At 44.0% G+C, this 72,089-nt stretch overlaps 1 protein-coding gene and 1 long non-coding RNA gene across 3 annotated transcripts; one reads left to right on the forward strand and one right to left on the reverse strand.

Annotated features, from left to right (window-relative positions):
- Positions 1-34,687: 34,687 nt before the first annotated feature.
- Positions 34,688-48,573, reverse strand: LOC109737584 (uncharacterized). Its single transcript, XR_005753154.3, has 3 exons — positions 48,352-48,573; positions 41,431-41,663; positions 34,688-37,073 (listed from the first exon to the last, which is right to left on the reverse strand). It is a non-coding gene; the product is annotated as an uncharacterized lncRNA (long non-coding RNA).
- LOC109737583 (cytokinin dehydrogenase 9) lies at positions 37,089-41,444 on the forward strand. Of its 2 annotated transcripts, none has more exons than XM_020296713.4 (6): positions 37,089-38,644; positions 39,239-39,837; positions 39,926-40,053; positions 40,140-40,400; positions 40,501-40,763; positions 40,864-41,444. In XM_020296713.4, exons 2-6 carry the CDS (start codon positions 39,246-39,248, stop codon positions 41,183-41,185), a joined length of 1,566 nt encoding a protein of 521 aa, XP_020152302.1. In that variant the 5' UTR covers positions 37,089-38,644; positions 39,239-39,245; the 3' UTR covers positions 41,186-41,444. The 2 variants fall into 2 exon arrangements, with proteins under 2 accessions (XP_020152302.1, XP_020152300.1); XM_020296711.4 differs by having other exon boundaries at positions 37,090-38,721.
- Positions 48,574-72,089: the final 23,516 nt, after the last annotated feature.

A 72,089-nucleotide genomic window follows, 5' to 3' on the forward strand; every position in this document is an offset into this window, starting at 1 on the left:
TGGTTCTATTTCAACATAATTATCTGGTTCTTTATTATTTGTTGGAGTGTCTTCATGAACCTCACATTATCTTTTTCATCATCAGAAGATGAGTGTTCATTACCAGATTGAGTTTCAGCATCAGAGATAGAGACTTCATTTCATTATCAGGAGGTTTTTCTACTTCAGGTTCACTAGAGGCATGCAAAGTCCTATCATTTTTCTTCCTCTTTTTCTTTAAGGACTAGGTGCATCAGTGTTAACTCTTTGAGAGTCTTTTTCAATTCTTTTAGGGTGTCCCTCAGGATAAAGTGGTTCCTGAGTCATTCTACCTCCTCTAGTCATTACTCTAACAGCATGATCATTGATATTATTGTTCATTTCATCAAGCAATCTCTTTGAGATTTAGCAACTTCTGCTAACTGAGTCTGAACCATAGAGGCATGTATTCCTACACCTCTAACATCATTTGAGATTCTAAATAACAAGTCACTTAAGCGAGCAATCATATCAGAGTTGTATTTCAATTGTTTCATAACATTTGCATTGAAGTGATCTTGTTTTCTAATATAATTATCAAACTCATAAAGGCATTGACTAGGATGTTTATTATAAGGGATATTACCTTCATCAAACTTCAATAAAGAATTTACCTCTACCTCCTTGGGTGGTGGTGTTTCAAGCCCATGTATTTCTTCAATGAGAGGTAAATTTTTGACATCCTTAGTTTAATACCTTTTTCCTTCATAGATTTCTTTGCCTCTTGCATATCTTCAGGACTGAGATATAAGATACCCCTCTTCTTTGGAGTAGGTTTAGCTGGTGGTTCAGGAAGAATCCAATCATCATAATTTTTCAATATGTTATTCAATAATTCCTCAGCTTGTCCAATACTTCGTTCCCTGAAAACACAACCAGCACAACTACCTAGGAAGTCCCTAGAAGTATCGGTTAGTCCATTATAGAAGATATCAAGTATTTCATTTTTCTTAAGAGGATGATCAGGCAAAGCATTTAGCAATTGGAGAAGCCTCCCTCAAGCTTGTGGGAGACTCTCTTCTTCAATTTGCGCAAAGTTAAATATTTCCTGTAAGGCAGCTTGTTTCTTATGAGCAGGAAAATATTTTTCAGAGAAGTAATAAATCAAAATACTGGGGACTACGCACACAACCAGGAGCAAGAGTATTGTACCAAGTCTTAGCATCACCCTTTAATGAGAACGGAAATAATTTGAGAATATAATAATAGCGAATCTTCTCATCATGAGCAAAAAGGGTGGCTATATCATTCAACTTGGTAAGAGGTGCCACAACAATTTTAGTTTCATAACCATGGAAAGGATCAGATTCAACCAAAATAATCAACTCTGGGTCGACAGAGAACTCATAATCCTTATCATCAACAAAGATAGGAGAAGTAGCAAACTGGGGGTCACATTTCATTCTAGCATTCAAAGATTTCTCTTTCAGTTTGCATAATAATTTCTCAAGATCATCTCTATCATTGCAAGCATAAAAATCTCTAGCCGTCTCCTCATCCATAACACAACCTTCAGGTATTTTAGGCAATTCATATCTCGGAGAGCTAGGTCTAATAGGTGTTTCAAGATTTTCAGTTTCAAGCTCTTCATCAGTTTCAACAGTCTCATTCTGTCTTACTCTAGCAATTTGTTCATCAAGAAATTCACCTAGTGGCACATTATCATCAAGCAAGGTACTAGAATCATCATGAGTAGCATTCATAGAAGTAGCATCATCAATAACTTGCGACATATCGGGATTAATAGCATGTGGTGGTGTTGCAAGTCTACTCATAACAGAAGGTGAATCGAGTGTAGAGCTAGATGGCAGTTCCTTACCTCCCCTTGTCTTAGAGGGAAAAATCTTAGTCTCGGTATCCTTCAGATTCTTCATAGTGATAATTTCATAATAATCCCAAGTGACTCAACAAATATAGCTATGCTCCCCGGCAATGGCGCCAGAAAAAGGTCTTGATAACCCACAAGTATAGGGGATCGCAACAGTTTTCGAGGGTCGAGTATTCAACCCAAATTTATAGATTCGACATAAGGGGAGCCAAAGAATATTTGCAAGTATTAGCAGCTGAGTTGTCAATTCAACCACACCTGGAGATTAATTATCTGCAGAAAAGTGATCAGTAGCAGTAGTAACTTAACAGAAATAATATAAGAGAAATTCGTTGGCATTGGATCGGTGAATTCGTTGGATGATATTCATCATATAACAGTCATAAGCTAGGGCGATACGGCACTAGCTCCAGTTCATAAATAGAATGTAGGCATGTATTCCGTAAATTGTCATACGTGCTTATGGAAAGAACTTGCATGGCATCTTTTGTCCTACCCTCCCGTGGCAGCGGGGTCCAATTGGAAACTAAGGGATATTAAGGCCTCCTTTTATTAGAGAACCGGAACAAAGCATCAACACATAGTGAATACATGAACTCCTCAAACTACGGTCATCACCGGAAAGTATCCCGACTTCTGCCACTCCGGGGTTTACGGATCATAACACATAGTAGGTGATTATAACTTGCAAGATCTGATCTAGAACATAGATATAATGGTGATAACATAAACAGTTCAGATCTGAAATCATGGCACCCGGACCCAAAGTGACAAGCATTAAGCATGGCAAAGTCATATCAACATCAACCTCAGAACATAATGGATACTAGGGATCAAGCCCTAACAAAACTAACTCGATTACATGATGAATCTCATCCAACTCCTCACCGACCAGCGAGCCTACGAAGGAATTACTCACTCTCGGTGGGGAGCATCATGGAATTGGCGATGGAGAAGGGCTGGTGATGACAACGAAGACCCCCCTCTCCAAAGCCCCAAACGGACTCCAGATCTGGCCTCCTAATGAAGAACAGGAGGTGGCGATGGCTCCGTCGCGTGAAACGCGATAATTCTTCCACCTTGATTTTTTCTCCAAATATGTGATTTTATAGTATCAGGGTTGGAGTCTGCGGGGCCACCAGGTGGGGACAACCCACCTGTGCGCGCCTGAGGGGGCGCCCTGGTGGGTTGTGCCCACCCAGGTGCCCCCCTCCGGTGGTTCTTGGCTCCAGAAATTCTCTTTTATTATATAAAAATTCCTCGTAAAGTTTCGAAACAATCCAAGAACTTTTATTTCTGCACAAAAACAACACCATGGTAGTTGTGCTGAAAACAACGTTAGTCCGGGTTAGTCTCATTCAAATCATGCAAATTAGAGTCCAAAACAACAAGAAAAATGTTAGGAAAAGTAGATATGGCAGAGACGTATCAACATCTTCAGCGGGAATGGAGAGAGGAAGGCGAGGTTCAGTGCCGGAGCGAGCTCTTCCCGCGGGCTCCCTCCTACACAGCCGCTGACTAGACGCGGCACACCACCGTGGGAGCGAGAGCAGCTGTACATCCCAGTCCACTAGGCGCGGTGGCACTGGGAGTACCGCCAGCCCCTGCCGTATCCAAATGTGAACTTGTCGCACGACTCGCGTCTGGACCCGCGGCGCATCCCCATCCTGGTGGTGCCACGGTCCGCACGGGCACACGTGGAGGAGGTTTCTCGGCGGCACGAGCTCCTTACACCAGAGCAGCACGCAATGCATGCCTACGCGCCAGACTCTCCCAACTGGGAGTGCTGGTTTGCGCTAGAGCACGAGGAGGAGCACTGCCTAGGCGCTCACATCGACCACGACGTTCCACCACCGCCCCTAGGAGTAAAGCCGGAGGAAGAGCAGGCGGAGGCAGAGTACCAAGCCGCCCTCGAGGAGGCCCTGCAGCACGCGCTGGAGGCGAGCCGGCTCGAGGAAGACACCCATTGGGATGGGCTGGAGCAAGCCCTTGCTTTGTCCGCGGCGGGGGACTCTATCCACGCGCCCTTGTTTGTGTTGCCACCACCGCCGGCGCCGCCCCTCGTCTAGCCCAAGGCCGAGCCAGAGCCGTAGCGCGAGCCAACGCCCACGCGGAAGCGCTCACCGCCGCCCGCCATTTGGCCCGAGGAGTCCTATTCATGGACCGGCGAGCTCCACGAGTGGGTGAGCACACCTCCATGCTACTTTGCCTCCACGTCGAAAGAGGAGGCGGCCCACCTTGAGCGCTGGAAGGCGCATTAGATTGCGAAGGAGGGGGCCGACGCCGAGCAGCAGATGCGCCAGGAGCAGCTGCTGCGCCGCGAGGAGGAGGCGTTGCGGTGCGAGGAGGAGGATGAGCGCGCCCGTCTCGCCGCAATGCCGTCGCCGCAGCAGACACCGGAGGAGGCTACCCTGGCGGCCTATGAAGCTGCATTCAGTTGGGCTGGGTCGCCTCCCGTCTTCATCGACCTCACAGACGGCGGCGACGACGATGGCAAGGGCAAGGGCAAGGGCAAGGCGATCTACTAGGGCAACGTGCGGGCATTTATTAGAGTTTTTTCAATGTTTAGTTATGTTTAAGTGGACTTTGGCCGGCGTTTTACCGGCTATTTTATTTATAATTATGCTTAATTAACTCAGTTTCAGCCACGTCGGCAAAAATAGGTATGTCTTCCGTTGGGCGCACCTCTCGACCTAAATAAAAAAGCGGACGCGCACGTCCACCTAACCGATCTAAATGGACAAAAAAATGGACAAAAAGCGCGTTCGTTTGGGTCGCTGCATTGGAGTTGCTCTAAGCATATTGACCTTGACACAAGATGCCCGATGTGTCTATTGGACGAAGACGGAGGGCATCTCTTCCTAAATTGCAAAAGGGTCAAAGCGGTGTGGAGAGAGCAATACCTGGGAGACATCCGTTTGCAACTCTGTCAGTGTCAGGACTCCTTTGAGATGACGCGGCAGGTTTGCTCTTTACCATCCGAAAAGAAGCTTCGCCTGGCAGTGCCGCTGTGGGATTGATGGACCACCAGGAACAAAATGAACGCCGGGGAGAAACAGAGATCACCGGAGGAAGTGAGTGCTTTCATCACTAAACATCTCCTGGATTTTGCTAATGCCCAATCCCAACCACCTACTCAACGTACGCAGCATGCAGTTCATCCATCTAGGAAGCCACCAAGCCTTGGAGCTGTTAAATTTAACATGAATGCAGCTTTTCACGAGAGTACAGGAGCAGGGGCTTGGAGCTGTTAAATTTAACATGGATGCAGCTTTTCACGAGAGTAAAGAAGCTTCACGTGATGAAGCGGGCAGGTTTCTTGCGGCCGCTGCTGTTTCATGCTCAAAGTCCCCTGCAGGCTGAGGCGATGGCTTGCTTAAAAGCGATCGAGGGCGCTGCTGACCTGGGAGCTCTCTCGTTTTGTTTTTTTAATTGATTGGATTGCTTACCACATGTGTCATGTGGTGCTGACCTGGAAGCTCAATGCGTCATCTTTGAATCGGACTGTCTCACGATAATTAATGCGATCAGGGGCCGGGACTACGATGCTGCCGAACTTGTGTTCTCTAGCAAGAAGCCTGTGTCGTGCATTGTTTGAGTCCTTTGAATTCTGTTTTTGTAGGCGCCAATGTAATGTTGTACATTCAAAAAAAAAATGTAATGTTGTAGCTCATGCCCTGGCACAATTTGGGGTAACAAATGACGCCTCTCTCTCTCTCTCTCTCTCTCTCTCTCTCTCTCTCTCTCTCTCTCTCTCTTTCTCTCTCTCTCTCTTTGGGCCGTTGATGCCCCTGGCTTTGTTTCGGCTTTGGTGAATACTGATTTGGTGCACCAAGTTTAATGGAATAGGTGCTATTCCTCTCCAAAAAAATGTGTGGAATAGGATTCACTCCACAACGTTTTTTTTCTTTACTGGTTTTCCCTTTTACTTTATTTTTTCCTTTTCCTTTTTCAGGTTTATTTTTATCCTTCAAATATTTTCGAAAATTTCAAATATTTTGGAATTTCAAAAAATGTTTGTTGGTCTCAAAAATATTGCTCATAAAATTAAAAACCTTTAGGAATTTAAAAAATAGTAGTTTCATTTTTTGTGGAATTAAAAAGGGTTCCTTTAAAAAAGTATTCAAATTTCAAAATGTTCACGGTTCCAAAATATTTTAGCAATTTCAAAATATCTTCCCATATTTCAATTTTCACAAATTCTAAAAATGTTCAAGAATTTCTAAATGTTTGAGTTTTTTCCAAAAAAAAATCAATTACAAAAAATGTTATCGTTTCTCAAATTTTGTTCTCAAAATTGAAAAAAATATGAGGTTTCACAAAAATTTACAATTTCAAAAAATGTAGACATTTTTCATGTTGCTTATGAAATGTTCAGATTTTTAAGCATTAATTTTTCCCTTTAGTTGTTCACAGATTTTAAAAAAATGGAATATTTATTCTGAAATACCGTTACTTCTTAAGATTTTGCGTTGGTGTTTGGTCAATCATATACATCAGCTCCACTAGCTAGGAACAATGATTCAGGAACCAAAGGTTAGGAGATCCCGCTACTAACCGGGGAGAACTCCTTCGAGAGCCCCCCCCCCCCCAAGGGTGACTTGGAGTGGGCTGGGAGCGTGCCATTTGGGGCGCTCCCAGCCGCCGTCACGTGTTGCACTCTGGGCGCACCATTCAGATTTTAATTTTAATTTTTTCTGTACACATTTTTGGCTTTTAGATGATTTCTTGGGTTTTTCGGCTTTTTTGTTTTCCCCAGGTTTATCTTAGGATTTAAACCCAAAAAGAATAAAAAAATTGGCAAAAAAATTTGTTTTTTTTCGTTTCACGAGAGGCACGGGATTTACTTCTCATGGAGGCACGGATTTGCTTCCGTGAGAGGCACGGTCGTGCCTCTCGAAAAGGAAAAAAATACATTTTCTTTTTTTCATTCCGCGAGAGGCACGGTCATGCCTCTCGGAAAGGGGGAAAACGTGTTACCTTTTTTCGTTCCACGGGAGGCACATATTTACTTCGCGTGGAGGCACAGATTTGCTTTTGCGAGAGGCACAGTCATGCCTCTCGGAAAGGGAGAAAAACATATTTTTCTTTTTTTTGTTCCGCGAGCATGAATTTACTTCTCGTGGAGGCACGGATTTGCTTCTGCGAGAGGCACGGCCGTGCCTCTCGACAAGGAAAAACTATGTTTTCTTTTTTTTCGTTCTGCGAGAGGCACGGACTTACTTCTCGTGGAGGCACGGGTTTGCTTTCGCGAGAGGCACTCCTACTTGTGAGTTGCGTTGGGATTTCCTCGAAGAGGAAAGGATGATGCATTACAGCAGAGATAAGTATTTCCCTCAGTTAAGAACCAAGGTTATCGATCCAGTAGGAGAATCAAGCAACACCTTGTTAGCAGTACCTGCACAGAAAATAACAAATACTTGCACCCAACGCGAACAAGGGGTTGTCAATCCCTCGGCGGTTAATTGCAAATATTAAATCTTGTAGTGATAGATAGATAAATAAAATAAAGTAAAGATAGGTATTTTTGGATTTTTTTAATATATGATAAAAACTAGACCTGGAGGCCATAGATTTCACTAGAGGCTTCTCTCTTAAAAATAGCATGGTGGGTAAACGAATTACTGTTGGGAAAATAAAAAGTGAATAATCATGACTATATCCAAGGCAATGATCATGTATATAGATATCACGTCCGAGACAAGTAGGCCGACTCCTGCCTGTATCTACTACTATTACTCCACACATCGACCACTATCCAGCATCCATCTAAAGTATTAAGTTCATAAAGAATGTAGTAACGCCTTAAACAAGATGACATGATGTAGACAAGTAAACTCACACATAAATAAACCCCATCTTTTTATCCTTAATGGCAACAATACAAATACGTGTCTTTTCCCTGTCTTTCACTGAGATATAGATCACCGCAAGATTGAACACATCATAAAGCACCTCTCCCATTGAAAAAAAATCAATCTAGTTGGCCAAACCAAATCAATAGATCAGAGAAAAATACAAAGCTATAATAATCATGCATAAAAGAGTTCAGAGAAGACTCAAATAATATTCATGGATAATCTGATCATAAACTCATAATTCATCGGATCCCAAACACACCACAAAAAGTCATTACCTCAAATAGAACACCAAGAGCATCGAGGAGAACATTGTATTGAAGATCAAAGAGAGAGAGAATAAGTCATCTAGCTACTAGTTATGGACCATAGGTCTGTGGTAAACTACTCATACATCATCACAACAGTAGCAAGGTTGATGCAGAGCCCCTCCGTGGTGGATTCCTCCACCGGCAAAGTACCGGAAAAGGCCTCCAGATGGGATCTCACGAGAACAGAAGCTTGCGGCAGCGGAAAAAATATTTTGGGTGGCTCTGTCTTGGTTTCCCTATTTTAGCTAATTTATAGATGCGGAATTAGGTCAAAAGTGTGAACATGGGCCCCACAAGCAACCAAGGCGCGCCGTGGTACCTCGTGGGCCACTCCTTCATCTTTTGGGCCTCTCTCGAAGCTTCCAGAGTCTCTTATGTTCAGGAAAAAATCTCCAAAAAGTTTCGTGGCATTTGGACTTCGTTTGGTATTGATATTCTAAAAAACAAAAAAACAGCAACTGGCACTTGGCACTAAGTTAATAGGTTAGTCCCAAAAAATAATATATAATGACATATAAGTGCATATAAAACATCCAAGATTCATACTATAATAGCATTGAACAATAAAAAATTATAGATAGGTTGTAGACGTATCAGGCACGGTCATGCCTCTCGGAAATGGAAAAAACGCGTTTTTTGTTCCGCGAGAGGTATTGATTTACTTCTTGTGGAGGCATGGATTTGCTTCCGCGAAAGGCACGATCATGCTTCTCGAGAAGGAAAAACGCATTTTTTTTTGTTTCGCAAGGGGCACCGATTTACTTCTCGTAGACGCACGCATTTGCTTCCGTGCTTCTCGAAAAGGAAGAAATGCATTTTTTTTGTTCTGCAAGAGGCATGAATTTACTTCTCGTGCAAGCACATATTTGCTTCCGTAAGAGGTGCCTCTCAGAAAGGATAAAAATGCGTTTTCTTTTTTTTGTTCCGTGAGAGGCACGGATTCACTTCTCGTGGAAGTACGGATTTGCTTCCGCAAGAGGCACGGTCATGCTCTCGGAAAGAAAAGAAAAATCATGTTTTATTTGTTTGGTCCGCAAGAGGCATGAATTTATTTCTCGTGGAGGCACGAATTTGCTTCCATGTTACCCGCAAAAAAAAGAATTTGCTTCCATGAAAGGCACGACCATGCCTCTCGAAAGGGAAAAAACGCGTGCCTCTTCGAAAAGGAAAAAACGTGCTCCCGGTTTGTTTTTTTTCTAGTTATTCATGAAAAAAATCGTCGAAACCTATTAGCATATGATTTAACTTTGAAGATCTCGACGGGAGGAATCCAACGGTGAAAACGGTTCGAGATTTGGACGCACGGTTTAAGAGATAAAACGTTTTGAATAAACGAATCTAAAAAAAGGGAAAACTCCCATGTTGTGACAAGTGGCGCACATTTTTCTCGTTCATTCGGTTTTTTCTTTACTTTTCTTCGTTTTTTCTTTGGTATTTATGTATTTATTTTTCTCTTTATTTTGTTCTTTTTTCCTTCTTTGTTTTTTTTTCATTTTCTTCCTGTTGTTCTGTTTTCTGCGGATTTTTCTCTTTTGATGTTCTTTTTCTTTTTTCAGTTCTTTCTTCGGTTTTCAATGTTTTTTGTTTTCTTTTCTTTTTTCTCCGGGTTTTGCTTATTTTTCCTTTTTTTATTCTTTCTACATGTGTATCTTAGTTTTTATTATTCGTTTTTTCTTTTTGGTTTATTTTATTTCTTTTTTGGTTTTCTTTCTTTTGCTTTTCATTCTACATTTTTTGTATATAATAAAAAAATCTAATACATGTTTAACAATTTTTTATTACAAGTTTAATTTTTTTAATACATGGTCAACATTTTAACTATACATATCTTCAACAATTTTCAAATGATTGGTCAACATTTTTCAAATACAAGATTAATATTTTTCTATGCATTTTTAACATTTTTTTTCAAATGCTTAACTAATATTTTATATATGCAATATTTAACTCTTTTTGAACACATGGTCAACATTTTTGCTATACAAATTTACCATTTTTTAAATGCTTGATTAATATTTTTCAAATACTTGTTCAAAATTTTCAAATGCTTTGTTAACAGTTTTTATATACATTATAAAAATTTCAGAATTTTTGTTAATACAAGGTCAACACTTTTGTTGAACGATTATAACATATTTCACATACGATTTCGAAAAATTTAAATACATGATAAAAAATTGACCTTTTATAATACATGGTTCTTTTATGTATACATTTAACAGTTTTTTAAATACTTGATCAACATTTTGTCAAATGCTTGATTAAGATTTCTTACGTATGATAAAAAGAATTCATCTTTTTTAATACATGGCCAATATTTTTTATACAAATTTAATTATTTTGAAATGCTTGTCAATATTTTTCAAATACTTAATTAACATGTTTAAATACATGATCAAAATTTTATAAATGTTTTCTTAATTTTTCGTATACGTGATAAACATTTTCTCTATACACATTCAACATTTTTCAAATGCTTGATCAACATTTTTCGAAAAAAATTCATAGAGTGTTTTTTCGTAATATATATTTATAATACTTTAATGGATAAATAAAAGAAAAGAAAAGCAAAAAACAAAACAGAAAATATAGAAAAACAGAAAAAGGTAGTTGTGGCCTCTTGCTCTCCTGGGCCGGCCCATCTCTGTCTCCCATTCTTTTGTTTTTTTGAACATCCATCTCTGTCTCCCATTCAGCGAGGGTTCAACCCTCTCCCTGAAGGCGAGACATAGTCGCGCCCCATTTCCTATTCGGCATAAGTTGCCCCGTTTCCTTCGTTACGGTGCTCATATACTAGGCCTGCCCATATAATCCTTTAGCTAGGTTCATTTTTAGTAAGTGCTTCCGGTTTGGTTTTTATATGTTTTTTGAGGTAGTATTTTCTACGGTTTTTTATTTTTGGTATGCCTTTGTTTTATTTTCTTTTTTTCCTTTTTCTAGTTTTTACTATTTTCATTCTTTTACTCCCTCCGTTCCTAAATATAAGTCTTTTTAGAGATTTTAATATGGACTACATACGGATGTATATAGATAATTTTAGAGTGTAGATTCACTAATTTTGCTCTGTATGTAGTCTACTGTGAAATTTCTAAAAAGACTTATATTTAGGAACGGAGGGAGTAAAACATTTTCTAATTTACAATTTTTTAACAATGTGTTAACTTTTTTCAAATTCCTTTTTTAAATTCAACCTTTTCAAAACCCATGTACTTTTCTCAAATACATGAAATTTTAAAACCCGTGAACTTTTTGCAAATTCATAAACCTTTTCCAAGTTGTGGATTTTTTTGTTGAATTTGTGAAAAAAATCAAATTCGAGATTTAAAAAAATCCATGAACATTTCTCGAACCCATGAACTTTTTCCCAATAACACTCGTAATTTAGAAGACCTTCATTAAGGGGAAGGGGGTTATAATAAATATATAAGAGTGCATGTGGGTGATCAAGTTTGAAATATTCTTTCTAAATTACCAATTTTTTGCATCTTTTGATGCTGCCCCTTTTTATTAGTGAAAGCTTCCGCGGAGCTCAGTAAGTCCCGAAGCAACTGTGTTATGTAGTATAGGTTTGCCAGGGAACTATTTCCTAGCTCTTTACTTGTCTGTGTTTGGCTTGATTTAATTATCGACTGGTATGGGTCGTCCCTTGATGCCACGCCCTATTTTTTGAATTCGTTTAACACCTGGTTATACTAGTGGAGGAGGAAGATTTGCCCTTTTAAGTATTTCCATTATTAAGATTAAAAAGATAAGGACAAGAGACAATAGTTCTTCGTATGTGCAACCATGCATCACAACCTAAAATAACAACACTAACAAGCTACATGACACAATAACAACACAAATTAATGGATGGGGATAGAGGCACTGCCTATACGAAAGTGAGTGAAGCCTTCATTGTCAAACTCCGTGCCTGTGTAGTGCACATTGTTCCTTCACTAGAGGTCGCCTCTAGCTTGACAGTCGCCTTTTTTTACTGTGACGACTGTGTGCTGCACTGCTGGTTGCTCGGGCTCCAAGATAGCATCAACGTAATCATTATTGATAAGTTGTGCGCTCCTCAGCTTTCTCGACGACGTGCATAAAGCCCTCATCATCAAATTCAATGGCGGTGTACTGCGCGTCATTGCCTTCATCGGAGGCCACCTCTAGCTTGATGATCAACTTTTTACCATCGACAATGGCATGCTCACTACGAGTTGCTTGGGCTCTAGGATAGCGTCAACGTAATCATTATTGATATAAGTTGTGCACTTGTCATCAACTTCCCCAAGAGCATCGTTGTCCCCATGCATGTCATCCCGCACGTGCTAGACTTGGTCTTCTCTGCTCTTGGCTACTCGGTAGAGGGGTTTCCTCATTACTATATGGGGCTACCTCTCACTTGCGAGAAGCTAAAGCACGTCGACTTCATTTCGCTCATCACCAAGGTCAAAAAATATCTGTCAGGGCGAAGGGCATGGACGCTCTCCCCCGACGGTCGTCTCATCCTCATCAACGATGTTTTGGACGCCCTCCCCACTGACACGTAGCTGAAATGATGCTTCCCCCTCGGTTGTTAAAACTCTTGGCGTTATGTGCCAAGACTTCTCTAGAACGTGGTCGAACGTGCCTCTGGTGCACAGTGTCTGGTTGGTTGGGAGAATGTCTGCCGCTTTAAAGAGGAGGGTGGTCTCGGTTGTCAGGAGCCCCGTTTGCCAGAACAGGTGCCTCCTCCTAAAAGCCCCTCCATCGGTTGCATGCCAACACAATATTTAGATGGGTGCATTGAGTGTGGTCTCAGCTCGTTAGGGTCTCCCTCTTTTCGGCCAGTATCGACGCGTCCATGGGGGGTCTGAAGGAAATATGCCCTAGAGGCAATAATAAAGTTGTTATTTTATATTTCCTTATATCATGATAAATGTTTATTATTCATCCTAGAATTGTATTAACCGGAAACTTGATACATGTGTGGATACATAGACAAAACACAGTGTCCCTAGTAAGCCTCTACTAGGCTAGCTCGTTGATCAAAGATGGTTAAGTTTCCTAGCCATAGACATGTGTTGTTATTTGATGAACGGGATCACATCATTAGGAGAACGATGTGATGGACAAGACCCATCCGTTAGGTTAGCATAATGATCGTTAAGTTTTATTTCTATTGCTTTCTTCATGACTTATACATATTCCTTTGACCATGAGATTACGCAACTCCCGAATACCGGAGGAATACCGTGTGTGCTATCAAACGTCACAACGTAACTGGGTGATTATAAAGATGCTCTACAGGTATCTCCGAAGGTGTTTGTTGGGTTGGCATAGATCGAGATTAGGATTTGTCACTCCGAGTATCGGAGAGGTATCTCTGGGCCCTCTCGGCAATGCACATCATAATAAGCCTTGCAAGCAATATGACTAATGAGTTAGTTACGGGATGATCCATTACGGAACGAGTAAAAAGACTTGCCGGTAACGAGATTGAACTAGGTATGAAGATACCGACGATCGAATCTCGCGCAAGCACTACTGCAGGATGCTGCTAACACGACACTACGATCAGAGACCCTTTCACGAAACTGTGTGCGATGCATTAATCGCAAACGGGGATGTAAAAAGACCGTCAAAAAAGGTGCAAAACGTTTGCGATGGAGGATGCATCAAACACGGTTCAGATTTTAGTTGCGTGTGCGATGCAGGGCATACCGTTCAGTTCAATTAACTATTTGCGATGAGGAGGAATAAAAGAAACGGGCAGCCAGATGAAGGTGTGTGCGATATACAACATACGGTTCACTCGGATAAACTATTTGTGATTAGGCAACACAAAAGAAACGGTCAGCCAGATCAAGGTGTGTGCGATATACGGCATGCAGTTCACTCGGATGAACTGTTTGTTTTGAGCCAAGAGAACAGAAACGGTTCAATATAACAAGATGTGTGTGATACGTGGCAAACATGTCTGTAATCAGAAATGTGTGCGAAGACCGATGATAACACAGACGATTGCTGCTAATAAGCCGTGTGTGTTGTGCGATGGGATTGCACACAGAACAACAACATATATATACACACTTATAAGGACATGGTTGCATAACCAAATTAAACATCCACTTACATAGGTGGCTACTAAAACCATGTCATTTACACACACCAAAGTAAACTATTACATGCATAATTATACATGTGGCTACTACACACATGACATTTCCACACACCAATAAAGTAAACTATATATTACATGTATGATTAACTAGCATAAATGATCATCTGATCATCATCTACTTCTTGTGATGCTTGCTCTGCTTGTGGCTCGATCCGGGCTCGTCGATTTGGGTAACGAGGCACTTCCTCATGTCAACGATCCGCCTGTGCATCTCGTAGCATGTGTACACGCTCTTGGCCACGAACCTGAGGTGAGGTTCATCCAGTTGCCGCATCCAGGCCCCGTGCCAGGATACGGGACTTGTTCTCTGGGCATCCTGCTTCATCTTTTCGTAGTAGGGGTCGATGATGGTCGAGGCGAGTTCAATCAGGTAGTCCTTCATGCTTCCCCAGACCCTGTAGTGCTCACGGATTTCGGCAAGGTTCTTGCAGACCAAGCCCATAACCGTGAGTGCTTTTACATCATCGGTGGTTTCCACCGTGGCGAATTTGTAGTCGGTGCTGTTGACAAACCTGTTGAAACGATCGCAAGGCTCTGTGGCCATGCAGTAGTGGTAGATGAGGACATGATGGCGCACGCACAACTGGGCGACGGCAACCTTCTGATCTATGCCGGGATGACCGGCGGTGTACTGGAGGTCGATGCCGACCACCTTGTACTTGTCTTGAGTAAGCAACTGCTCAACGCTGTTGATGTAGTCGTCCACCACAGCCGAGTCGATGGTGTACACCACCGAGAGATCTGTCTCCCTCGCGTGGGTCTCCACTCTATACTCGCCGAAATCCATTGGAGCGCCGCTAGACATCCCCTCTCTATGTGTCGTTGTGGGTGTGCTTGTTGTGTTGTGGGGCGCGATTGAAAGGTTGAAGAGACTAAGGTTATAATGGCTACGGGAATTAAAGGGGAAGCCGGACGGACAGGAATATCGCCGGGCCCTGATGGCAGTTCTAATTTGCAGCGCGTAACTCCATCGTGCCGCACGTAACTGCATCGCGTGGCAACGCGTGTGGTGCAACCGCATGCATATGGGGCCCCCGACGTGATCGTGCGCACGACCAGCAGCTGGCAAAGCACGCGCAGAGGGACGCGAGCTGAGCGCTCCGCAGTCGCCTCAACGGCGAGCAACCATATATATATATATATGCATATAGCAGTTGAACACGCAAGGAAAAGTTGTCCACAAGCCGAGCGCGCCGACGGACACGAGCAAAGCGTGCCGCGGCACCTAACAGCGAGCACAACGCGCTCCGGCGCCTAATGGCGAGCTGAGCTTGGCGACGGACGCGAGCAGAGGCCGGCACAGTGATACGTGGCAAATAAGACGAACTATACAAGCGATGTCGGAGACATCAAGCACGAATCAGATTAGAGTTGCATGTGTGATACGTGTCATGTAGTTGATCGATCTGAGCTGTTTGTGATGGAATAAGCCGTGTGTGTTGCGGGCAAATGCTTGCTGGTATATAACCTTAAATTTAACCAAAAAAATGTTAATGCATGTTACAAAAATTGTATAACTGGAAACTATGTTCAAATACGAATCCAACGATATAATTTTTGACGAAATACATTCATATTTTATTAGTTAAATCCTACTTATAAACCAGGACGGGGGTATAGTAGGTAATTAAATCACAAACGTTTTTTTGTATTAACCATATGTTTACGTGTCCTTTCGTCCTCCTCTTGCACATCTTGTCACCCAGCTGCCGCAGACGGCTTACAGCGCAAGCTTGCACAGCGCGCGGGGGCGTTCTTTTGGCCAAACGGTGGCACGAAGTTGCGCCAATGAATCGTCGGTGAGCCCGTTCCCGCGCAACCTCGCTGGTTCCCGCGCAAGCTTCCCGGCCGACTCGGTGAAATCCCCCAAAATTCCAATGCTTACCGGCCTGCTATATAAACCCTCACGGTTGGCGAGTCCCGCGTCGCATTTTTCCTTCCCTCCTTGTAGCTTATCTCGTCTGCTTCTCCCATAATCGCCAATGGCACCAGTCTGTCGTCGTCGCTCAGCCACTCTGCCATCATCAGAGGACAACTCCAATTGGGAGGCTACACCGCGGCGGCGGCTCAGTCCCCGGTGTAGTGTAGTGCGCGTGGCGTCCCTGTTGGGTGTGCACGGAACACCCACCACACGCTCCGTCGCCGGTGCCCGTCGGCGGCTGTTGCCGGCCGCCGTTGCCGCCACACAACCGTCGAAAGCCAGGGTCATCGCCCGCTCCGCCGCCGCGGCCCGAAGGCGGGAGGTGGCCGTCGTGGCCGCCACCCCACTGCCGGCCATCACCCGCTCTGCCACTGCGGCCCGAAGGCAGGAGGTGGTCGTCGTGGCCGCCACCCCACTGTCGGCCATCACCTGGTCCGCCACCACGGCCCAAAGGCGGGAGGTGGCCATCGTGTCCACCACACCATCGTCGGCCGCCGTGGCAGCCAGCCCACCGTCGACCGCCGGGATCATCACCCGCTCCTCCAGAAGGAGGGAGGCAGAGGTAGAGGCCCGCACGTGCGTCAACGACCTTGCGCGCTACATCGAGTTCCTGCGGGAGGAGGAGGAGCGCCTCGTCGAGCACGCAAAGAGCCTTACCGCAACCGTGACCACAGCACACGCCAACGCAGAGGCGAGGGACCAGGAGATCTACGATCAGTCCGGCCGCTTCGAGAGGGATCGTCTAGAGCGGCAGTGGGCGTTCGAGTTGGCGAGCTCACTGAACGTGCAGCAGCGGCAGGCACCGTGTTGCATTTGTCCAGCTCGTCGGTAGGCTCCTCCTCCTCCTCCTCCTCCGCCTCTTACTGAGCGCGCACGGTAGAGGAGAGGCTGCCGTAAGTAGCACAAAGCCCCTCCATAGTAGTAGTATTTAGGGGCTATTTTGCTTAGTTCATGACTGTGGATGTGGTGGAACTGTACAACGTACTTAAAATTAGCTAGTATATATAGTTGAACTAGCTATTTCAGTACATGGTTGGCAACAATTGGGGAAAAGTTTGGTCGGTTCAGCTGTCGAGTTGAACTGTTTGTATAAATTAAGAACGACTGCTTAATCTATGAATGAAATCTATGCTTAATTACTGAATTTTAGTTGCAAAAATTAGATAGTGCTTGTAACGCCCACGATGCGGCTATATCTCCCACGTGTCGAGGCACGACTTAGAGGCATAACCGCATTGTGGTTAGTCGCAAGAAGGGTCATCTTCACACAATCCCATGTAATGAACAAGAATAGGATAAAGAGTTGGCTTACAATCGCCACTTCACACAATACATAAATACATCATACATCAATCAGAGTACACACATAGGCCGACTACGGTCAAAGCCAAAAGAAAAGAAGATAACCCAACTGCTAGATCCCTGATCGTCCCAACTGGGCTCCACTACTGATCAACATGAAAAGAAACATAGTAACGACCAAGTTCCTCGTCGAACTCCCACTTGAGCTCGGTTGCGTCACCTGCACTGATATCGTCGGCACCTGCAACTGTTTGGAAGTATCTGTGAGTCACGAGGACTCAGCAATCTCACACTCGCGAGATCAAGACTATTTAAGCTTATAGGAAGGATGGGGTAATGAGGTGGAGCTGCAGCAAGCACTAAGCATATATGGTGGCTAACATACGCAAATAAGAGCGAGAAGAGAAGCAACGGAACGGTCGTCAACTAGTAAGGATCAAGAAGTGATCCTGAACTCCTACTTACGTCAAACATAACCCCAAAACCGTGTTCACTTCCCGGACTCCGCCGAAAAGAGACCATCACGGCTACACACGCGGTTGATGTATTTTAATTAAGTCAAGTGTCAAGTTCTCTACAACCGGACATTAACAAATTCCCATCTGCCACATAACCGCGGGCACGGCTCTCGAAAGTTTATACCCTGCAGGGGTGTCCCAACTTAGCCCATTATAAGCTCTCACGGTCAACGAAGGATATTCCTTCTCCCGGGAAGACCCGATCAGTCTCGAAATCCCGGTTTACAAGACATGTCGACAATGGTAAAACAAGACCAGCAAAGCCGCCCGATGTGCCGACAAATCCCGATAGGAGCTGCACATATCTCGTTCTCAGGGCAACACCGGATGAGACTAGCTACGAGTAAAACCAGCCCTCAAGTTTCCCCAAGGTGGCCCCGCAGGCAGCTCGGTTCGGACCAACACTCGAAGGAGCACTGGCCCGGGGGGTTAAAATAAAGATGACCCTTGAGTCTGCAGAACCCAAGGGAAAAAGGCTTAGGTGGCAAATGTTAAAACCAAGGTTGGGCCTTGCTGGAGGAGTTTTATTCAAAGCGAACTGTCAAGGGGGTCCCATAAATCACCCAACCGCGTAAGGAACGCAAAATCAAGGAACATAACACCGGTATGACGGAAACTAGGTGGCAAGAGTGGAACAAAACACCAGGCATAAGGCCGAGCCTTCCACCCTTTATCAAGTATATAGATGCATTAATTAAATAAGAGATATTGTGATATCCCAACATAAACATAATCCAACATGGAGCAATCTTCATCTTCACCTGCAACTAGCAACGCTATAAGAGGGGCTGAGCAAAAGCGGTAACATAGCCAAACAATGGTTTGCTAGGAAAGGTGGGTTAGAGGCTTGACATGGCAATATGGGAGGCATGAATATGGCAAGTGGTAGGTAACGCAAGCATAGCGATAGAGCGAACAACTAGCAAAGCAAAGATAGAAGTGATTTCGAGGGTATGGTCATCTTGCCTGAAATCCCGCTAGGAAGAAGAACGAGTCCATGAAGAAGACAAACGGACGTAGTCGAACGAATCCTCACAACTCCGGAACGAAACCGAAGCTAACGAGAGAAGCAAACCGGAAAGAAACAAACAACATAGTAAACAACCACCACATACACATGGCATGATGCAAAAACAAATATGATGCATGTCCGGTTTAATGAGGCATGGCATGGCAAAGTGCAACAAACAACACTACAAATTAAGTGGAGCTCAATATGCAACGAGTTGCATACTAACGAAACACCACATCAAATATTTAGTTCTCTCTCATTTATGTACCCAACAATATTAAATGTTATTAAACATGGCAAGGGGTGAATCATAATTAAACAACCTATCTAGGCAAGTTTAAATGAGGCCGAAATAACAAACAACAATTCCGGAAAATCCTCATATGCATATTTTGAATTTGCTACTGTTCTGCCATAAACGCAATTTTAATGTTGTTAAACAACAAAGTAAAGTGTACCAAGTTAATCTATGCATTTTTCTACCCCATTTATATATAAAGTTTATTAAATTCGGAGCTACGGTTATTTAGTTATGGAAAAAAATCATTTTAGCATGGCATTTGGGCAAAATTAAACAAACAGCATTTTAAACATTTTAAACATGGATGAGAGTGGCATATTATGAAACTAGATGAAATTCTAAGCACTTTACATATATAGATCATTTTAATCCGATGCACGGTTGTGAAGTTATTATATGCATGATGTATGAGGGGTTTTCTACAAATCTGTCGTTCACTGGATTAATAGGCAAATTCGTTCAGGAAAAAAAAAACACGTGCCGAAACTAGCTGGCCCAACATGCACAGGAGAGGGGCGGGTGCTGCTCACCCTGGGCCAAGCCCAGCTCGGTGAGGAGGGCGCTGGCTGGGCCGGACAGGGATGAGGCCCACGAGGCCGGGTCAACGGGCGCAGGGACTTGGAGCTGCGTGCGTTCCAGGAAGACGAGCGGTGGCTGCGATGGTGCTTCCGGCGACGGCAGACAGCGGAACGACCACCGGAGGCGGGGGCGAGGTCGAGGGGAATCGATTCCCGACGGTGGGAGGCGGATCCGGCGAGGCCAGGGCCGTGGGGGTCGGGGACGACCCGATCTGTGCGGTGTCAGCGACGGAAGTCCATGGGCGGCGGCTGTTGCTCCCTGGTGCAGCACAAGAGAGAGAGAGGGAGGGAGATGAGCACGAGCAGCAGGTGAAGGAAAGAAGAAGGAACGGGAGGGAGGAGGCAAGGTGCTGGCCTGCGAGTCAACGGCGGCGACGAGGCTGACGAATTGGCCGTCGGGGTCATGGAGCTCATGCGCGACCAGAGGAGCTCGGGGACTCGGCCGCGCGAGGCTGGAAGAAGCTCCGGCTGGTCGAGGATGACTGGGGCGACGGCCTGGAGCAGCTGCTGGTTCGGTGGCTAGCTTCAGGAGGAGTTCGAGGGGAGCCATGGGAGGGCTCTGGTTGGTGGAAATTTTGGATCGGGGAAGATCCCGAGGAAGAAAGTGGTAGCGCCGAGACGGGATGGATGGGACATCTCCCCTAGATTTTAGGGTTGCCCCGTTTATATACGCTGGAAGATTAGGTTAGGGGGGTATTGGGTCCGTCCGATCGTAATCGGGCGATCGAGAAAAAATTGGCTAGGGAGCCCAAATAATAAAACGGAGATGTTTTATAGATGTTGGGGGATGATCCGGACCCATCGGTCATGACTGCCGGGTCGGGTTCGGAGAAGTTTCGGGCGTGCACGTGAGGGGTTTGCGGGATGTGCAGAGAGGGGTTAAGCGGACGAGGTCAAGTGTGTGGTTGGACTGAGAATGGTCAAAGAAGACAAACGGTCCGACGACATGCTACGGAGACAAGGAGAGAGGCGGCAACTACGAACGGTTACGAGTTTTTATGAAAACATGCAGATGCAAAGCGAATGATGCGATGATGAATGCAACAAACAACTAAATAACACAACTAGCACGCAAAACAAGGAAGGCAAACAGAGCGTCGGTCTCGGGGCATCACAGTGCTAGTGATTTTTAGCTGCATATTTTGACAAATCGCAGTGTTACAAGGATTGACAAATGGCAATGTTACTAGATCAACAAATGTCAATCTTTCCAGTTTGACAAATGGCAACATACCCAATATGACAGATGCAAATCTTACCAAATTGTTTGTACGTGGTTGCACACGGGTCATCCAAAACAACCGTTTGCGTTGAAGGGATGCACAAATCCTGCGTTGCGAATTTTCCCTCGACTTAAGGGGGAAGACCATAGCTCTCACTTTGCATAAGGGTGTTCTATCTAAAACGTTTGCGATCAAGAGCTGTAGAAATCCTGCTCGGCACATTTTCTCTTGGCTTCCTGGGGAAGCTGTCGGTTCGCATACGGGTGTTCTAACTAAAACGTTTGCGATCAAGAGCTGCATAAATCCCACTAGGCACATTTTCCCTTGGTTTCCTGGGGAAGTTGTTGGTTTGCATACGGGTGTTCTAACTAAAACGTTTACGATGAATGTTTTATATTTAAAAACCATATTAAACTGCGGCTTGGGCGCCATTAATGGGGAGGATGTGAGCAAGGCGGGCGGCCATGGAAGTCAAAAGGCTCGCTTCCCGGTGAGCCTGCACGGCGTATAGCTCGCACGCTTCCCGGTGAGCCTCCGCATTGGAGTACAGCTCGCACGCCTCCCGTTTAGTCAAGCACTCAAGCACCTGTCCGCACGGCACCTCCTAGCCATTAAAAGAGTGAGGCGTGGCGTCACGTGAATGGTTAACAAAACGCACACGATTTAAATTATACAAAACGTTTGAGATGTTACAGTGGCAGCTATTTGTTTCAAAATGCCTTTGTTGGCTGCTATTCGAGTGCGCCTTCTCCCAAAATGGACACGGAAAATACTACAGCATGTCGGGTGCCATTCCATTATAGCATGCCAAGTTTCATGATTTTCAGACGAGTTTTAGATTTACTAGAATTTAAAAACAAAGTATCTCAACATTTTGCCGGCAATCAACAGTGCCCCAGAATTTGAAATTCATTCCCATTTCTTGCATGGGACCTAAGCATGCAACCAAGGACACAGATTTCATTACTCAACCAATTTATATGCACTGGAGCATGTGCATGTAGTTCAAATTTGAATTATGCACATAAACTGCCTAGAAAACCCAGTTAATGTATACAAATGTCCAAACGAACCACGAAAAATTCCAAAATTAAACACAACACTCCTGTTGTTCTATGTTGACACTAGAATTTTTTTAAAGCAATAAGAGGCAACGGATATCGTTTCGTCCCCAAAGGTGGCACGTTCCCTACTGAAACCATCACGCTTGTTGTGAGAAGCTCTGGTTTGTGAGAAGCTTATACCCAAACCTGCCCCAAATGGGACAGAACTTTTACCACGGCATGTTGATACCGCTCCATGATAGCATGCCAAGTTTCATAAATTTCAGACGAGTTTTGGATTTACTAGAATTTAAAAACCAAGTATCTCAATGTTTGCGGCCGAGTGACGGTGGCAGGGTGTTTGAAATACATTCCCATTTTTACATGGGACCTAAGCATGCACCAAAGGACACAATTTGATTATTCAACCAATTTATATGCACTGGAGCATGTGCATTTAGTTCAAATTTGAATCATGCACATAAAATGCCTAGAAAACCCAGTTAATGTATAAAAATGTCCAAACGAACCACGAAAAATTCCAAAATTAAACACAACACTCATGTTGTTCTATGTTGACACTAGAAAATTTTGAAAGCAATAAGAGGCAACAGATAAAGTTTCGTCCCCAAAGGTGGCACGTTCCCTACCGAAACCATCACGCTTGTTGTGAGAAGCTCTGGTTTGTCAAAACCTTATACCCAAACCTTCCCCAAATGGGACAATTTTTTTACCACGGCATGTTAATGCCGCTCCATGATTGCATGCCAAGTTTCATGAATTTCAGACGAGTTTTGGATTTACTAGAATTTAAAAACCAAGTATCTCAATGTTTGCGGCCGAGTGACGGTGGCAGGGTGTTTGAAATTCATTCCCATTTCTTGCATGGGACCTAAGCATGCACCGAAGGACACATATTTGATTTTTCAACCATTTATATGCACTAGAGCATGTGCATTTAGTTCAGATTTGAATTATGCACATAAAATGCCTAGAAAACCCAGTTAATGTATAAAAATGTCCAAACCAACCCCGAAAATTCCAAAATTAAACACAACACTCCTGTTGTTCTATGTTGACGCTAGAAAAATTTTGAAAGCAATAAGAGGTAACGGATATCGTTTCGTCCCCAAAGGTGCCACGTTCCCTACCGAAACCATCACGCTTGTTGTGAGAAGCTCTGGTTTGTGAGAAGCTTATACACAAACCTGTCCCAAATGGGACAAAAAATTTATCACGGCATGTTGATGCCGCTCCATGATAGCATGCCAAGTTTAATGAATTTCAGACGAGTTTTGGATTTACTAGAATTTAAAACCAGGTATCTCAACGTTACGGCCGATCGAGTGACGGTGGCATGGTGTTTGACATTCATTCCCATTTCTTGCATGGGACCTAAGCATGCAACCAAGGACACATATTTGATTATTCAACCAATTTATATGCACTGGAGCATGTGCATGTAGTTCAATTATGCACATAAAATGCCTAGAAAACCCAGTTAATGTATAAAAATGTCCAAACGAACCCCCAAAAATTCCAAAATTAAAAACAACACTCCTGTTGTTCTATGTTGACACTAGAAAAAATTTGAAAGCAACCAGAGGCAAGGGATATCGTTTCATCCCCCAAAGGTGGCACGTTCCCTATCGAAACCATCACGCTTGTTGTGAGAAACTTATACCCAAACCTGCCCAAAATGGGACAAAAATTTTACCAGAGCATGTTGATGCCGCTCCATGATAGCATGCCAAGTTTCATGAATTTCAGACGAGTTTTGGATTTACTAGAATTTAAAAACCAAGTATCTCAATGTTTGCGGCCGAGTGACGGTGGCAGGGTGTTTGAAATTCATTCCCATTTCTTGCATGGGACCTAAGCATGCACCGAAGGACACATATTTGATTTTTCAACCATTTGTATGCACTAGAGCATGTGCATTCAGTTCAAATTTGAATTATGCACATAAAATGCCTAGAAAACCCAGTTAATGTATAAAAATGTCCAAACCAACCCCAAAACTTCCAAAATTAAACACAACACTCGTGTCGTTCTATGTTGACGCTAGAAAATTTTTGAAAGCAATAAGAGGCAACTGATATCGTTTCGTCCCCAAAGATGGCACGTCCCTACCGAAACCATCACGCTTGTTGTGAAAAGCTCTGGTTTGTTAGAAGCTTATACCCAAACCTTCCCCAAATGGGACAAAAAATTTACCACGGCATGTTGATGCCTCTCCATGATAGCATGCCAAGTTTAATGAATTTCAGACGAGTTTTAGATTTACTAGAATTTAAAACCAAGTATCTCCATGTTTGCGGCCGAGTGACGGTGGCAGGGTGTTTGAAATTCATGCCCATTTCTTGAATGAGACCTAAGCATGCAACCAAGGACACAGGTTTGATTTTTTCAACCAATTTATATGCACTGGAGCATGTGCATGTAGTTTAAATTTGAATTATGCACATAAAATGCTTAGAAAACCCAGTTAATGTATAAAATGTCCAAACGAACCCCAAAAAATTCCAAAATTAAACACAACACTCCTGTTGTTCTATGTTGACACTAGAAATTTTTTGAAAGCAATAAGAGGCAAGGATATCGTTTCGTCCCCAAAGGTGGCACGTTCCCTACCGAAACCATCACGCTTGTTGTGAGAAGCTTAACCCAAACCTGCCCCCAAATGGGACAAAAAATTTACCACGACATGTTGATGCCGCTCCATGATAGCATTGCCAAGTTTCATGAATTTCAGATGAGTTTTGGATTTACTAGAATTTAAAAACCAAGTGTCTCAATATTTGCGGCCGAGTGACGGTGGTAGGGTGTTTGACATTCATTCCCATTTCTTGCATGGGACCTAAGCATGCAACCAAGGACACGTATTTGATTTTTCAACCTGTTTATATGCACTGGAGCATGTGCATGTAGTTCAAATTTGAATTATAAATGCCTACAAAACCAAGTTAATGTATAAAAACGTCCAAACGAACCCTGAATAATTCCAATTTTTTCGATGACACACCTATAGTTGCATGTTCACCGCAGATAAAAGTTCTAGCAATTCAAACACCATCCTTTGCAGCTGTGACCCCATTATGTAATTCAAATCAAGACGAAAAATCAAGTAGATCGCACACAGTTTATTATCAACACCCGTGTGAGATGCAGCACAAAATATCTTGGAGCACCGTCGGAGTGTCAAGCACACTAGCCCGCTCCTCAACTATCATTTAACTGTTCAATCGTCATCGGTGAAAGATGGGGACGTGGACCCGTGTCGTGAGGGCAACTTCGGCGGCCCACTCCCGCGAGTGTGCGGCCGCAGCCGCCAGGCACGTGTTAACAAGCTTCGTGAGGGCGACCGCAATCTGCGTCCGGGCGGCCAAGGCAGCCCGAACGGCCGCTGTTGCTTCTCAGGCAGCAGCAGCAGCATCTGCCTCGGGGATAGCAACTGGCGAGAGCGGCACAACAGCTGTCCGTTCCACAGCGGCGGCCTTAGCGCTGATGGAGGCCGCCCACGACTATGTCGAGGCCGTCCACGCCCAACTCGTGGTGGTCACCGCACAAATCGAACGAAGCTTCTCCGACAACGGTCGGCAACCCACGGCCGAAGAGTTGGCAATCGCCGAGAGCGTTCGAGCAGCCGTCCGTTCCTGTGCGGCATACCTTGACACGACAGAGCCCTCCAAAGCCTAGATCGCGGCCGCCCACGCCCCACCTCGTGGCGGCCTATTCCAAAGATATGGCGGACGCAGATGGCGAGATGCTTGCCGAGTATGGTGTGATTGATGCCATGGAGCCCCTTCCCCAGGAGACCGTCGGGCGCGAGCTGGACATGGAGGCGGCGGAGATCGACGAGCACCAGCCGTACTAGTACTCTTTGTTTTGTTTAATTAAGAGCGTCGGTCTTTAATTTGTTAGAGTAATGTGTAGGTCAGTTAGCTCTGTTTAATTGCTGAACTTGCTCGATTAAGAAGTGTGGGTGTGCTGTAGTCTCCTTTGTGTACCCAAATTATGCAATGACGTGGATGACCACTGTAAGCAGGCAAATTCGAACCAAAATTTTTGACGTTCAAACTCATCACACACGGGTTAAGCTGTCTGAATCGTTTGTGATATTCACATATCGTACACAGTTATGAATAAGGAACCGTGTCTGATGACACTTTGCGTGCCAGTTTTTTCGCTGAAGCGATTCCAAATTTTCGGTTTTCGCGGAAATATCTACCTCCCCGCCCCCTCCCCCTTACCAAAAGCCACATTTCCCCCGTTTCCGCCTTCCATTCCAAGTTGAAACCTTCATTCCTTGCTTGCAGTGCCGCCTCCTCGCCGGCGACCCTCCTTCACGCTGCTCGGCCTCGCCTATCCAGGCACGTAATCCACACCCGACCCCCATCCCCCTCCTCCTTCCACATCCCACATGCCCCGACTGCCGGCGCGACACCTTCCACCCAAATCACCGACCCCTCAACCAAATAAGTGCCGCCCTAAGCCATGGTGCGCGCAGTATAGTCAGGATCTCAAGGAGCATTTGGCAGCGGGGAAGCAAATCGTGGCCGCACGCGCGAATGAGGTCGCGATGGCTGTCATTCGTGTCGACCCCCAGATCTCCTAGGAGCACCTCGTCGTCGAGGCCACCGTCAACGCCTCGCGCGCTGACGACGCGATGCGGTTGGCTGTTTGGTTCAATTCTACAATGCAATGTTCAATTGTTGTGGGTGCATTCTGTTATTGTATACCATCTGAGAAATAAATCGAATTTGGCTGTACTAAATACATGAGAAACAAATACAATTGCTATATTTCCAAGTTGTTAAGCATGCTTGGTTTGGTTAACTGTCTGATCTTCTATTAGGAGTATGTTATATTGTGCAATGTGGTGCTCAGTTAACGTTTGGTTCATTTTTGTGGTGTTTAGTTAACTGTTTGGTTCAATTCTGCAATGCGATGTTCAATTGTTGTGGGTGCATTCTGTTATTGTATACCATGTGAGGAATAAATTGAATTTGGCAGTAATAAATACATAAGAAACAAATACAATTATTATATTTCCAAGTTGTTAAGCATGCTTGGTTTGGTTAGCTGTCAGATCTTCTATTAGGAGTATGTTATATTGTGCAATGTGGTGCTCAGTTAATGTTTGGTTCATTTGTTGTGGTGTTTAGTTAACTGCTTGGTTCAATTCTGCAATGCGATGTCCAATTGTCGTGGGTAGAATTTTGTATTGTTGTGCATGTGAGAAATTAATCGAATTTGGCTGCACTTAATACATGAGAAACATATACAAGTGCTATATTTCCTAGTTCTTAATCATGCTTGGTTTGGATAAATGGGTTTTCCATGTGGCTTGAATTAATCTGATGAATCTGCAATGTGCTTATTTTTCATCAACATATTTTACAGATAGCATGCGAACCCTTACTTAACCTGATGACTAACTACCTTATATGTGTTGCAGGGAAACAATGGGAAGCACTGAGGTTTACAATCGAGGTTAGCACGTGCATGGTCCGTTGTCTAATAGCACATTATTGTGCAATTGCAGAAACCATTCTAATATTTAGGTTTTTAACAATTTGGTCTTGCACATGTAGGTCCTGCTGTCAGAGGTTTTGACCCACTGTTCGACCCTTTTTGCATATGGGGAAATGAGTTGTCCATGAATATCAGTCAAGTCAAGAAACTCAAAAAGATTGTTAGGATAAAGAAATTAGTGACAAAAAACAACAAGATATTTGTCTGCACAAATAAGAAGACATCAGTTCACTACAGGATGGTATTAACTATTATACCTTGCCTTTTTTATTCCTTTGCCCCATTTCCAATATAGAGAAGATATTTATGCACATCCTTGTTTTCAGGCCTTTCCAAAGCAGTTCACTGATGATTACCTCTCAAACCACCTGTATGGTCAGGAGGCGAGGAAGGTATTCATACAACACCCACGGTTCAATATTGAAGTGTTCCTGAAGAGGACGAAGGATGGGCGGTCAATGATCCACAGGCACTGGCCTAAATTTACAAAGACCTTCAACATCAATAAAGGCTCAATATTCGCCTTCTGCTTCAGCAGTTTTCAGATGAGATACATCTGTCTATGTACCATCTATGATGCTAATTTCGAAAGGTTATAGATGTTGCATGTGAAACTTGGTGCTGGTGTAGTTGTGTAATGGGGTAGCTGAGTGCTGAAGCTATATGATGTTGTACTCTGATGTATTTCAATTATGAAAATAAAATATATTATGTGCTTAATATGAAATGTCAATTAGATTAATAAATGGATTATTAATAATAGGATAATTAGCCTGCTAATTGGGTTTTTCTATTGCAAACGGTTATTGAGAAAACACCGTGTGTGATGCATTCAGTAATGCACACAGTTTCTAGGAATGAACCGTGTTACGTGTTAGATTAATGAACAATCACACACGACATCCTCTTGAAAACTGTTTGCGTTAGGCCACCTAGCGCAAACGTTTAACACATAAAAACAGTGTGTGATGGACAGCCTTTGCCACACAGTTTCTTCTACGCACCGTGTGTGATGCATTCAATAACGCAAACGATAAAATTGTTAATACCGTGTGCAATGGAAACGCTATCACAAACGATTTAACGGGGAAAATTGTGTGTGATGTACTTGCGAACATAAATGTTTTCCTTGGAGCGACTGTGTGGGATGTATATATGAACGGAAACGTTTAGCGGGGACTGACTGTGTGGGATGTACTTACGACCGGAAATGATTTCGCATGTATAATTGTATTTTTTAGCACTACTGTACGTATAACCGTATTTGGTCACTTGCTGGTCGCACACGACCTCATTTTGCCGAGCGTGTGTGCCAGGAGGGCATATCCCCGACGATTTATGGGTCATGTGGGAAGGACCCCCCTATCGCCACACTCACTAGGCGACGGTTCCAAATTCCGTCGCAGAAAGGGGTTAAAAACCGTTTGTATAGCACCTCGTTGTACTAGTGAAGTAACATACCGATGACAAAGGGAATAACGTATGTTGTCATTATGGTACGACTGATAAAGATCTTCGTAGAATATGTGGGAACCAATATGAGCATCCAGGTTCCGCTATTGGTTATTAAACAGAGAGGTGTCTCGGTCATGTCTACATAGTTCTCAAACCCGTAGGGTCCGCACGCTTAACGTTTGATGACGATTTGTATTATATGAGTTATGTGATTTGGTGACCGAATGTTGTTCGGAGTCCCGGATGAGATCAGGGAAATGAAGAGGAGTCTCGAAATGGTCGAGAGAAGTAAAGATTGATATATTGGATGATAGTATTCGGAGACTGGAAGTGTTCCGGAATGTATCGGGTACATATCGGAGTACCGGAACCCCCCGGGGGAAGATATGGGCCATATGGGCCTTAGGGGGAAGCACACCAGCCCACATAGGGGTGCCCCCCCCCCAAGTAAGGAGGCCGAATAAGATTAGGAGGAGGGGGGCGCCCCCCTCTTTCCTTCTCCCCCCTCTCTTCCCTTCTTCCCCTTCCGGTAAAAGGAAAGGGGGGAGGCCGACTTGGACTAGGAGCCCAAATAGGATTCCTCCTACTTGGGCGCGCCTAGGGCTGCCTCTCTCCCCCTCCCTCCTTTATATACGTGGGGAGGGGGCGCCTAGAACACACCAACAATTGTTAGCCATGTGCGGCGCCCCCCTCCACAGTTTACGCCTCCGGTCATATCTTCGTAGTGTTTATGCGAAGCCCTGTGCGGATCACTTCACCATCACCGTCACCACACCGTCGTGCTGACGGAACTCTCCCTTGACACTTTGCTAGATCAAGAGTTCGAGGGACGTCATCGAGCTGAACGTGTGCAGAACTCGTAGGCGCCGTACGTTCGGTGCTTGATCGGTCGGAACGAGAAGAAGTTCGACTACATCAACCGCGTTGTCAAACGCTTCCGCTTTCGGTCTAGGAGGGTACATGGACACATTCTCCCCCTCTCGTTGCTATGCATCTCCTAGATAGATCTTGCGTGAGCGTAGGAATTTTTTTTAAAATTGCATGCTACGTTTCCCAACAGGGTCACAGGGGTGAGCTTTCAAGGCTATTCCCAGAGTACCAGAGCCTCACAAGAGTGGTCGTGCGAGAAGGAAAAACGACGTTGTTTTTGCATTACTCATGGCTGACTTTCCCTTCGACATTGCTTTCCAACGCTCTTCACCCAAGCCACTGTCCTAGAAGTCACAGTATGGCATGTCCGGGCACGGGCTCAACATGGTGCTTAAGAGCCGCCTCACCTCCATTGGCGAGTTACAGCACGCGATTGTCCTCTGTCTGCTTGCTGTTGTGCAGGCCTCCACTACCCTAATGATCGTCACCTCACCATGTTCCCTATAGTGGGGGCGGGGGTCTCTTCCTCCCGCCTATACAAGGTTTTTATCTCTGGTGGGGTGCATGTGTCTTTTTGTAGCCACGATCTGGGGATCCCAGCGCCATCACATGTCACATTTTTCGTCTTACTGCTCTCCCTCCCCTACATCGATACAAGGATGTGCTGCTTTGGAAGACCATCATGGTCGCCATCGAGGTTGGTTGCCCCTTCTATTCTTCTCTGCTAGAAATAGCGGACCACCTCATCTTCCGATGCCCCTTCGCCACCTCATTCTCGCACCACCGTTGGGTCGACACCCATGGCGCTTCCATCCAGATTCTCCACCTGATGAATGTCACAGGCGCGGTTCCTCGGGCATATCCTGACATTTTTGTCCTACTCTCTATTGTTGGTACCCGTGGAAACAAAGGAATGTCGTTGTGTTCCGCGAGCAACCCTCTCTCTCCATCTGCTCCGTAAATGTTGTCAAGATGACATCGTCCTATGGAGTGAGAGAATGAAGCCTTATAGGCATGGCGATGCCGATGTTTGGCTTGCAGCCTTGTAGTGTGGTTTGATGTAAAATCCTGCCTCTAGGGAGCTTACCCCTGGTTTTTTTATATGAAATCTAGGTGGGGAACCTCCCCCCTACCCTGTTGAAATTGAAAAAAAAACTTCTCGGCAAGATTAGAAGTTGGGCATCTAAGAAGAAGAAAAAAAAACTTCTTTAGGCCCAGGGAGAGGGCTCCCCCTGCCCCTCTCCTACATTTTTAAATTGTACTCCCTTGGTTCTGAATTATATGTCGTTCTATTTTTTTCTAAATTGGGTGTATGTAGACATGTTTTATTGTGTTTGTTCACTCATTTCAGTCCGTATGTACTCTATATTGAAATATCCAAAAGATGGTATAAATTGAAACAAAGGTGATACAAGATTAGCAATATAAGTAATCAAGTTTAAAAAGAATCTTTCTAAATAACTAAATTTGTGCACCTATTGATTTTGGCCCTTCCTAGTTGGTGGTGCAAGATCCATTACTACTCCTTGTTCATGAATAACTCAAAATTAACTATATCTGTGGTGCAATTGTCGTCAACTTCATTCAGTTTGCTGGAAACTAATCCCCAGGGGATTCGGTCCACCTAGGGATCGGGTGACCCTCCCTCAGCCCCACCTTTACCCAATCTTCACAAATTCGTGCCTATAATCCATACATGTGTTTCTTTCAACAACAATAACAACAATTTTTTTCTTGAGGGAAATAATAACAACAAAGTATCACATCCCATCACAACCACTTCTAAGCCATTCGTTTCTTCTCTCCCATGAACTAACTGTTGGTTAGTAAGTGCACTAGATCATTGTAGTACTTCTGCGGGAAGTATTGTGCCTCATATTTACTGAACCACATGAGTAAAGGAAAGTGTTGGCAACCACATACTACGCTTGTCACCTAAGAGCAAATACAGTAGAGTGATGTAGGTGGGTGGGCTATAAACATCAGATTTATGCCTAGTTAAAGGAAAGATGAGAAGAGAGAGGAGAGAGAAGAGAAGCGGGCTACAAGCTTATAACCGACTGTAGCACGATCCCCAAGAACCTTTGTGGAGAAAAAGGTAGGCCATACTAGTATGACTAACTATTATATGAACGGGCTATAAGGTTGGCTATAAGTGACATGCCAACTCCATATAGCCGGCTCTTGGCTATACAATTAACCATGCTCTAACATAACTTTGCTTGCACTAAAACTCTTGCAACATAAAAGAGCGTCCTCGGGTAGCCAACCATCAATACATGCTCCACGGTTCTATTTCCTAGAAGTTGCGTCTCACAAACACAGTTAGCTTTTTTTCATAAAAAGGAGGATCAACCCTCACCCTGGGACCCTACATCGATCGATGCACACAATCATCTATTATTGATTATTCAAAAGGATAGATGAGATCACTAACATAAATCCATACAACCACTCAATAAGTGATCAATTGCTAGCATAAGAGGCCTTGTTTTTTCCTAGACTCAGAGTGCCATTTGTCTGAATATGGATCATCCGAATAACCATAAGTCGACACGTTATACCCGAGTATGATAATAGATCCGAAAGGTGGTGAAATAGACAATGAAACTTGCGTTGAAAATAGCATCATCCAGCGGAAAACATTGCGAGATCTGTGTATCTTTGATCCTATTACTTGCCACAAGGATTGAACTAACCAGAAAAAGTTCATGTTTGCTCCTTAAAGGACACCTTACCCGTCTACATTATAGGGCGTGCCTGAATTGGCCTACACGTGACCAACTACCAAACCGACCAAACTCTACTGACCAAAAAGCTGTAACCACTAGATCCTTCACCAAATAGAGACTAGAGTGGTGCCTAGCTAAGCAAACTTTGTCTGCGTAAGCCATCTCAAGCATGTTTTGGTACATGTCCCAGCCAACCCAATTATCAGCCAACAGCCCAACATGCATCACCCCATTGGTTTGTGCCACCTAGATGCCCACTGCCAACCTGCCATCCTCGGATCCATTTAACACTCCCAGGATGTTAATCTGAGGCCACACTAGGACTCAATTTGAATCAAGCGGAAGCTAGGTAAATAAATACAAAAAGGCTAAAACTGATGCAATGAAGGAGAACTTTCTTGCCACCTCGCAAAAAAAGGAGAACTTTCTTGCCTGGAGCACCGCTGGCAGCCTCTTCTTCTTTCTAGCAGCGGTTGGTCTTTTTACAGAAAATGAAAAGGCGGTTTGCTGGTGACTTTTGTTGATTTAGATTATTTATAATCTGCCAAAGATAGCACGCCCATATGCCCAGGGTAGCACATGATAGCACGAAAAAACATCATCATTACATAATATATATATAGTCAAGAGATGGTTAAGTTTTTCTGGTGAAACCAACCCAACAGGATTCAAGTCCTAAGCTTGGCATTTGTGCTCACATTTTTCAGAATTTGTTTCAGGCGTTTCGGCGATGTGCATTCGGTTGCTAGAAAGAAGAAGAAGAGGCCGTCCTAGGTTCGCCGTAGTCGACAGGAATGGCCTAGACTACAAAAGTGCCTGATGCGACTTCTTAATCTTAAAATGATGTGCCGGCTCAGCCTCTTGTAAAGTTCGGCAAAAGTGACGGTTTTTTTTTTTTGAGAAAGTGGTGTGACCGTACATAGTCGTTCCAAAAGTATCTATCAAATGGGCCCTTACAGTTATGGGTTATGCCCGGCAGTCGACACGCCAGCACCAACGTGCCAAAGTCAGAATTTGTTTCAAACGCTGCACGTGAACTGTGGGCCCATCGGAGTCCACTTACCTGCAATTCTAAGGCCGGGCCGGGCGACAAATCACTCCCAGGCCTCCATCTTGCTCGCCTTTTCGCCATCTCTCGCTTTCTGCCATGTTGGAGCCAAAATGTCCCCGACACGAACAATACTTTTGTACAAACTACATACAGTTTTTTTATATGTTGGAACCAAAATGTCCCCTACACGAGTAATAATTTTTTACCAACTATACATACAGTTTGGACGGGCAGAAAAGAATTTTTTGTTGCGGGGGCAGAAATAGCATTTCACTATCGACGAAGAATCTTGGATGATTTTTTGGCTCCAGCTTTCAAACGCAGGGCACTCCGCCACTCCGGAGCACGCCTAGTTTTGAAGCCAGAAATGGAGAAGCTAGATACGCCTCCGTCCCAGAACATAAGGTGTATTGATTTTCGTGGAAATCAAACTTGTTTATGTTTGACCAAGATTATGGAATAAAATATCAACATCTACAATACAAAATAAATAAAACATGAAAATACTTTTTTGTGATGGATCTAATGATGCCAATTTGGTACTGTAGATATTGATATATTTTTTGTAAAAACATGGTCAAAGATGCACATATTTGACTTTTGGAAAAACAAATACACTTTATATTTTAGAACAGAGGGAGTAACATCTAGTTCCAACTTTTTTTTTCTTAATTTTATACTAGCATAAGTTTTATTTCGAAAAATAATATTAGCATAAAATTTGGATAACAAAACCTTTTCTAAAACTAAAACTATGATCATATGAAATATCAACTCTACTATTTTTTCAGAAAACTCAAGAGTAAAAATAGGAAAATAACTCAGACCAGCTTTTTTTGCGAGAAAACTTCCAATCTACTCCCTCTGTTCCTAAATATTTGTTTTTCTAGAGATTTTAACAAGTGACTACATACGAAGCAAAATGAGTGAATCTACACTCTAAAATATGTCTATATACATCCGTATGTGGTAGTCCATTTGAAATCTCTAAAAAGGCAAATATTTAGAAATGGAGGGAGTATTCATCTTCAATCATGGCAGTACAACGAACACTAGAAATAAAAATTACATCCAGATCCATAGACCACCTAGCAACGACTACAAGCACTGAAGCGAGCTGAAGGCGCGCCGCCGTCATCGCCCCTCATCGCCGGAGTCGGGCACAACTTGTTGTAGTAGACAGTCGGAAGTCGTCGTGCTAAGGCCCCATAGGACCAACACTCCAGAACAGCAACCGCCGCCGATGAAAAATAACGTAGATCAGAAGGATCCAAACCGAAGACACACGAACATAGACGAACAACGCTGAGATCCGAGCAAATCCACCAAAGATAGATCTGCTGAAGACACACCTCCACACGCCCACCAACGATGCTAGATGCACTACCGGAACGGGGGCTAGGCGGGAAGGCCTTTATTCCATCTTCAGGGAGCCGTCGCCGTCTCGCCTTCCTGATCAGGACACAAACCCTAGCAAGATTGATAAAAACGACTAAAAAAGGAGCCCTCCCGCCGGCCCTTGCCAGGACCCACCGCGCCTCCATGGTCCTAGGGCCACCGGAGACGAGGCGGACCTGCACCGGTGCCGGCGAGAGGCACGAACCCTAGCTTTCTTTCTTGGAAGAGGAGGCGGCGGCTAGAAGATGTGAGTTCTTGATTGTCCTTCGAGAGAGGCACAACTCAGACCAGCTTTTGGCTAAACTTAATTCATTTTACTCCCTCCGTCCCATAATATAAGGGCGTTTTTAACATTAGTGTAGTGTAAAAAACGCTCTTATATTATTATAAGACGGAGGGAGTACTAAATAATGTCCAAACAAAACAGTTCACAGCCCATATCACGAGAACCTGAGAACTCTCCTGGAGTTGAACTGGCTAGGGAAGCGAGGTTGCACATAGCCAGTTTCAGTCCTCACCCACTCTTTCAAGTAAAAGGTGGGTGGTTTCTCCCCTCTTCAGCCTTGTTCCTTTTCTTATATTTGAGAATTTACCTTTTTCATGGCAAACAGTTACCTAAGAACGCATTTAGGTAAAATTAGCTACCTGAAGTCATGACTCAAACGAGCAGTAAGAGTTCAGAAACAACAGATGATATAATGAATTATAGATCTTCGCTCTTGTTTCTACCACAGCCCTGCAACCGATCGGTAGAAGTTGAAACAAAGGGCCCTGTTTGGCTAGGCTCCGGGTTCACCGTTTGTGCTATAGATATGTTGGTTCTACACAATAAGCTTTGCTTCACGAGACTTTTCCGATTCAGGGCTTCTGAAAGTGGTGAAATTGTCCCTGGCCGACTCCTGTTTTCCTTGTGAGTTCTTGGAGCTGTAGGAGTTCGGCCAGTTTGCACTATCACCGTTCAGCAGCCTTCCTTACCTTACACACTATTCCATCTTTAAAATGATCCCAAGTAAAAGGAAGCTGCGTAGATGTTTCTGGTGACAGCAGCATGAACGGCTGACAGAGAACTGGGTCAGGGAGATCCAAGATTGCATTCCATACCAAAAGCAGAGCCAACAACCTGCCCAATTACCATCCACTGATTTCGGCAGTGGGTGGCCCCATCCACTGATCTGGCGATGTGTGGGGGACTCCTACTGTGATCAGGCGCCGAGCCTACTGGTAATCGACAACGTGGATGGAAACAGCAAAGGAACAACTGAAAGCATTCATCACAAAAGAGGCATGCAGATGCAGATCAATGTCACCTTTGTGAATTGCATGTCATGGATCAGGGAATCTAATCTCCATTCTGGACTCAGCCTACCATGTGGGGGTAGTGGTAGCTTTCTAATGGAGATGGGCACGTTTCTATTTAGCATCTATATTAGTTCAAACAAAAGAAGAAATCTCTCTACAAAGTTTAGGAGAAACAAATTGTTTGGGAAAATGCAAATGGTTTCTGTGTGACCTATGACTAATAGGCTAAGGGTTGTGAGGTGTTTCTTGGGTTAGTACATACAAATTCGGCTACCATCTTACAGGCATCTAGTTCACACCTCAAGACCCTATATATACCCAAAAAGGCTTTCGCTCCGCTTTATAAACAAAGCAAACTCAAGACCCTATATATCATAAAGCAACTCTAATACTTCTTTGCAGATGTACAGAGAGCTCCGGTGTTGATATATTTAATAAAATAAACCATTTAGAAGGACACTTTCGTTTATAGATATTCGTCTACCATTAGAATTTTACCTTTCGCTTTCTTGGAAAAGATTTACACTCCCTGGAGGGATAGTTGACACCTCAAGACCCCATATACCGTAAAGCAAACTAATACTTCTTTTCAGATGAACAGGGCTCAGGTGTTGATAAGTCATTCTTGGATAGTGATATTAGGTATTATCAATGGTGGCACCAGCCACATCCCTGCAGCCAAAGATAAGATTAGGATACCATTTCTGCCACGAATTATGTAGAGTATATATTCAGGAAGAATATATAGCGTTGTCCCTAGTACCTACCACGTGACAATTGATCATTGTTCTTTCAGCTTATTGCATAACTCCATATTTCAATACCATATGATCCCCCAAATCTCGAGTGGTAAGAACTTTTTCACATTCCAAAATTTTAGAACACGCAATGAGTGACAGTGAAAGTGGAATCTGGCCGGTTGAATAGGTCGAGTATATGATTGGTATGGCTTTCAGAATTCAACACCTTAGTCTATTGGATTGGATGTAACCTTCCATATATGTATTGATATACCAATAATACACTGATGGTACCACGATAAAAAATGCACATGGACACAGAAGAAAAAATGTGTTGCTTCTGGCATTCAAGGAGACCTTACTGGACCCAGCTCTCCTTATACTGCCATATGTTTCTCAGGGAAGAGGGCTTAGTACCAGAATACGTTACTTGGTGACTACCTTTTCTCTGTATTGAAGAAAGAGCTACCTTTTTTTTCTTTTTAGAAACACCGAACAATGTAGACGCACACACTTACACCATAAAACACAGAACACCTACTGAAGGCCGGGTAGATATGTTAATATAAATGATATATTTATGGTTGGTTCTATTTGAAGGTATGTTAATATGAATGATATATCTATGGTTCGGTCTATTTAGATTCTCTAATCACTGTTGATGTCTTCTAGAACATATGATCAGTGAGACGTGAATCAAATCATCCAGCTGACAATATCTTTCGTGTCCAGTAAAAGTGAATGCTTATTTGCCCGGTCCACTCGCCTCCACTTTGATTTACAAGGTGTAGTTAGTTATTGATTCCCCTTTTCATGGAGTTCCCGGTTATCCACAGGATTGTCACGTATGATACAAAAGATGTTCTCTAATCACCATACATGTAAAGTACAGAAAAGACAGAACATTCAGTTTGTTACATACATTATTTCACATTGCCTTCAGACAGATATCCTAAGATACGGGAAACAACAAGGGCTTAAGGAATTCTGACATTTTAGAGAAGCTACCGTAAGAACAGAGATTTTTATTCTGAAAAACCTTCAGATAATCCGATGGGAGACATGCAAGACTATTGCATCACTAGCTCAGGTGGCGAGCAATGCCATGTGGGCAAAGGGATTCTACAATATCAAGCTAAAGCTCCTGACCACTAAAAAATGAAAAAATGCCTAGGGCGATCCATGTCCATACGATTTTGCAACCACAAAATATCAAATTCTAGAACTCAAAATGCTGAAAAGGATATTTCTATCAGCATGTCTAGAAATGGCCAGACAGAAGGATTCTTACCGATATACATGTCTGCGAAAATAGATGTGCATGAAGTCAGAAAACAGTCCCACCAGCATCTGAAAAAACATCTGGGAATAAGCCTTATCAGATATGCTCAACAAGATGCTTGTCACTCACAAATCCAAAAGCACAGAGATAACATATTGGCTTATCCTGCCGAACATCAATTGAATTTGAGGGATCAAGTGGGCCTGCTCGATAGCAATCAGGTTTGCCACTTGAATCAATTTGTTAGTACCATCTGATGACTTGATCAGAAGTTTAATCCTGCTGAGATCCACATCAGGTACACAAGTTAAATATCTGTGTCTGTTAACTGCTCTGTTTCATCTTTTCCATGTCATTGTTTTCTTTCTCCCTGGCAAGGTGCAGTCAGTGATATGTTTAGTGATAGACAGAGCATACTGAGTGAATGCATCATTTTGCCCTTCCTCCATAAACTTCCTGAGTCCTGACAGATGTCGCAGGATGCTTAAAACATAAGCCGGAAAGAACGAATACCAGACTCTAGAATGGAACCATTCCACAACTGCAACATAATCTTTGATCCAAATTTTCCTAGCAGCCTGTCCTCACACAGTCACACAGGTTCTAGTACCAAACAGTGCCCTGGACTTGTTTGACCACACCACTACCTGCACCAGCCCACATACGTACCCTTCAAGTTCTCCTTTAAATCCCCTGCCCTCCCTCCATCTCCACTCCCATCCCTCTGCTCTTGCAGTGAACCACTACCCCGCTATACATCTTTCATCTTTCTCCTGAAAACATCACCACTGAACTTGTTTATTCTTGACCTACAGAAGAGCCATGAAGCAATTAGTCCTGCAGTACCTGAAGCTGTTCCTGTTGCTAGGGCTTAGCGGAGTCACAACCGAGCACGTGCCTAAATATGATGTGCTTGCATCCCTGGGGACGCTCCCCCTTGACGGCCATTTCAGCTTCCACGACTTGCCTGCAGCTGCAAGGGACTTCGGCAACCTCTCCAGCTTCCCGCCAGTCGCTGTGCTTCACCCAGGTTCAGTGGCTGACATTGCCAGAACCGTGAGGCATGTATTCTTGATGGGTGAGCACTCCACGCTCACAGTGGCAGCTCGTGGGCATGGGCACTCGCTATATGGGCAGTCCCAGGCTGCTGGAGGGATTGTCATCAGAATGGAATCCCTTCAGAGTGTCAAAATGCAGGTGCATCCTGGTGCATCACCGTATGTGGATGCCTCAGGTGGAGAACTCTGGATAAATGTCTTGAAAAAGACGTTGAAGTATGGTTTGGCGCCGAAGTCATGGACAGACTACCTCCACCTTACGGTTGGGGGCACGTTGTCAAATGCGGGTGTCAGCGGGCAGACATTCCGGCATGGTCCACAGATCAGCAATGTGAACGAACTGGAGATTGTAACTGGTATGAACTGACCTATATATTAGGTTGATTTGAACAACTAGGAGAGTAAATAATGTGGCTAACTTTCTACCATGATTTTCAAATGCAGGAAGAGGTGATATTATCACTTGCTCACCAGAACAGAACAATGATCTCTTCCATGCTGCTCTTGGTGGTCTAGGTCAATTTGGCATAATTACTCGGGCCAGGATCGCTCTTGAGCCTGCTCCACAAATGGTAAATCGAAAGAACTCATCTGTGACAACTCCATGCTAGTACATTTTAGTAAGCATATGCTCATGAGTTCATTGGATGTACAACAGGTAAGGTGGATAAGAGTTCTCTACTTAGATTTCGTGAGCTTCACCGAGGATCAGGAGATGCTTATTTCAGCAGAGAAGACCTTCGACTACATTGAAGGTTTCGTAAGCATAAACAGAACAGGCATCCTAAACAACTGGAGGTCATCATTCAATCCACAGGACCCAGAACGGGCTAGCCAGTTCGAAACAGACAGAAAAGTGCTCTTCTGCCTTGAGATGACAAAGAACTTCAACCCTGAAGAAGCTGACATCATGGAACAGGTGAGCCAATGATTTGTCCTTGTGTTACTAAAGATGTTTGTGTATAAAATGTTATCAGGTGGCCTGAGTGGTTGAATTCCATATGTATATGTGTTTACAGGAGGTCCATGCACTACTATCTCAACTCAGATACACACCAGCGTCCTTATTCCACACGGACGTCACTTACATGGAGTTCTTGGATAGGGTGCACTCCTCTGAGATAAAGCTGAGAGCTAAGGGCTTGTGGGAAGTCCCACACCCATGGCTTAATCTCATCGTCCCAAGAAGCACTGTCCATACATTTGCAAAGCAGGTCTTTGGGAAAATCCTCGAAGATAACAACAATGGTCCCATATTGCTCTACCCAGTGAACAAGTCCAGGTAAATTGCTTTATGTACTGAAATCAAAAACCCCATTCAGAAACTCTTATACATCATGTCATAGTATTTTCAAGTGAATGATTCATCTTGTTTCATGCAGATGGGACAACCGAACATCAGTGGTCATACCAAATGAGGAAGTTTTCTACCTGGTGGGATTCCTACACTCGGCGATAGGCCCCCACAGCATCAAACGTACACTGAACCTGAACAACCAGATAATAGAGTTCTCTAACAAAGCAAGTATTGGGGTGAGGCAATATCTTCCAAACTACACCACAGAACCCGAGTGGAAAGCCCACTATGGGGCTAGGTGGGACGCATTTCAACAGAGGAAAAACACCTATGACCCACTGGCAATCCTAGCTCCAGGACAGAGAATATTTCAAAAGACACCAGCGTCACTACCCTTGTCCTCATGAGAGTTTCTACTGTAAAAAATGTGTAGCAATATGTCTATGTTTTTTTTTTGGAATAGTTTGAATTGCTTACCACATATGTCACGTGGTTAGCAATATGTCTATGTTAGTATGGAACTATAGTCACTTTGCAAAAGATAACGAACTGTAGCGTGAAGAACACAGTGTACAGAGTGGTGACTATTAAGTAGTGGTGATGCTCAAAATACTTTTAGCAGTGAGATCAATTAAGATCAGCAATGACATACCTTTGAGTTGTGTCTGATCCGCTTTTGAAGCAATCATTTGAGAATTATATCGGTCCATGAAACAGCTGTTGTTACAGCACAAAGATAAAGCCATGCAATGATGAACTGAACCACTAACCAGTGGAACTCATGCTGAATACTGTGTTAATTGATGACGGGTAGAAAAGGCTGGTCTCAGGTAGACCGGTGATTAACAAATAAAGGTGTCTGACAGACTGACATGTGAAAGAGACCTGTATAAATGCAGAAAATGAACTGAGTTCCGCCCAGGAAAAAATATTATGTATTGGTGCAGGAAGCCACAAAAAATCTTTTTAAAGAAAGAATATGTCTATATAATCTGAATCTTGCTGAAACTCCTCAGCAACCAGAAACTAAAGAATCAAAAGTACAAAAGGTGAATGGCCTGTAATATATACTGACATGAGCGAAATAATGCCAATATAAGTAAGATGCATATGAAGTAAAGGCTGCATCTAACTAGAGTAGATTGAGGTATTATTAAATCATTATCATTGTAATCACTTTCCACCATGAATATGATACTGTTTAGCTTATGATTGTCTGTTAAAAGCTTGAGGGATCGAGTCACGATCAAGTAGTGTAAGAGTTCACTATATACTTGTGTCAAGTTATAGTTATACACATCAGTCTTAACAAAGGGGCTGGAGCTAATAATTCTAAACATCCAATTAAGTGGAAAAGGGATGGATAGGCTAAGCCAAATGTAAATCGTTCACATCAGCATATACGTCAATAACAGCCACATAACATAAAAGTGTATCAGTATAAGCATATGCAAACCCTAATGGATACAGGGAGCAATCCCCTGTTTAGAGACACATCTGATCAAGGACGAGAAACGGCAGAAGACAGAAGTAACTACACCTGTACAAGTACAGGTTGGTCAAGAAGATTCAAATTCTAAGCATTGTTTAATCTTTGGAGGGAAAAGGGTACTTTTTACTGTGAAAAGTAAGTGATGGGAGACAGCACAATAAGTACATGAGCAAAGTAGAAAGAATATCTCTACCTCTATTATTGGATGTCACTGCATAGCAAGTGCAACACATGAAGTGTTTAAGATATAAATGATTAAACGTAACCTGGAAAACAAAAAATGATAACGATATTTGGGAATCAAAGGGCATCGCTGGTCTTAGCAAATTTGCTACCAATCCAGTTTTTGTAAAATCTACTACTTGTCTGGATTAATTACATGTGTTAGTATAATAAAACAAATCTCATGCATGGTTCAGACTTACTCTAGGTGGCATGGCTCAGTGATCATCCAAATCATATAAAATGTTCCACCTAAAGACACTTCGATGTGCATTAGCATATCACAGTTGCCATCTATAGCACACCTATGGAACTGAGCATGATCAAGAGGGAAACTAGTATGTCAAATCACCTTACCTCCCCGCAAGAAACATCTTACCAAAGACACTTCAAATTTTATGCTTGGTTTTACCATGAACAGTATCGAAGCACAAAGCAGTATGTATGTCAACACCCGTGCAAAAGCGAAACCATGGAATTTCATTTGATAAGGTTTTCCAGTCAAAGATAAATAAATAGATTAGCACATTGCTCTTTATGCAATTATTATATTCTCTGTATGGCGTCTTACCTTCAGCAAGCTATATGTGCTAACCAGCAGAGGTGCATCAAGTATGTAATCTTAGGTATGCCTTAAATCTCAACTGAGTGCTAAGTTCACAAAGATTCCACACCTTGCAGACAGAAACTAAACACAGAAAGAGAAGTAACATTTCATATATGTCTGATATACTCTAAGTAAATCGTTAAGAAAATACTAGTAATTTCCAGAACGTGACATCAGTTGGGCAAAAAAGCAGTTTGCACAAGAAACCAGAAGTTGATTGAATACCAAAAAAGTAGCCCGGGGCCAGAACTACTATTGGTGATTGACCTTGTTTCAACTAGTCAATGGAATGTCTAATCCAGCCTATCCATTCAATCAGAGTACTATCGTCAGGCATGCTGACGGGAAACATCATAAAAAGTTCTGAAATGTGCTTGATTTTTGGGTTATCTATAGATGCAGCCACAAAAAAGTAGTTTGTCATGTCCTTTGCATTATTTGGTCTCAGAACTCCAGACAACTGATAATTGTATCCACTTAGGATGTTGAAAAATCGACCTTGAACTCATGCACCAGCATTACTCGGTCCTTGCCACATCATGGTTGTGTCCTTCTGGGACTGCCAGTTTTTAATAGTTGCCCAAAGAAGAACATGACAAACTGCAAAATTTACAGCTTTGTGCTGATGATCAAATCCTAAGTTATGCCAGTCAAGTAAGATCAAGTTAGGTAAACGTCGCCACTTGGGAATTATGAGAAACCTAGATTTTCTTACTCCCTCCTTTATGCATGCACCATATGAGTAAACATAAAAACAATTACTGTAACATGAGTACAGATTAACTTGTTTAACTGAAGAATACTGATTAACTTACTCATTGTTTTAAAAAGGAGCGATTACCCATGATTTTCTATATCTATACTAATATAAAGGTACAAGTTTGTGGAATCCAATTGATCTGAACCTTATTAATGGCAGTTAATCCCCATATCTCCTTTACCCAAAAAGGCTTTCGCCTCGCTTTATTATATATAAAGCAACGACCAACAGCAGCCGGTACAAACGCACGCCCCCACAACACATGCACACACACAGCCAAGGCAGGATACATAGGCGCTGAGCGCAGCAAAACACCATCCCTAGAACTACAAGAGCAGCCGGGGGCTACAGCCGTGAACACGCCACCGCGAAGAAGTGAAGCCGCATATGACGAACGGTGGGCTCCAAGGCGGTGCCTTCAGGAAGGGGACGGCACCGGAGCGCCGCCACGCCCGATCCGAGGAATAGAGTTTCCCCTGGAGCAACACGACGGACAATGAGAGCCGCGGCGACGCCTTCAAGAAGGGAACGAGCTTCGCCGCCGCCAGTCCGTCCGAAGATAGAGCAGGTTTTCACCCCGGCCACCACTCACCGCCACCGAACGCCACACCCCGGCTACCATGCCGCCCACGTGACCGTGGCAACAGGGCAGCACCAAGCCACGGGCTCTGCCCATGAGCACTGCAGACCCACCAACAGGGCGGCGGCCCTGGCATCCAAGACCTTAACACCACCTCATCCGAGACCCGCCGCTACCCCAACCAAAGACTGGGCTGCCCCCAGTGCTGGGACCCAATAGGCCGGCCAAAACCACCGGGCGCAAAACGAGCTCGGTCCTGCCGCCGGGCGCGAGACGAGCATCGTCCTGCTGCCGGGCGCGAGACGAGCTCGGTCCTGCTGCCGGGTGCGAGACGAGTGATGGACCGCAGTGGGGGAGAGCCAACCATCGACGAAGATAGCGGCCGGACGCCAAGGAGATGGATCGAAGGTCAAACCGGGCCGCCTTCAAACGAGCCGACGCCGGAAATCCAGCCGCCGCCGCAGCCGATCTGCCGAGCTGCCGTGATGCCGGCGCGGCGAATGGAAGCTGCCACTCCCAGAGGGCCTCGCTGCCGCATCCACAGTCGGTGCAGCAGCCACGCCGGGACGGTGCCCCAACCCGTGCCGCCTGCCGGAAAATGCCAGATCCGTCCGGCACGCACCACCACTGCCACCAACCCGCGCCACCCAAGGTCGCCGGCCTACCTCCACCAGCCATCACTGCCACCGGAGCTACAGCGGCCGCCGGCCCCGCCACCGGTGCCCTCCGCCCGCTGCACCCTGCTGCCGCCGCCAGAACCGCCCGCCGCCACGAACCTCCGCACCAGCCGCTCGCAGTCCCCCGCCACCCCACGACAAGCCGGATCCACGCAGCCACCACAGCAGCCGTGGCCATCCGCACCGCCGCCGCCGCGCCCTGCGGGAGCGCCGCGTCCTCGGGTGGCCACCGCATCCCCCGCTGCAGAGAACCCTGCCGCCGCCTACGACGACCGGGCTTTGCCTAGCGGCGGCGAGGGGGAGGGTACCCCGCTGCCCTTAGCCTTGCCCTCGCTCCAGCAGCCTCAAGTCAAGCCCACTCTCATCAGCCTTACATAACAAACTAGAGGATACCCCGCGCTTTGCTGCGAGAATTGGTTGATGAAAATTTGGGTTGATAACATGAGAACCAAAATTAAAAATACATATGAGTAATTATATTTGATTATGTATAGTTGTAAAATATTTATTGAATATAAGAAGAATGATTAAATGGAAAAATTCCCATGCATGTTTGTATGTTGTGGTGGTCTTTTTCCATGCATGATTACATGTTGAGGTGGACCTTAACCCATTCATAATTGTATGGTGAGGTGGCATGCTTGCATGTTGAGATAAATAAGTTAGTGGGGAAGACTCTCAGGTATGTAGGGTGCTGGTAGGATGGACAATATTGTTTCTGGGGCAAATTCCCAATTTCAGTGTAGGCAAGGCCAACACTTGAGTACTGCCTATATGTTGTAGATGTCATTTTTCTTGAACTGTAGATGTCTGATGATGTGCATCACCTATACTTTGGGAGTTATGGATTTGTATCAGATCACATCACACTAGTGATAGTCTTTCCAACATGATCACATATTCCATGTAATAGGTATTGCAAGAAACATGCATTGTGTGGAAGGTTACTAGTACGTAATATATGTGATTATATTGGGCAATTGATATTTGATATCGATAAGGTATTGTGTCAAAGTAAAGGGATAAGAACAGAACAAGACAGGGTAATTTTGGTTACTGACATACTGTTAGAAAGTATATATTGGACAATTATATGTCACCCTTTACGAATACAAGACTTGAAATATGGTAACAGTTTTGACTCTTTCTAAATGAATAAAATCAAAGGCACACTAAAATAAGCAGTACTGCTCTTGACTCTTGAGTACAGACACACAGGAATTCCGAATGATGAACTGGTAGCTGGCACGAAATCTGTGGCATATGGTAACGGGTTGAACTCTTGCTCACTGAAACGAAAACAGGGACAGACTAAATACACAGTAGAGTGCCCTTTGAGTAAAATCAGATATGGTTTATGAATAATTAACTGATAAATGCATGAAATCCCAGTTACACTTGAATTTGTGGAGTAAAACAGCTTGATTGATAATACTAACTAAATGATGAGTACATAACCATTGATGACTATAGAGAATGGAACCTTCTCATGTCCAAAAAAGCACAAAAAGGTATACGGCATCCATCAATGTAGATTATCTACCACTAAGTAGGCAGGACAAGAAGCCTGTTAATCTGTCAATTTGATATTATGGATTCTCAAACTTCACATATTCGCAAATACTCACCTTTTCCACGTTTAACAGATAATTTCTGAAGTTAAGCACTAATGCTTGTGAATTTGTGGGATAATTCAGTCACCTTAAGAAGAGGTGCTTGCACTTGAGGGTTTATTCCTAAATAGAAGGTCAGTGCTATTGTGTACTCTCTGATTTATACGCAGCTGTTTAAGCATCTTTGGCATTGGATATAGTATTAGAAGTCAACTCCATACATTAGGTTAGCTTTCTGATCAATGTTGCCAAATCTGTTTTTTAGAGCGAGATTCTTATGCATATAGCTTGGTAGTTTCCATGTTGCAGTGGTATGGCCTTAATAGCAAATGCAGGTGGGTTTGCAAAGCGTTGGTAATACCCCTGCATTTTTACTGCAAGTTAGTTCAGAGTTAAAGATCAGTGTCATATGCACGACATTCTGGTTTAAAGTGATTGAAAAAATCCATAATAAAATTAGGAACATTACCATGGGATATCAAACAGAAACTATCCATAAACAGTCAAACAAAATTGGACCAAATCACACTAAGGAAACTTGCATTAATGAGCAAACACATGTACTCACCTAGAACAAAGGCCCAACTGCACAAAAATGTTCTTAACAACAAGAAACCAAAGATAAACGCACTATGCTGCAGAGGCATTCATTTGAATTGCAGTTCATCAAACTGTTGAATAACAGAACATGGCAGTATCCATTACAAAATTATGAATTCAACTGAAGAATTGTACAGGTTAGGTTCCTCAAAAAAAAATGCACAGTTTGCCAACTCCAACCGCCTCTTTATAGTTATAAAAGTAACCTCTTGTATTTGTAGTGCCCAATATCTGGTTCTACACATACAATGATATGCGCTTAGGTTGGTAATGTAGTAAACTGAAGTACATTAGGCTTTTGCTCATGTCATCAGGCTATAAGATGGAATAACAATAAGCGAGCTAGTTCTTGTATGACATATGGTTCTGAGGTGTGCTTACAAGCTACTCAAACCAAGACTTTTCACAAAATGCAGCCAAAATATAGATCTGATAACATTAGAAATCACCATGCACTGAAACAAATACGTATTCATGCGACAAAAAGGAGGTTCTCTTATGATTCCGTGGTGAAAACTGACACGGTCCAGAAGCACACAAGGAGTTCAATAGCAGATTCACATCAGATCATTATCAACCATACCAGCAGAATCAAGAAATGTGCGGTGGCATTGAACAACGGTACTGTAGCACCTTCAGTTAAGGCTTCTCACGGCAGATATAAAGGGTGGGGTTCAACGAACTTTGGTGGCAATGTTATCAAACAAAGCTCGCGCAAAATAGACACGAACTCCCTTATTTGAGCCAACAAGACTCGGTAAGTAGCAAGAATAGATTGGCTAAACCGGATGCAATCCATGTACGGGTACGGTATGCAAGAGAACACTGAACAATCGACATGGCCGCGACCGTGAAAGCGCGCCTGGAACGATGAAACGGTCAATGTCGGGCCGTTGCGGCGACTGCGCTGAAGGAATTGACAGGAGGGGAGGGGAGCCGAGCCGAACCGCAAAGCGTATTCAGGCGTACAATCGTCGGCTGTAGATGGGGAGCGGAGGGGAGGGGAGGGGAGGGGAGCTCACGATTTGTTCGACGGAATGCTGCCCCGGGGCGGAGGGAGGGGAGGCGACAGGCTTGTAGTAGAGGAATACTCGGGGCAGCGCCGGCGACCGACGCAGTTCCACCGGAAAGACGGCGGACGCTCCCGCAATTTCAAATGGATACAAGGGGCACACGCACGACCACGCGGATACGGTGCCCGTCTCGGCGAGGCGAGGAGACATGGCGGGGCTCTGTCGCCGTGGACACTTCTCGACTCTGTGGACTAGGCCAAAATCACTGTTTCGATCTTGTCAGCAATCTTTACCACAAAATAATCACTTCCGAAAATTTTAACACGATTATACCCTTTTCTGCTACCCCACTGCTTACGGCGTTTCTTCTCTAAACATAAAATTTTTGGACCCGTAAAAAAAACATAAAACATAAACCCCGAACCGTCTGGCGTTTCTGGCCTGTCCCAACAACTTGTCGAGCTGACGTTGTCTGCCTATGTGGCAGCTGGAAACGCCAAGCAGCCGGGCGTCCCCCCTCCCCAACCACACACACATACATATTCTTACTCTTCATTCCCCACCCCGAGCTCAAGCCCTCTTCCCTTATCTCTCCTTCACTCAATCCTTTCAAATCGGTGGCATTTGTCATTGATCCAGTGTCTTTTCCTTTCTCGAGGTAACCTTCCTCATCTCCTAAGTTTTTATTGGTTGGATTGCTCATTGTGACTCCTAACCCTAATTGTGAAGATTTTTCCCTAAAATAATTCTTGAACTGTTGATATTCTGATTAATATGGTGCTTGTGATGTTTAGTAATGTGCATGGTTGGTCAAATAGCCGTGATCTGTGATGTGGGTGGACAAGGCTTAGGGTTTGGGTTTGGGTTAATGTTAGAATTTAGTGTTAGGGTTTAGTATTAGAAATTGTTAGGATTTAGTGTTAGGGTTAATGTTAGGATTTTTTATGTAGATGAACCAGGCTTAGGGTTAGGGTTAGGGTTAATGTTGGGAGTTGTGTATATCTAACTTGCTTTGTCATGTGGATGAACAAATACTCATGGTGACATTGTTTTTTAGATAGAGAGGATCGTGAATGTTCATTACGTTGACAAGGCGGCATTTATGATTGTCGAGATTGTTGACAATGATGAGGAAGTGCTCATATTTCTTACAAGTCCCAGTTATGAGGAGGTTGTGGAAGACATAAGGATTAGATTAAATTGGATGGATGGATCCAAGTGACAAAGTTAAAGGAAGATATGATATTGGGATGGGACACAAGTGTCGAATGAAGACTATGCCTGTCAAGTCGAATTTGCAATGAGGTGCATATAAAGAGGTTGTTGCATCCTTGGAAGGCAAATCACTCAAAGTGTTTGCCCCTAAGGTCACTCTCATTTATGTTGACTTGAACCAAACCTTATTAGATGGTATGACCCTGATTAGAAGTGTCGCCAATTATTGAGCAAAGAGTTGAAGTGTAAACCACCAATGCAATGAGCCAACCTCATATAAGCCAACCAAATGAATTCGAGGTGAAAGATATATTCAACGTGTCAACTAACAAGTTGAGTACGTCAATGTGGACCCCCCCCCCAATGTGAGTTTGAGGGTGGTGCACCATTGAATGATGATGGTCATGACTCTGAGCAAGAGTATGCATGAGAGGCACAACAACGGACTTGGTGACATAGAGACTTGGGTCAAGCATAAGGACATGGACCCTAACATCATCTATCAGCATGCTTGTGCGGATGACTCGAAAGATTCCATCTCAGGCAGCCTAGGATGCATACAAGGAAGATTCCAGATGCCTCGACATTTAATACAAGGACTCCTTATCCATGGAGGACTCATCTCCAATGACGTAGCCGACTAGGACTCTGTTATCCTCGGCCTCCGGTATCTTATATAAACTGAAGTTGGGCTAGTCGATAGATATTTCATGACAGCTTAGATCATCAGATCTAGACACAACGATCGCGTGGTATATTAACTTGTACTTTGTAGTTCATCCAAATCAATACAGCACAAGCATGGCGTAGGATTTTAGCCCTGTTTGTTTGGGCTTTTCCTTCTGCTTTTGCAGCCTTTTCACTTTGACAAAAAAGCCAAAAAAGCTCCTAAAGCTCCTAAATAGGTGCTTTTTTGCTTCGTCTTTTGGCTTATACCATCGTATAACAAAATTGATTCGAAAGCCAAAAGGCGAAGAAAAAAGGCCCTATTTAGGAGCTTTTGTGGCTTTTTGCCAAAATGAAAAAGCTGCAAAAGCGAAAGCAAAAGCCCAAACAAACTGGGCCTTTATCTCTTCGAAGAGTCGGAACCTGGGTAAACCTCGTGTCCTTGTTAGCATCGCATCTAGGCTACCAGATTGGGACCCCCTACCTAAGATCTGCTGGAATCGACTCCGTTAGTGCAGGTGTACTCCATGCACGTGAATGGTCCACCAAAATGCAGTCCATGGCCTTGCATGAACGCGACTTCCTTTTAACCTTTTTTTTGGTTACTTGAACAATCATTTCTCGAGTTGGAAACTTGACCAATAAGTTTTTGAATTGGAAACCTAGTCGGTTTTAGATCATGACCGCAACACGAGCCCACGTGGGTTCTCCTCAAAGATACACTGAAAATGAGTTAGGGTTTGGCCTCCTCTCGCTATTTGCACCGCCACCATAGTCTACTCCACCTTGAACATCGGCGTGCACGGGTGAGTGAGAGAGCAGGTCTCCTGAACCTCTCTCCCTTCTAATCCCGCACCGAGTGAAAGAGAATTATATTTATTACTCTACGCGTGGCTACTCACATCCATCACCACATGCGTCTTTCATGTAAGTCAGACGGCCACACACCATCGTCTCCATTGCCATTAACTTCGCGTCAACAACATTGCCTCTATAACAACTATCACTACCTTGCCTACAATCAATCAGTACATGCAACATGATCGGATCCAATCTTTTATTATGATTATTGTTGCATGTGCAGTGTTGTTGTTCATGATGTTTTGTGCATCTATTGTTTTAGTCATAGTTTATTTACTATAATCAATTATGAAATTGCCTAATTTTCCAACAATCACAAAGTTGTCTAGTTTTCCAACAGTCGCAATTATCCATTATCTATTCTATACTTACTAATAAAGGGATGTGATATTCTTGGTCCATCACACACTTTTGTATAAAAGTCCCCAGCCTTTTCAAGAATTAACCCCGCAGTCCCGTTCATAGGTCATCGTCTTACATCCTCCCGCATGCACAATCAAATTTTTGTTGCACCGGTGCCAATTTAATTTCCTATTTAAAAGGTGTACCATGATCTGGTTTCATTTTCCTCTATTTCTTCGTTTGTCGCTTGTGTGGTTCCTTTTGCATGTACGGTGTGAACTCACTCGGAATTGTTTCGGATGATGTCCCTCTCAACCTGATTCTTCCTAACCCATTGAATCCCCTCTCTCTCAACTTTGACTCTACCTAACCCCTCCCATAAATAGGCCGATGGGGACGAGGTGGAGGAGGAGCGCACTAAGCCGTCGGTTGAGGAGGTGTCAACCGCGGCCGGTCCTAATGAGTGCACTGGTACAACGAGGTGCTATACACACGGTTTTTAACCCCTTTTGGCAACGGCATTTGGAACCGTCGCCAAGTGAGTGTGGGCGATAGGGGGGTCCTTCCCACATGACCCAGAAACCGTCGGTGATATGGAGCCATGATCTAGAGGCCTTGCAAATGTAATCATGTGCGATGCAGCACACACAAATTCTTTCGCACGAGTGGGATCGGTGATTAAACATTTCTAATGATGTAGTGAAACCAAACGGTGTGTCGTAATGAACCGTTTGAGAAATAGTATGTAAGGCACACGGGCCAACATAAGAACTGTGCGCGATATGTGCCCCATCGCACACGAGTTTTCTGCGGAACCCGTCTGCCATGCAAGACTCCATCGCGCATGTTTCCCAACAATTACCGTGTGCGATAATGTTATATCACAAATGGTTCAGGAGCCCCTTCGCACACATACAAGTGTTGCACACCGTTTGTGATTTGTTGTGTATCACCGATGGTTGCAGCAAGAGTGACGTGTGCTTTTCGTTTGGGATCCCACACATTTCCTGAAAAAATTACGACTGGGATTGTATTTTGTTGGGGAACGTAGTAATTTCAAAAAAAAATCCTACGCACACGCAAGATCATGGTGATTGATACGTCCATTTTGCATCATGCTTTTATATCAATATTTATTGAATTATGGGCTGTTATTACACATTATGTCACAATACTTATGCCTATTCTCTCTTATTTTACAAGGTTTACATAAGGAGGGAGAATGCCGGCAGCTGGAATTCTGGGCTGGAAAAGGAGCAAATATTAGAGACCTATTCTGCACAACTCCAAAAGTCCTGAAACTCCACGAAAGTCATTTTTGGAAATAATAAAAAATACTGAGCGGAAGAACTACCAGAGGGGGCCCACACCCTGGCCACGAGGGTGGGGGCGCGCCCCCTGCCTCGTGGGCCCCCTGTTGGCCCTCCGGTGCCCATCTTCTTCTATATGAAGTCTTCCGTCCGAAGAAAAATCATAAGCAAGCTTTTGGGACGAGACTCCGCCGCCACGAGGCGGAACCTTGGCGGAACCAATCTAGGGCTCCGGCAGAGCTGTTCTGCCGGGGACACTTCCCTCCGGGAGGGGGAAATCATCGCCATCGTCATCACCAACGCTCCTCTCATCGGGAGAGGGCCAATCTCCATCAACATCTTCACCAGCACCATCTCCTCTCAAACCCTAGTTCATCTCTTATATCCAATTCTTGTCTCTAAGTCTGGGATTGGTACCTGTAGGTTGCTAGTAGTGTTGATTACTCCTTGTAGTTGATACTAGTTGGTTTATTTGGTGGAAGATCATATGTTCAGATCCTATATGCATATTAATACCCCTCTAATTATGAACATGAATATGCTTTGTGAGTAGTTACGTTTGTTCCTGAGGACATGGGAGAAGTCTTGCTATTAGTAGTCATGTGAATTTGGTATTCGTTCGATATTTTGATGAGATGTATGTTGTCTCTCCTCTAGTGGTGTTATGTGAACGTCGACTACATGACACTTCACCATTATTTGGGCCTAGAGGAAGGCATTGGGAAGTAATAAGTAGATGATGGGTTGCTAGAGTGACAGAAGCTTAAACCCTAGTTTATGCGTTGCTTCGTAAGGGGCTGATTTGGATCCATATGTTTCATGCTATGGTTAGGTTTACCTTAATACTTCTTTTGTAGTTGCGGATGCTTGCAATAGGGGTTAATCTTAAGTGGGATGCTTGTCCAAGTAAGGATAGCACCAAAGCACCGGTCCACCCACACATCAAATTATCAAAGTACCGAACGCGAATCATATGAACGTGATGAAAACTAGCTTGACGATAATTCCCATGTGTCCTCGGGAGCGCTTTTCTCTATATAAGAGTTTGTCCAGGCTTGTCCTTTGCTACAAAAAGGATTGCGCCACCTTGCTGCACTTTATTTACTTTTGTTACTTGTTGCTCGTTACAAATTATCCTATCACAAGACTATCTGTTACCTATAATTTCAGTGCTTGCAGAGAATACCTTGCTGAAAACCGCTTATCATTTCCTTCTGCTCCTCGTTGGGTTCGACACTCTTACTTATCGAAAGGACTACGATAGATCCCCTATACTTGTGGGTCATCAGTGATGCATAGCAACGAGAGGGGAGAGTGTGTCCGCGTACCCTCGTAGACCGAAAGCGGAAGCGTTAGCACAATGCGGTTGATGTAGTCGTACGTCTTCACGATCCGATCGATCAAGTACTGAATGCACGGCACTTCCGAGTTCATCACACATTCAACTCGATCACGTCCCTCGAACTCCGATCCAGCCGAGCTTTGAGGGAGAGTTCCGTCAGCACGATGGTGTTGTGACAATGATGATGTTCTACCGTCACAGGGCTTCGCCTAAGCACCGCTACGATATGACTGAGGTGGATTATGGTGGAAGGGGTCACCGCACACGGCTAAGAGATCCAAGGGATCAATTGTTGTGTCTATGGGGTGCCCCCCTCCTCCATATATAAAGGGGGGAGGAGGAGAGGGCCGGCCTAGGGGAGAGGCGCGCCCAAGGGGGGGCAATCCTACTCCAAGTAGGTTTGCCCCCCCCCCTTCTATTCCAAGTAGGAGAAGGGGGAAGGAGGAGGTGGAGAGAAGGAAGGAGAAGGGGGGCCGCCGCCCCCTTCCCTTTCCCAATTCGGATTGGGGCAAGGGGGGCCGCGCGCCACCTCCTGGCCTCCCTCTCTCCTTTCCACTAAGGCCCATAAGGCCCAACAGCTTCCCGGGGGGGTAACCCCCGGTACTCCGATAAATGTCCGAAACCTCCCGGAACCATTTCGGTGTCCAAACATAGTCGTCCAATATATCGATCTTTACGTCTCGACCATTTCGAGACTCCTCGTCATGTCCGTGATCACATCCGGGACTCCGAACTACCTTCGGTACATCAAAACACATAAACTCATAATATAACCATCATCGAACTTTAAGCGTGCGGACCCTACGGGTTCGAGAACTATGTAGACATGACCGAGACACGTCTCTGGTCAATAACCAATAGAGGAACCTGGATGCTCATATTGGCTCCCACATATTCTATGAAGATCTTTATCGGTCAAACCGAATAACAACATACATTGTTCCCTTTGTCATCGGTATGTTACTTGCCCGAGATTCGATCGTCAGTATCTCAATACCTAGTTCAATCTTGTTACCGGCAAGTCTCTTTACTCGTTCCGTAATACATCATCCCGCAACTAACTCATTAGTTGCAATGCTTGCAAGGCTTAAGTGATGTGCATTACCGAGTGGGCCCAGAGATACCTCTCCGACAATCAGAGTGCCAAATCCTAATCTCGAAATACGCCAACCCAACAAGTACCTTCAGAGACACCTGTAGAGCACCTTTATAATCACCTAGTTACGTTGTGACGTTTGGTAGCACACAAAGTGTTCCTCCAGTAAACGGGAGTTGCATAATCTCATAGTCATAGGAACATGTATAAGTCATGAAGAAAGCAATAGCAACATACTAAACGATCAAGTGCTAAGCTAACGGAATGGGTCAAGTCAATCACATCATTCTCCTAATGATGTGATCCCGTTAATCAAATGACAACTCATGTCTATGGTTAGGAAACATAACCATCTTCGATTAACGAGCTAGTCAAGTAGAGGCATACTAGTGACACTCTGTTTGTCTGTGTATTCACACATGTATTATGTTTCCGGTTAATACAATTCTAGCATGAATAATAAACATTTATCATGATATAAGGAAATAAATAGTAACTTTATTATTGCCTCTAGGGCAAATTTCCTTCAGTCTTCCACTTGCACTAGAGTCAATAATCTAGATTACACAGTAATGATTCTAACACCCATGGAGTCTTGGTGCTGATCATGTTTTGCTCATGGAAGAGGCTTAGTCAACGGGTCTGCAACATTCAGATCCGTATGTATCTTGCAAATCTCTATGTCTCCCACCTGGACTTGATCCCGGATGGAGTTGAAGCGTCTCTTGATGTGCTTGGTTCTCTTGTGAAATCTGGATTCCTTTGCCAAAGCAATTGCACCAGTATTGTCACAAAAGATTTTCATTGGACCCGATGCACTAGGTATGACACCTAGATCGGATATGAACTCCTTCATCCAGACTCCTTCATTTGCTGCTTCCAAAGCAGCTATGTACTCCGCTTCACATGTAGATCCCGCTACGACGCTTTGTTTTGAACTGCACCAACTGACAGCTCCACCGTTTAATATAAACACGTATCCGGTTTGCGATTTAGAATCGTCCGGATCAGTGTCAAAGCTTGCATCGACGTAACCATTTACGATGAGCTCTTTGTCACCTCCATAAACGAGAAACATATCCTTAGTTAGTCCTTCTCAAGTATTTCAGGATGTTCTTGACCGCTGTCCAGTGATCCACTCCTGGATTACTTTGGTACCTCCCTGCTAAACTAATAGCAAGGCACACATCAGGTCTGGTACACAGCATTGCATACATGATGGAGCCTATAGCTGAAGCATAGGGAACATCTTTCATTTTCTCTCTATCTTCTGCAGTGGTCGGGCATTGAGTCTTACTCAACTTCATACCTTGTAACACAGGCAAGAACCATTTCTTTGCTTGATCCATTTTGAACTTCTTCAAAACTTTGTCAAGGTATGTGCTTTGTGAAAGTCCAATTAAGTGTCTTGATCTATCTCTATAGATCTTGATGCCCAATATATAAGCAGCTTCACCGAGGTCCTTCATTGAAAAACTCTTATTCAAATATCCTTTTATGCTATCCAGAAATTCTATATCATTTCCAATCAACAATATGTCATCCACATATAATATCAGAAATGCTACAGAGCTCCCACTCACTTTCTTGTAAATACAGGCTTCTCCAAAAGTCTGTATAAAACCATATGCTTTGATCACACTATCAAAACGTTTATTCCAACTCCGAGAGGCTTGCACCAGTCCATAAATGGATCGCTGGAGCTTGCACACTTTGTTAGTTCCCTTTGGATCGACAAAACCTTCCAGTTGCATCATATACAACACTTCTTCCAGAAATCCATTCAGGAATGCAGTTTTGACATCCACTTGCCAAATTTCATAATCATAAAATGCGGCAATTGCTAACATGATTCGGACAGACTTAAGCATCGCTACGGGTGAGAAGATCTCACCGTAGTCAATCCCTTGAACTTGTCGAAAACCTTTTGCAACAAGTCGAGCTTTATAGACAGTAACATTACCGTCAGCGTCAGTCTTCTCTTGAAGATCCATTTATTCTCAATGGCTTGCCGATCATCAGGCAAGTCAACCAAATTCCATACTTTATTCTCATACATGGATCCCATCTTAGATTTCATGGCCTCAAGCCATTTTGCGGAATCTGGGCTCACCATCGCTTCTTCATAGTTCGTAGGTTCGTCATGATCTAGTAACATAACCTCTAGAACAGGATTACCGTACCACTTTGGTGCGGATCTTACTCTGATTGACCTACGAGGTTCAGTAATAACTTGATCTGAAGTTTCATGATCATCATCATTAACTTCCTCACTAATTGGTGTAGACGTCACAGGAACCGGTTTCTATGATGAACTATTTTCCAATAAGGGAGCAGGTACTGTTACCTCATCAAGTTCTACTTTCCTCCCACTCACTTCTTTTGAGAGAAACTCCTTCTCTAGAAAGGATCCATTCTTAGCAACAAATGTCTTGCCTTCGGATCTGTGATAGAAGGTGTACCCAACAGTTTCCTTTGGGTATCCTATGAAGACACATTTCTCTGATTTGGGTTCGAGCTTATCAGGTTGAAGCTTTTTCACATAAGCATCGCAGCCCCAAACTTTAAGAAACGACAACTTTGGTTTCTTGCCAAACCACAGTTCATAAGGCGTCGTCTCAACGGATTTTGATGGTGCCCTATTTAACGTGAATGTGGCCGTCTCTAAAGCATAACCCCAAAACGATAGCGGTAAATCAGTAAGAGACATCATAGATCGCACCATATCTAGTAAAGTACGATTACGACGTTCGGACACACCATTACGCTATGGTGTTCCGGGTGGCGTGAGTTGCGAAACTATTCCCCATTGTTTCAAATGTAGACCAAACTCGTAACTCAAATATTCTCCTCCACGATCAGATCGTAGAAACTTTATTTTCTTGTTACGATGATTTTCAACTTCACTCTGAAATTCTTTGAACTTTTCAAATGTTTCAGACTTGTGTTTCATTAAGTAGATATACCCATATCTGCTTAAATCATCTGTGAAGGTAAGAAAATAACGATGCCCGCCGCGAGCCTCAACATTCATTGGACCACATACATCAGTATGTATGATCTCCAACAAATCAGTTGCTCGCTCCATAGTTCCGGAGAACGGCGTTTTAGTCATCTTGCCCATGAGGCATGGTTCGCAAGTACCAAGTGATTCATAATCAAGTGATTCCAAAAGTCCATCAGTATGGAGTTTCTTCATGCGCTTTACACCAATATTGTTGGGGAATGTAGTAATTTCAAAAAAATTCCTACGCACACGCAAGATCATGGTGATGCATAGCAACGAGAGGGGAGAGTGTTGTCCACGTACCCTCGTAGACCGATAGCGGAAGCGTTAACACAACGCGGTTGATGTAGTCGTACGTCTTCATGATCCGACCGATCAAGTACCGAACGTACGGCGCCTCCGGGTTCAGCACACGTTCAGCTCGATGACGTCCCTCGAACTCCGATCCAGCTGAGTGTTCAGGGAGAGTTTCATCAGCACGACGGTGTGGTGACGATGATGATGTTCTACCGACGCAGGGCTTCGCCTAAGCACCGATACGATATTATCGAGGTGTAATATGGTGGAGGGGGGCACCGCACACGGCTAAAAGACCGTTGATCAATTGTGTGTCTAGAGGTGCCCCCTGCCCCCGTATATAAAGGAGCAAGGGGGAGGCCGCCGGCCTAGGAGGTGTGGCGCGCCAGGAGGAGTCCTACTCCTACCGGGAGTAGGACTCCCCCCTTTCCTTGTTGGACTAGGAGTGGAAGAGGGGAAGAGGTGGGGGGGAGGAAGGAAGGGGGCGCCGCCCCCCCTCTCCTTGTCCTATTCGGACTAGGGGGGAAGGGGGGCGCGGCCCTGCCCTAGCCTCCTCTCCTCTCTTCCACCTAGGCCCACTAAGGCCCATTAAGTTACCGGGGGGTTCCGGTAACCTCCCGGTACTCCGGAAAAATCCCGATTCACCCGGAACACTTCCGATGTCAAAACATAGGCTTCCAATATATCAATCTTTATGTCTCGACCATTTCGAGACTCCTCGTCATGTCCGTGATCACATCCGGGACTCTGAACAACCTTCGGTACATCAAAACATATAAACTCATAATATAACTGTCATCGTAACGTTAAGCGTGCGGACCCTACGGGTTCGAGAACTATGTAGACATGACCAAGACACGTCTCTGGTCAATAACCAATAGCGGGACCTGGATGCCCATATTGGCTCCCACATATTCTACGAAGATCTTTATCGGTCAGACCGCATAACAACATACATTGTTCCCTTTGTCATCGGTATGTTACTTGCCCGAGATTCGATCGTCGGTATCTTAATACCTAGTTCAATCTCGTTACCGGCAAGTCTCTTTACTCGTTCTGTAATACATCATCTCGCAACAAACTCATTAGTTGCAATGCTTAAGTGATGTGCATTACCGAGAGGGCCCAGAGATACCTCTCCGACAATCGGAGTGACAAATCCTAATCTCGAAATACGCCAACCCAACAAGTACCTTTGGAGACACTTGTAGAGCACCTTTATAATCACCCAGTTACGTTGTGACGTTTGGTAGCACACAAAGTGTTCCTCCGGTAAACGGGAGTTGCATAATCTCATAGTCATAGGAACATGTATAAGTCATGAAGAAAGCAATAGCAACATACTAAACGATCGGGTGCTAAGCTAACGGAATTGGTCAAGTCAATCACATCATTCTCCTAATGATGTGATCCCGTTAATCAAATGACAACTCATGTCTATGGCTAGGAAACATAACCATCTTTGATTAACGAGCTAGTCAAGTAGAGGCATACTAGTGACACTATGTTTGTCTATGTATTCACACATGTATCATGTTTCCGGTTGATACAATTCTAGCATGAATAATAAACATTTATCATGTTATAAGGAAATAAATAATAACTTTATTATTGCCTCTAGGGCATATTTCCTTCAGTCTCCCACTTGCACTAGAGTCAATAATCTAGATTACACAGTAATGATTCTTACGCCCATGGAGCCTTGGTGCTGATCATGTTTTGCTCGTGGAAGAGGCTTAGTCAACGGGTCTGCAACATTCAGATCCGTATGTATCTTGCAAATTTCTATGTCTCCCACCTGGACTAAATCCCGTATGGAATTGAAGCGTCTTTTGATGTGCTTGGTTCTCTTGTGAAATCTGGATTCCTTTGCCAAAGCAATTGCACCAGTATTGTCACAAAAGATTTTCATAGGACCCGATGCACTAGGTATGACACCTAGATCGGATATGAACTCCTTCATCCAGACTCCTTCATTTGCTGCTTCCGAAGCAGCTATGTACTCCGCTTCACATGTAGATCCCACCACGACGCTTTGTTTAGAACTGCACCAATTGACAGCTCCACCGTTCAATGTAAATACGTATCCGGTTTGCGATTTAGAATCGTCCGGATTAGTGTCAAAGCTTGCATCGACGTAACCATTTACGATGAGCTCTTTGTCACCTCCATAAACGAGAAACATATCCTTAGTCCTTTTCAGGTATTTCAGGATGTTCTTGACCACTGTCCAGTGATCCACTCCTGGATTACTTTGGTACCTTCCTACTAGACTTATAGCAAGGCATATATCAGGTCTGGTACACAGCATTGCATACATGATAGAGCCTATGGCTGAAGCATAGGGAACATCTTTCATCTTCTCTCTATCTTCTGTAGTGGTCGGGCATTGAGTCTTACTCAATTTCACACCTTGTAACACAGGCAAGAACCCTTTCTTTGCTTGATCCATTTTGAACTTTTTCAAAACTTTGTCAAGGTATGTGCTTTGTGAAAGTCCAATTAAGCGTCTTGATCTATCTCTATAAATCTTGATGCCCAATATATACGCAGCTTCACCGAGGTCTTTCATGGAAAAACTCTTATTCAAGTATCCCTTTATGCTATCCAGAAATTCTATATCATTTCCAATCAGCAATATGTCATCCACATATAATATCAGAAATGCTACAGAGCTCCCACTCACTTTCTTGTAAATACAGGCTTCTCCAAAAGTCTGTAAAAAAACCAAATGCTTTGATCACACTATCAAAGCGTTTATTCCAACTCCGAGAGGCTTGCATCAGTCCATAAATCGATCGCTGGAGCTTGCACACTTTGTTAGCTCCCTTTGGATCGACAAAACCTTCCGGTTGCATCATATACAACTCTTCTTCCAGAAATCCATTCAGGAATGCAGTTTTGACATCCATTTGCCAAATTTCATAATCATAAAATGCGACAATTGCTAACGTGATTCGGACAGACTTAAGCATCGCTACGGGTGAGAAGGTCTCATCGTAGTCAATCCCTTGAACTTGTCGAAAACCTTTTGCAACAAGTCGAGCTTTATAGACAGTAATATTACCGTCAGCGTCAGTCTTCTTCTTGAAGATCCATTTATTTTCAATGGCTTGCCAATCATCGGGCAAGTCAACCAAAGTCCATACTTTGTTCTCATACATGGATCCCATCTCAGGTTTCATGGCCTCAAGCCATTTTGCGGAATCTGGGCTCACCATCGCTTCTTCATAGTTTGTAGGTTCGTCATGGTCTAGTAACATAACCTCCAGAACAGGATTACCGTACCACTCTGGTGCGGATCTTACTCTGGTTGATCTACGAGGTTCAGTAATAACTTGATCTGAAGTTTCATGATCATCATCATTAACTTCCTCACTAATTGGTGTAGGTGTCGCAGAAACTGGTTTCTGTGATGAACTACTTTCCAATAAGGGAGCAGGTACAGTTACCTCATCAAGTTCTACTTTCCTCCCACTCACTTCTTTCGAGAGAAACTCCTTCTCTAGAAAATTTCCGAATTTAGCAACAAAAGTTTTTCCTTCGGATCTGTGATAGAAGGTGTACCCAATAGTCTCCTTTGGGTATCCTATGAAGACACATTTCTCCGATTTGGGTTCGAGCTTATCAGGTTGAAGTTTTTTCACATAAGCATCGCAGCCCGAAACTTTAAGAAACGACAACTTTGGTTTCTTGCCAAACCACAGTTCATAAGGCGTCGTCTCAACGGATTTTGATGGTGCCCTATTTAACGTGAATGCAGCCGTCTCTAAAGCATAACCCCAAAATGATAGCGGTAAATCAGTAAGAGACATCATAGATCGTACCATATCTAGTAAAGTACGATTACGACGTTTGGACACACCATTACGCTGTGGTGTTCCGGGTGGCGTGAGTTGCGAAACTATTCCGCATTGTTTCAAATGAAGACCAAACTCATAACTCAAATATTCACCTCCACGATCAGATCGTAGAAATTTTATTTTCTTGTTACGATGATTTTCAACTTCACTCTAAAATTCTTTGAACTTTTCAAATGTTTCAGACTTATGTTTCATTAAGTAGATATACCCATATCTGCTCAAATCATCTGTTAAGGTGAGAAAATAACGATATCCGCCATGAGCCTCAATATTCATCGGACCACATACATCTGTATGTATGATTTCCAACAAATCTGTTGCTCTCTCCATAGTTCCGGAGAACGGTGTTTTGGTCATCTTGCCCATGAGGCACGGTTTGCAAGTACCAAGTGATTCATAATCAAGTGGTTCCAAAAGTCCATCAGTATGGAGTTTCTTCATGCGCTTTACACCGATATGGCCTAAATGGCAGTGCCACAAATAAGTTGCACTATCATTATCAACTCTGTATCTTTTGGCTTCAATATTATGAATATGTGTATCACTACTATCGAGATTCAACAAAAATAGACCACTCTTCAAGGGTGCATGACAATAAAAGATATTACTCATATAAATAGAACAACCATTATTCTCTGATTTAAATGAATAACCATCTCGCATCAAACAAGATCCAGATATAATGTTCATGCTTAACGCTGGCACCAAATAACAATTATTTAGGTCTAAAACTAACCCCGAAGGTAGATGTAGAGGTAGCGTGCCGACCGCGATCACATCGACTTTGGAACCATTTCCCACGCGCATCGTCACCTCGTCCTTAGCCAATCTTCGCTTAATCCGTAGCCCCTGTTTCGAGTTGCAAATATTAGCAACAGAACCAGTATCAAATACCCAGGTGCTACTGCGAGCATTAGTAAGGTACACATCAATAACATGTATATCACATATACCTTTGTTCACCTTGCCATCCTTCTTATCCGCCAAATACTTGGGGCAGTTCCGCTTCCAGTGACCAGTCTGCTTGCAGTAGAAGCACTCAGTTTCAGGCTTAGGTCCAGACTTGGGTTTCTTCTCCTGAGCAGCAACTTGTTTGCTGTTCTTCTTGAAGTTCCCCTTTTTCTTCCCTTTACCCTTTTTCTTGAAACTAGTGGTCTTATTGACCATCAACACTTGATGCTCCTTTTTGATTTCTACCTCCGCAGCCTTTAGCATTGCGAAGAGCTCGGGAATTGTCTTACTCATCCCTTGCATATTATAGTTCATCACGAAGCTCTTGTAGCTTGGTGGCAGTGATTGAAGAATTCTGTCAATGACGCTATCATCCAGAAGATTAACTCCCAGTTGAATCAAGTGATTGTTATACCCAGACATTTTGAGTATATGCTCACTGACAGAACTATTCTCTTCCATCTTGCAGCTGTAGAACTTATTGGAGACTTCATATCTCTCAATCCGGGCATTTGCTTGAAATATTAACTTCAACTCCTGGAACATCTCATATGCTCCATGACGTTCAAAACGTCGTTGAAGACCCGGTTCTAAGCCGTAAAGCATGGCACACTGAACTATCGAGTAGTCATCAGCTTTGCTCTGCCAGACGTTCATAACATCTGGTGTTGCTCCTGCAGCAGGCCTGGCACCCAGCGGTGCTTCCAGGACGTAATTCTTCTGTGCAGCAATGAGGATAATCCTCAAGTTACGGACCCAGTCCGTGTAATTGCTACCATCATCTTTCAACTTTGCTTTCTCAAGGAACGCATTAAAATTCAACGGAACAACAACACGGGCCATCTATCTACAATTAACATAGACAAGCAAAATACTATCAGGTACTAAGTTCATGATAAATTCAAGTTCAATTAATCATATTACTTAAGAACTCCCACTTAGATAGACATCCCTCTAATCCTCTAAGTGATCACGTGATCCATATCAACTAAACCATGTCCGATCATCACGTGATATGGAGTAGTTTCAACGGTGAACATCACTATGTTGATCATATCTACTATATGATTCACGCTCGACCTTTCGGTCTCCGTGTTCCGAGGCCATATCTGTTATATGCTAGGCTCGTCAAGTTTAACCTGAGTATTCTGCATGTGCAACTCTTTTGCACCCGTTGTATTTGAACGTAGAGCCTATCACACCCGATCATCACGTGGTGTCTCAGCACGAAGAACTTTCGCAACGGTGCATACTCAGGGAGAACACTTATACTTTGATAATTTAGTGAAGGATCATCTTATAATGCTACCGTCAATCAAAGCAAGATAAGATGCATAAAAGATAAACATCACATGCAATCAATATAAGTGATATGATATGGCCATCATCATCTTGTGCTTGTGATCTCCATCTCCGAAGCACCGTCATGATCACCATCGTCACCGGCGCGACACCTTGATCTCCATCGTAGCATCGTTGTCGTCTCGCCAATCTTATGCTTCTACGACTATCGCTACCGCTTAGTGATAAAGTAAAGCATTACATGGCGATTGCATTGCATACAATAAAGCGACAACCATATGGCTCCTGCCAGTTGCCGATAACTCGGTTACAAAACATGATCATCTCATACAATAAAATTCAGTATCATTTCTTAACCATATCACATCACAACATGCCCTGCAAAAACAAGTTAGACGTCCTCTACTTTGTTGTTGCAAGTTTTACGTGGCTGCTACGGGCTTAGCAAGAACCGTTCTTACCTACGCATCAAAACCACAACGATAGTTTGTCAAGTTGGTGTTGTTTTAACCTTCGCAAGGACCGGGCGTAGCCATACTCGGTTCAACTAAAGTGAGAGAGACAGACACCCGCCGGTCACCTTTAAGCAACGAGTGCTCGCAACGGTGAAACCAGTCTCGCATAAGCGTACGCGTAATGTCGGTCCGGGCCGCTTCATCTCACAATACCGCCGAACCAAAGTATGACATGCTGGTAAGCAGTATGACTTATATCGCCCACAACTCACTTGTGTTCTACTCGTGCATAACATCAACGCATAAAACCTAGCTCAGATGCCACTGTTGGGGAACGTAGTAATTTCAAAAAAAATCCTACGCACACGCAAGATCATGGTGATGCATAGCAACGAGAGGGGAGAGTGTTGTCCACGTACCCTCGTAGACCGATAGCGGAAGCATTAACACAACGCGGTTGATGTAGTCGTACGTCTTCACGATCCGACCGATCAAGTACCGAACGTACGGCACCTCCGAGTTCAGCACACGTTCAGCTCGATGACGTCCCTCGAACTCCGATCCAGCCGAGTGTTGGGGAAGAGTTTCGTCAGCACGACGGTGTGGTGACGATGATGATGTTCTACCGACGCAGGGCTTCGCCTAAGCAACGCTATGATATTATCGAGGTGTAATATGGTGGAGGGGGGCACCGCACACGGCTAAAAGATCGTTGATCAATTGTGTGTCTAGAGGTGCCCCCTGCCCCCGTATATAAAGGAGCAAGGGGGAGGCCGCCGGCCTAGGAGGTGTGGCGCGCCAGGAGGAGTCCTACTCCTACCGCGAGTAGGACTCCCCCCTTTCCTTGTTGGACTAGGAGTGGAAGAGGGGAAGAGGTGGAGGGGAGGAAGGAAGGGGGGCGCCGCCCCCCTCTCCTTGTCCTATTCGGACTAGGGGGAAGGGGGGCACGGCCCTGCCCTAGCCTCCTCTCCTCTCTTCCACCTAGGCCCACTAAGGCCCATTAAGTTACCGGGGGGTTCCGGTAACCTCCCGGTACTCCGGAAAAATCCCGATTTCACCCGGAACACTTCCGATGTCCAAACATAGGCTTCCAATATATCAATCTTTATGTCTCGACCATTTCGAGACTCCTCGTCATGTCCGTGATCACATCCGGGACTCCGAACAACCTTCGGTACATCAAAACATATAAACTCATAATATAACTGTCATCGTAACGTTAAGCATGCGGACCCTACGGGTTCGAGAACTATGTAGACATGACCGAGACACGTCTCCGGTCAATAACCAATAGCGGGACCTGGATGCCCATATTGGCTCCCACATATTCTACGAAGATCTTTATCGGTCAGACCGCATAACAACATACGTTGTTCCCTTTGTCATCGGTATGTTACTTGCCCGAGATTCGATCGTCGGTATCTTAATACCTAGTTCAATCTCGTTACCGGCAAGTCTCTTTACTCGTTCTGTAATACATCATCTCGCAACAAACTCATTAGTTGCAATGCTTGCAAGGCTTAAGTGATGTGCATTACCGAGAGGGCCCAGAGATACCTCTCCGACAATCGGAGTGACAAATCCTAATCTCGAAATACGCCAACCCAACAAGTACCTTTGGAGACACCTATAGAGCACCTTTATAATCACCCAGTTACGTTGTGACGTTTGGTAGCACACAAAGTGTTCCTCCGGTAAACGGGAGTTGCATAATCTCATGGTCATAGGAACATGTATAAGTCATGAAGAAAGCAATAGCAACATACTAAACGATCGAGTGCTAAGCTAACGGAATGGGTCAAGTCAATCACATCATTCTTCTAATGATGTGATCCCGTTAATCAAATGACAACTCATGTCTATGGCTAGGAAACATAACCATCTTTGATTAACGAGCTAGTCAAGTAGAGGCATACTAGTGACACTCTGTTTGTCTATGTATTCACACATGTATCATGTTTCCGGTTGATACAATTCTAGCATGAATAATAAACATTTATCATGTTATAAGGAAATAAATAATAACTTTATTATTTCCTCTAGGGCATATTTCCTTCAAATATGACCCAAACGGCAGTGCCACAAATAAGTTGCACTATCATTATCAACTCTGCATCTTTTGGCTTCAAAATTATGAATATGTGTATCACTACTATGGAGATTCATCAAAAATAGACCACTCTTAAAGGGTGCATGACCATAAAAGATATTACTCATATAAATAGAACAACCATTATTCTCTGATTTAAATGAATAACCGTCTCGCATCAAACAAGATCCAGATATAATGTTCATGCTCAACGCTGGCACCAAATAACAATTATTTAGGTCTAAAACTAATCCCGAAGGTAGATGTAGAGGTAGCGTGCTGACGGCGATCACATCGACTTTGGAACCATTTCCCACGCGCATCGTCACCTCGTCCTTAGCCAGTGTCCGCTTAATCCATAGTCCCTTTTCGAGTTGCAAATATTAGCAACAGAACCAGTATCAAATACCCAGGTGCTACTGCGAGCTCTGGTAAGGTAGACATCAATAACATGTATATCACATATACCTTTGTTCACCTTGCCATCCTTCTTATCCACCAAATACTTGGGGCAGTTCCGCTTCCAGTGACCAGTCTGCTTGCAGTAGAAGCACTCAGTCTCAGGCTTAGGTCCATACTTGGGTTTCTTCTCCTGAGCAGCAACTTGTTTGCTGTTCTTCTTGAAGTTCCCCTTCTTCTTCCCTTTGCCCTTTTTCTTGAAACTGGTGGTCTTATTGACCATCAACACTTGATGCTCTTTCTTGATTTCTACCTCCGCAGCCTTTAGCATTGCGAAGAGCTCGAGAATCGTCTTATCCATCCCTTGCATGTTATAGTTCATCACGAAGCTCTTGTAGCTTGGTGACAGTGGTTGAAGAATTCTGCAATGACGCTATCATCCGGAAGATTAACTCCCAGTTGAATCAAGTGATTGTTATACCCAGACATTCTGAGTATATGCTCTCTCACAGAACTATTCTCTTCCATCTTGCAGCTGTAGAACTTATTGGAGACTTCATATCTCTCAATCCAGGCATTTGCTTGAAATACTAACTTCAACTCCTGGAACATCTCATATTCTCCATGACGTTCAAAACATCGTTGAAGTCCCGGTTCTCAGCCGTAAAGCATGGCACACTGAACTATCGAGTAGTCATCAGCTTTGCTCTGCCAGACGTTCATAACATCTGGTGTTGCTCCTACAGCAGGTTTGGCACCTAGCGGTGCTTCCAGGACGTAATTCTTCTGTGCAGCAATGAGGATAATCCTCAAGTTACGGACCCAGTCCGTGTAATTTCTACTATCATCTTTCAACTTTGCTTTCTCAAGGAACGCATTAAAATTCAACGGAACAACAACACGAGCCATCTATCTACAACTAACATAGACATGCAAAATACTATCAGGTACTAAGTTCATGAAAAATTTAAGTTCAGTTAATCATATTACTTAAGAAATCCCACTTAGATAGACATCCCTCTAATCATCTAAGTGATCACATGATCCAAATCAACTAAACCATAACCGATCATCACGTGAAATGGAGTAGTTTTCAATGGTGAACATCACTATGTTGATCATATCTACTATATGATTCACGCTCGACCTTTCGGTCTCAGTGTTCCGAGGCCATATCTGCATATGCTAGGATCGTCAAGTTTAACCTGAGTATTCTGTGTGTGCAAAACTGGCTTGCACCCGTTGTAGATGGACGTAGAGCTTATCACACCCGATCAACACGTGGTGTCTGGGCACGACGAACTTTGGCAACGGTGCATACTCAGGGAGAACACTTTTATCTTGAAATTTAGTGAGAGATCATCTTATAATGCTACCGTCAATCAAAGCAAGATAAGATGCATAAAAGATAAACATCACATGCAATCAATATAAGTGATATGATATGGCCATCATCATCTTGTGCTTGTGACCTCCATCTCCGAAGCATCGTCATGATCACCATCGTCACCGGCGCGACACCTTGATCTCCATCGTAGCATCGTTGTCATCTCGCCAACTATTGCTTCTATGACTATCGCTACCGCTTAGTGATAAAGTAAAGCAATTACAGGGCGATTGCATTGCATACAATAAAGCGACAACCATATGGCTCCTGCCAGTTGCCGATAACTCGGTTACAAAACATGATCATTTCATACAATAAAATATAGCATCATGCCTTGACCATATCACATCACAACATGCCCTGCAAAAACAAGTTAGACGTCCTCTACTTTGTTGTTGCAAGTTTTACGTGGCTGCTACGGGCTGAGCAAGAACCGTTCTTACCTACGCATCAAAACCACAATGATAGTTTGTCAAGTTAGTGCTGTTTTAACCTTCTCAAGGACCGGGCGTAGCCACACTCAGTTCAACTAAAGTTGGAGAAACTGACACCCGCCAGCCACCTGTGTGCAAAGCACATTGTAGAACCATTCTCGCGTAAGCGTACGCGTAATGTCGGTCCGGGCCGCTTCATCCAACAATACCACCGAACCAAAGTGTGACATGCTGGTAAGCAATATGACTTGTATCGCCCACAACTCACTTGTGTACTACTCGTGCATATAACATCAACGCAAAAAACCTGGCTCGGATGCCACTGTTGGGGAACGTAGTAATTTCAAAAAAAATCCTACGCACACGCAAGATCATGGTGATGCATAGCAACGAGAGGGGAGAGTGTGTCCACATACCCTCGTAGACCGAAAGCGGAAGCGTTAGCACAACGCGGTTGATGTAGTTGTACGTCTTCACGATCCGACTGATCAAGTACCGAACGCACGGCACCTCCGAGTTCAGCACACGTTCAACTCGATGACGTCCCTCGAACTCCGATCCAGCCGAGCTTTGAGGGAGAGTTCCGTCAGCACGACAGCATGGTGACAATGATGATGTTCTACCGTCGCAGGGCTTCGCCTAAGCACCGCTACGATATGACCGAGGTGGATTATGGTGGAGGGGGGCACCGCACACGGCTAAGAGATCCAAGGGATCAATTGTTGTGTCTATGGGGTGCCCCCCTCCTCCATATATAAAGGGGGGAGGAGGAGAGGGCCGGCCTAGGGGAGAGGCGCGCCCAAGGGGGGGAAACCTACTCCAAGTAGGTTTGCCCCCCTTCCCTATTCCAAGTAGGAGAAGGGGGAAGGAGGAGGTGGAGAGAAGGAAGGAGAAGCGGGGCCACCGCCCCTTCCCTTTCCCAATTCGGATTGGGGCAAGGGGGGCCGCGCGCCACCTCCTGGCCTCCCACTCTCCTTTCCACTAAGGCCCATAAGGCCCAATAGCTTCGGGGGGGGGGGGGTCCGGTAACCCCCGGTACTCCGATAAATGTCCGAAACCTCCCGGAACCATTCCGGTGTCCAAACATAGTCATCCAATATATCGATCTTTATGTCTCGACCATTTTGAGACTCCTCGTCATGTCCGTGATCACATCCGGGACTCCGAATTACCTTCGGTACATCAAAACACATAAACTCATAATATAACCGTCATCGAACTTTAAGCGTACGGACCCTACGGGTTCGAGAACTATGTAGACATGACCGAGACATGTCTCCGGTCAATAACCAATAGCGGAACCTGGATGCTCATATTGGCTCCCACATATTCTACGAAGATCTTTATCGGTCAAACCGCATAACAACATACGTTGTTCCCTTTATCATCGGTTTGTTACTTGCCCGAGATTTGATCGTCGGTATCTCAATACCTAGTTCAATCTCGTTACCGGCAAGTCTCTTTACTCGTTCCGTAATACATCATCCCGCAACTAACTCATTAGTTGCAATGCTTGCAAGGCTTAAGTGATGTGCATTACCGAGTGGGCCCAGAGATACCTCTCCGACAATCGGAGTGACAAATCCTAATCTCGAAATACGCCAACCCAACAAGTACCTTCGGAGACACCTGTAGAGCACCTTTATAATCACCCAGTTACGTTGTGACGTTTGGTAGCACACAAAGTGTTCCTCCGGTAAACGGGAGTTGCATAATCTCATAGTCATAGGAATATGTATAAGTCATGAAGAAAGCAATAGCAACATACTAAACGATCAAGTGCTAAGCTAACGGAATGGGTCAAGCCAATCACATCATTCTCCTAATGATGTGATCCCGTTAATCAAATGACAACTCATGTCTACGGTTAGGAAACATAACCATCTTCGATTAACGAGCTAGTCAAGTAGAGGCATACTAGTGACACTCTATTTGTCTGTGTATTCACACATGTATTATGTTTCCGGTTAATACAATTCTAGCATGAATAATAAACATTTATCATGATATAAGGAAATAAATAATAACTTTATTATTGCCTCTAGGGCATATTTCCTTCATATTTTTCATTGGGCAAGGTTTACTCCGAGGTCTCGTGTGCGATAACGTGATATCACAAACGGTTCATGAGACCCTACGCATACGTAGTAGCGCTGCAAATTGTTTGCGATCTGCTGTGTATCACCGACGGTTCCGCTACGATTGATGTGTGCTTTCCGATGTGGATCGCACACACTCATTTAGTTGAACCGTGTGCGGAGCAATTGCCAGATTAAAACAAAATTATCCCATTTTGAATCGGCATGCAAAAAGCAAATTTGCCACAATATTCAATTGAACAAATAGTGTCCACAGGAAGAACATTCATCAGATTTCGCAACAATTGCAATTGAACATATGGTAGCTAAACTCCAATGATTTTTCCACACATATATGCATTACATAATTAATCATAGTGTACGAAATATGAAGACCTCATCAGATGGAAAACAATGGATCCATGCATATATGTTTAACGGCTAACTCTTACTCAATGTTTCAAAAGAACACATGCTGAAATCTTCATTATCACCAGTGGGATTGATGTAGTGATTCAGGAAGAAGTCGTTGATAAATCTCCGAACCATCAGCAATTCACTAGTGGGGAGCGGTTCAGGGGTCTTCGGTTCTAAGATGAGCTGCAGTATTTTTAAGATCAGAATGTGCCATATGAGTGGAGTAGAAGATATTA

This window comes from Aegilops tauschii, chromosome 1 (assembly GCF_002575655.3).
Source record: "Aegilops tauschii subsp. strangulata cultivar AL8/78 chromosome 1, Aet v6.0, whole genome shotgun sequence".
Taxonomy (NCBI): Eukaryota; Viridiplantae; Streptophyta; class Magnoliopsida; order Poales; family Poaceae; genus Aegilops; species Aegilops tauschii.

Bases quoted from the DNA above. Each gene is read 5' to 3' on its own strand.
- LOC109737583 (XM_020296713.4), top strand. From the start codon at position 39,246: ATGAAGCAATTAGTCCTGCAGTACCTGAAGCTGTTCCTGTTGCTAGGG. The intron at 39,838-39,925 runs GTATGAACTGAC...TTTCAAATGCAG, and splicing joins CGAACTGGAGATTGTAACTG to GAAGAGGTGATATTATCACT. The intron at 40,764-40,863 runs GTAAATTGCTTT...TGTTTCATGCAG, and splicing joins TACCCAGTGAACAAGTCCAG to ATGGGACAACCGAACATCAG.